The following is a 60,948-nucleotide window of genomic DNA, read 5'->3' as shown; positions in this document are numbered from 1 at the left end:
CTCAATATTATTACAAAGTCCCACCGGCAACATGAAACAACTCATTGCAAAATTTGGGATAGCTTGGACCACCGCTTTTAACAACACCTCTCTACATACTTGTGACAAAAGCTTTTCCTTTCATCCTTGTAATTTTGTCCACACTCTTTCTTTGATGTAATTCAGGCTTGCCTTTTTTTTCCTCCCCACAACTACTGGCAAGCTAAGGTATTTTTCATATTCCTTGATCTTCGGTACTCCAAGAAAGTTTAAAATCTCCCTTTTCTTCTCTTCGACTACAGCTTTTTTTGAAAAACAATGTAGTCTTGGTTCGATTGATTTGTTGTCCTGATGCTTGCTCATACCTACCAAGAATGTGTTGAATGACCTGTAAATCCTCCATTCTTGCCCGGCAAAATAGCAAATTGTTATCTGCAAAGAATAAGTGGGTAATCCGAGGTCCATTCTTGCATAATGAGTAGCCTCTTATTAAGTTTTCCCTTGCTGCCTTTTGAAGCATTCTATTCAATCCTTCAGAACATAAGAGAAAGAGATAAGGGGAGAATGGATCTCCTTGACTGATTCCCCGTGTAGGATAAATATCTCATTTCGGCTCATCATTTACCATAATAGAGTAAGAGACTGTGCTGATGCATTGAAAGATAATGGCTATCCATGTTTCACAAAAACCCATATTTCTCATGACTTCAATTAGGAACTTCCACTCCATTCTATCGTATGCCTTGCTCATATCCAGCTTCAGAGTCATAAAATCTGCATTTTTTTATTTTTGATTCTTCATTTGATGTAACATCTCAAAGGCTACCAAAATGTTATCTGAAATAGCCTTATTTGACTGAAAGGCACTTTGTGAGTCAGAGATAATGTAAGGTAAAACTTTTTTGAGTCTATTAGCAACAACTTTTGAAACCAATTTATAAATAATATTACACAAAGCAATAGGGCGAAAATTTGAAACTCTAGATGGTTTCTTGACTTTTGGAATTAAAGTTATAAAAGTACGGCTTATTGTGGATGGAATAGAACCTGTATTTAGACAATTAATGACTACTTGCGAGACATCCTGCCCAATGGTTGCCCATAATTGTTGGAAGAAAAGTGGAGGTAGTCCGTCAGGTCCTGGAGCTTTCAACGAGTCCATTTGTTTTAGAGCTTCATCCACTTCATCCCTCACAAATTCTACCATTAACATCTCATTCAAATCCGGTGCGATCAATGTGGGAATTGCTTCTAGAACATACTCCAAATTAGAGGGATTGGCCGAATGGAAGAGCTCTTGATAATGGGTGACTAGGATCTATGCAATCTCCTCCTCATCCGAGCACATCACGCCTTCACCATTCTGTAATTCTTCAATCTGGTTCCTCCTAAATTTGTGTGAAGCTTGGTTATGAAAGAAACGTGTATTTTGGTCCCCCTCATGTAACCACAATGCCCTTAACCTTTGCTTCCACATTTTTTCTTCTTTTATCAACAATTCATTAATCTCCCATTTCAATCTATTTACTCTATCCATTGACCCACTCCTAATTGCCTCCTCCTCAGCCCTTCTTAGTTGCTCCCTTTTTTTTTTTTTTTAAAGCCCGAGTAATGTTCCCAAAGTGTAAACAACTCCATTGTTTGAGCTTTGCCTGGCACTCTTTAATCTTCCCTTCCACTTGATCAATTGGGCTCCCACCAACAGATCTCTCCCAAGCCAAAGCAACCACTTCTTTACACCTCAGATCCTCCAACAACATTTGCCCGAATCTCCATGGTTTTCTTCATCTCCTTGGAATATCCTTCGACAGAATGAGTATAGGCTAATGATCTAAAGACCCACACCCCAAATGTAACACCTTTGTGTCTAGGAACATCTCAATCCACTCCACAGTAGCTATTGCCCTATCAAGCCTTTCCCATATTGTGTTGTTATCACCTCGGCCTCTGAACCACGTGTATTTGCCCCCAACAAAACCCAAGTCTTTGAGCCCACACTCATCAAGAACCTCTCTAAATGCTTCCATTTGTCTTACTAGTCTTGGCCTTCCTCCAAGTTTCTCATGTGCCTTTGCAATTTCGTTGAAGTCCCCTGCACACACCCACAGGAGTGAATGCTTATTCTTCAATCGTCTTAACTTAGCCTATGATTCATGACGAATATTCGTGTCTGGTTCACCATAGAATCCTATAAATCTCCATTCATCTTCTTTTCCTTTATTCACCATGGCGTCTATGTGGTTAGGGGAATATGAATCCATAGTAAAATCACACTCCTTTTTCCACAAGACAGCCACTCCACCTCCTCTATTTTCTCTTGACACATCCACCAAACCACCAAATTTATATCGAACCTTGATTGTTTCTAGCCTAGCTTTATCAAGCCATGTTTCGGCAAAGACCACGATTGAGGGATCTTGTGCTCGAATCATATCACCGAGCTCTTGCTTTGTCTATGGGTTCCCAAGCCCACGACAGTTCTAACATAAAAGATTCATTGTCCTTGGCAGGACTTATCCTCAGCCTCTGCCAATAAATTAAAGGTCTTCCCACCATCCTGTGCAACTTGCTTTATCTTCCTAATGACAACTCTTTGTTTACATGGATTTCACACGTTTTGTGCGTTCTATTTGCTTAGTTACTAAGATATATTCTTTATAATTATATCATAATAATCATAAAATTTATAGGGAAAAAAAAAAGGACATATAATATTAATTATATACATGAAATTTTGTATAAAATTATTGTGTAAATAACATTTTCCCTTCTTTTAGGTGATGGTTTTAGAAGTTCTCATATGATATGTTGCCAATGAATAGAGAAACTAATTAAAGGTTAGGCTCTAGTGTCTAGTGTCCACTGTTTATAACCTCAGTTTACAACTACAAAGGTTAGGCTCTTTTGTAGTTGTACTCTAGTTATGTAATGTATTATAAACCCAGTTTAAAATACTATTATTACTATTTTCGTATATATTATAATAAGTATTACTATTTACTAAAAAAAAATAAGGATGTTTATCCCACATTGGTTGTGTGTGTCTAGTGTCATTTATAACCCCAATCTACAACTACAAAAATTAGTCCCTTTTGTAGTTGTTCTTTGGTTATATAATGTATTATAAACCCAGTTCAAAATACTATTATTACTATTTTTGTGTGCGTTCTAATAAGTATTACTGTTTACTCAAAAAAAAAAAATTACCATATTCAAAACCATTTAAATCAAATTAAAAGGGAATCTAGTCTATTAAAAAAAAAAAGCAACAAAGAGCCCATAAAAAATAACAAAAAAGAGAAATTAACTTCTACATATACGTGCCTTTTGATGTATTCATAATCCTAATGTTCTTATACAATATTCTATTCTACTATTTAATGGTTTTATGGGTTTTATCAAATTTTGTACTTTTTTTTGTTTTGTTTTGTTAATGTTGTACTCCTACCTATGATTTTTTTTGGAGAGAGAAAGCTCTACCTATGAAATTAATGAGAGAGAGAGAGAGAGAGCAAAAGACACAAAATGCCACAATTAAAATTTTATATATTTATATATATATATATATATTTATATTTATATATATAAAACCAAATTCATGGTGTTTATAAATGGCCAAAATGGCCCAATACTATTGTTTACCAAAATATATATCAATCTATCACTGTTTCGGAAATATGTAGGGATCTACCATTTTTTGGGTATTTGATTTTGCAAAATTCGAGTACTCAAAAAGTGGTAGATCCCTACGTATTTTTGAAACAATGATAAATTAATATATATTTCGATAAATAGTGCTATGGTGCCATTTTGACAGTCTAGGAATGGTGAAGAAAGCTTGATGAAGGGCATAGCAGAGCGATTCAAAATTTTTGGATACTTCGCGGGACAGAGTAGCCTTTCCTAGTGGATTGAGATTGGAGTTGGGCTGTCGGTGGATAGAGATAAGACTTTGAGGCTGATCTAATGCTGGGTCCTTTTTTAGCCCTTTTTATGGGCTGTTGGACTTTGGAAAGCTCACTATCAACCATCTCAATTATTATTTTTAATTTGATAATGCTGATTTAACTGACATTTTTTTTAATATATCAATGTACATAATCCAGGGGAAAATCTCAATTATTATTTTTAATTTGATAATGCTAATTTAACTGACATTTTTTAAATATATCAATGTACATAATCCAGTGGAAAATGAAGAATATGCTAATTTAATAAGGAACATTTTATTCAACCTCTTTGATCAAAGGTTGGACTATATACATATAAAGAACAAAAATTCATATCGTTTTCCAACCCCACCGTTACTCCCAACCTTACTCACCAATCACCTCCACATTTGGTACAAGACAAATTATTTTTAAGCTTATAGCTGAATTTTTCAATTGTTTTGGCCAAATTGATTTGGTATATTGGGTTTTTGGTTGGAGAAAGATGGTGAAAGGTTTCAAAAGTTGGGCCATGACTCAGATTATTCTCCCTAAGAGACTCAAAGTTCTTAACTCAGATGATGAGATGGAGACAAAATTCAACTCCTAGTCTTTGTTGCAATGCTAATGGGCCTTTGAAAATTATAAAACTTTGCACGAATTTAATATATTCAAGTAAACATTGCAAGAATTTAATATTCTTAAGAAAATATTCTATACATTCATTTGGTTACTCAATCAATGATCTTGAATTGTTGCCCTGATCTTCAAGATAAATAAACCCAAAATAAATACAATTAAGTCCCTGTTGCTGGAAAGAAAATTTAACAAGCTTATAAATGAATAGTGCAGAAGTTTACGAAAGAAGAAATGACTGATGCGGAAGAGTCCTACTTTAGTGTTTTTTTTTTTTTTTTTTTTTTGAGAATCTACTTTAGTGTTGTTTACACTATAAAAGTAATTTGACTTACATTTCAAAGTGACAAATGTAAATAATGTTGTTAATTTTCTAATTTGTAACTATAATATTAGCCGATGCCAATTCAATAAATCTAGTAACAATTAACAAACCTTATTTAATATTCAATTTCAAAACTTTTTGAAGCGATTCATAACTATTTTTACATGAACCCATTACTTGCAGTCGATTATTTCAACAAATTGTGAAATTTGATACTGTAAATAAACTTATTGATATTGATTACGTTTTCAACTCACTTTGTTGAGCTTGGACCTGCAGCTGATTAAATGGTTGGGCCAGTCTTACATCTAAACTTGGGTTCATAGGATTCAATTGGGCTCATCCTAATTTGTCTTCCTAGTCCAGCTGCGCTTCAAAAGGTTCGTATGATAATGCAAGCAGCCCATTTGCTACATGTAAATCATTTGCCTACTTTGTGGGGAGGTATAAATGATTCCACACGCAGAAGTAGAACACCGACATTATTATTATTATTTTTTTATAGGATTTCAACTTATGACGATTGTTTGTAATGATTGTGCTATTTATTATTAAACTTAATTTTTTTAGTATAAGCAGAGATTTCTTATTCAACTATCAGACTTTATTAATTGAGTTAGAACCCACAATATTTATGAATACAAATATGAAAAATTATTATTTAAAATTTTACATTACAACTCTGCCTTAATTAGTTGACTGTTAAATTTACATTACAACTATTTATACAAGATAATGCTTAAGTTATATTATCAAATTTTAATATAAAAATTTTGCAGGTTGACATTATAATAGATGTAATTGATGTTATATTGAAAATAAATTAAATAATAAGTTTTTTTTCAATCAAAATTTTTAGTGATATTAGAAATATTAGAAATTTTATTATATTAGTCTTATAAAGTGTCAAATTTTAAACACAACATGCCAAAAGTATTTTAAAAATTATATTTATTATGTTGACATTAATCTAATTTATCAAAATCTATATCCGATCCCAAAATTTTGAAATAAGACTTTGTTGTTGTTGTATGCTGCACTAGTTACCACATTCATTATTATGTTTGTAAGTTTTTTTTTTTTTTTTTTAATTATAGTAAAATTGATAATAACTATAACATTCTTCTTTTTAATTATTCTTTTTATTATACAAAGAGAAGAGTTTAAGGGAATTAAAAGGTCTCTCTCTCTCTCTCTCTCTCTCAGATTAGTTTGTAAGCCTAACTTCTTTTTTGATAGATTGTAAGACTAACTACCCAGCAAAAAAAAACATAGTTTGTAAGACTAAATAAATTTTTTAAGTTACTGGCTCTAGTACAAGTTTTTTTTTTACACAATGGAAAGAAAAAACTCTGGCAGATATTTACACAATGCCAGCATGTGCAACCTTATCGCTTCAGCTGATGAGAAGACATTGCAGCATTCTATATATATATATATATATGCCATTTAACTCAATTTTAGGCAGGGTGACTGTGACAGTAGCACCATGAAAATCTATGCGACTTAAAGGAAGCTATTATTCCACCTTTTCTCTTTTGCCCATAAAAAGGTGAAAAAGATTACCAAACCTTCTTTAAGCACAATAATATGCTCCATTTGTGTTATGCTGTGTCGTTGGTCCCAACCGCAAACAAATGATACTAGTGCTGGACGATTTTCTTTTTTTTAATAAACTATTTTGAAACACTTGAATATCTTTCATGGCTTAAGTTGACAATTTAACTAAAAGGGATACATGTACAGAAACCATTAGTTAGTTCAGCTGTTGTACAAATGTATAAAATATTCAGATAGATAGACTCAAGTGGGGATAAATTTACATGTTCAGACTGGAATTAGGTTCTCTCTCTCCATCGGTGTAAGTTGTAACCCTAATTTGTCATTAATTGGCTGGTCACTGGTCTTTTCAAAATAGAAATTGACGCTGTCAACACTTTTTGAGTCCATTGTGACCCCCGGAATGTCCTAGATTGTGAAGGTTGATAAACACAAAATTAATAATCCTACACAGTTCACGAGAATAATGATTTTATATTACATAAAAAACACGCACTTGATAAAGTCCAAACACTTCTAGCGACTTCTCTACAACGTGTTTTGAAACGCAACTAATTAAAATTTGCTTTTAATCATTTTGCTGATCGAGACCCACCAATCCATAATCCACAACCTTCAGGAAACTGGTTATTAGAAAAGTGATTTTTGCATTATTAGAAAAGCGTAAAGTGCAAAAAAAGAAAGTAAAATATTACCGACAAAACCGTCAGCTGAGACAAAAATTTCCGCATGATCTGAAACGTGTCGTCCGAGCGCCTATGGTTTTAATGTACCGTTTCAACTTTCAAGCCAACCCTCCTCAAGTTGACAACTCTAGCCTGCGTACTTATCTACTTTCATCCTCATAAAGATCTCGTCAAATCGATATACTATTTGATTATTTGAAAGCTTTGTGTATTTTAATAGAAGTAGTGCATACGTAGCTTTAACCCTATTTCAGAGAAGTTGATTTCCTGCTATTATACAAACTAATTCAAGAAAAAGAAAACCACATAATAAATGCGATATCATTGTGAGTGAATGAAAAAAAAAAAAAAAAAAAAAGGACAGAGGGAGACGGCTTACTTATACAACAAAAAAATTTTGACCAATATATTTTTATTATTTTGAATTGTATGTTACAAGAAAACTAATAAAAGGTATATATAAAAATACATTCGGTTTAGTATACTAACTTCAAAACTACACTAGATATAACTATGCTAACCCACAATATTATACAAAATCATAGTTGAATTAACCGGGAAGCACCAAGAAATGCTTGAAGAAACGATCATCGTCGAATATGAAGTTGTTTGTGAAACGCATGATACATGTAAAAGACTCCGTCTTGCCAAATATGTGCAAAAACAATCTTAAAGAGTGTTTATTTTATATTGCTTAGGTAAAGAAAAACATGTAGAAAACACTTGAATATAGAGACTCTACACAACGGTAGAAATTAATAGAGACTCTACCCAACACATGTAAAGTGTGGAGCAAGAATCTATGGAATTCAAATATTAAGGAAAATCAATGCATCTCTAAGATAAAACAGACATGCGAGGGCTCTATGTGCATTTGAGACACATGAGGTGTCTTCAGAGCAAGAAACGATATGTGTGTAACCACAATGAATCACATAATTGGGATTGACACAATGCTTAAAGACATACAACTCTTGAACGACAATTCTAAAAGGATGCACAAATACAAATCCGAAAAGTCTAGATTTAGATGGGATTTTCATGGACCTAGAGCTTGGGTGTGGCCGTGTGGGCTTTGATGTTGGCAGTAAAAGTGACAAAAAAATGAAGGTAGATGAAGAGCAAAGATTTTGGTTTTAATATCATATTAGAATAGTAATTGTTGGGATTTTGAGTAAAAGAAATACAAGATTAAGTGAAATAAGAATTAACATGGTTTGGCTTTTTTGACGACTATATCGTTATTATTACAAATTTTACATGTCTTATAAGTAACTCAATATATGGTATATATAAGAATATATTAGGTTTAATATGGTAACCCTAAAACTATATTGTAATACAAATTATGATAGTCTTTTGTATTCTACAAAATCATAGTTACTTATTTATGAGAATATACCGTAAATAATAATATCCTACTATATTACAACATTATATTTATTGCATGCAAAGTTCAAATGACTACATATTTAAATATTCATTTCTATAAGTTTACGTTATGCTCATTGAAAAGTTTATAATAATAAATAAATCAATAAATAACAAATAAAGAGATAATGTTAGAATAATTATTAAATTAAAATTTCTAAAAGTATAAACTTTTTGGAGTAGTAATTATTAATTAATAGTAGTCTTTCATGATATCAAATCATAGGATTGCTCCATAACAAAGTTACAAGAACTAATATAGACAAAAAAAGAAAAAAAAAAGGGAAGGAGTGAAAAGGAAACACATTAAAGAATAAAGATTAATATGGTTTGATTATGGTGGCTTATATCCATGTGATGTATAAAGCATAAATGACTACGTCTTTAACATTTACTTATATTTTTGCAACATATATACATACTAAAGGCTTATATATAGGAAATAAGACGAAGCATACATAGTGAAGCTTTAGAAAATTACTGGTGTAATATTAATATAAATGGAAATCTTTTGTCCCTTTTATATAGATAATATAAATAGAAAGCACGAATAACACCTGTAATGGTAATAAGTACTGTACACGTGTAATACAGGTAATACCAATACAATTTAGTGCGGGTAATACTCTTAACAAATCGCTTGCATAGAAGTAATTATAATCTGTTATTTGAGTGTCATATCATATGTAATCAAGTAATTAATCTATATTCACCCTCCAAAAAAAAAAAAAAAAGTAATTAATCTATATTGAGAACAAGAATGACAAATCAAGATAGCAAGCAATTCGAACATACTAATCACCACCAGCAAAAAAATAATTATTATTTTAGGAAAAAAGAGAGAAAGGAGACAAATAGACATGATGGTCAAAGGAACCTAAATGATATTAAATTGTGGATAATTCCATAAAACAAGCAATGGTTGAATGGCATTGTTTCTGCTTACTTCATTGGAGAACATTCTACAAACTGTAAATGAATTGGCGTTCCATATCGAATTTATCATGGATTTTGCAATCAATACCTAAATAAAACAACAAAGAAGAAAATGGATAGTGAGATTAGATAGCTAGGGAGGACTTCTACGACACCTAGCTCATTGGAGCAACAAATAAAAACAGCACAAATATTGATTCTCTGGGTAGGCAATATTTATCTCATACATAAGATATATGCACTTTCCTTCTCCAAACATGTGACTTTATAATTATATGAAACTCACACATTGTAAGAGAAAAAATGCATATATTTAATATACGAGATACCCTCTCCTATTTAGTAATTAGGAAATAATTATCTTATGCATAAGATATATGCATTCCTCATCTCAATGTGTGTGACTCTACAAATGTATGAGACACATCATAAAAAGAAGAATACAAATATCTGAAGCATGAGATACATTCTCCTATTTAGTAATTAGGCAATAGTTATCTCATATATAATATATATATATATATATATATTTTTTTTTTTTTTCCTTTCAAAATATGTGACTCTGCAAATGTATGAGACTCAAATTTTGTAAAAGGAAGAAGGTATATATCTTACATATGAGATATCTTCTATTATTTAGGACTAGACGCCAAGTAGCCCATATGCTCAGCCAACACACCTATTTCTTCATCATCTTCTTGATCAACACCCATTATACCAATTTCTTCTTCAATACTCTCGTTGAGCAAATTTTCCCAAAACCCCTCATCAAGGTCCTTAAACATATCTCTACTTTCATGTTCCACTCCTTTCTCTATATGTTCTTCCTCTGGGTTGTTTTGGCTTCCACTTAGTCCATGCATGTCCATAGGAAGTCTGTCCAGCTCTGAAACTTCAAATTCAGAAATATCATCAGAATCATGAGGCTCAACTTTAACAAAGTTTCCTTCTCCACCTTGGCCTAAAACGCCAATTTCAAGGTCACTAGGCCCTTGATCAATAGGTCGCCTTCTCTTCTTCGTTATTGCATCTTGGAGTTCCTTTCTTCTTTCCTTCTGCTGAACTAATTGTTGTAAAAAGTTGGGAGTCTGAATTGCTCTTGCCAAGAAATTCATTATCTGTTGCTGTTTCCCTTCTGTCTTTCTAAGTCTATCCTCCATTGATTGGATGTAAGTTCTAGTATTTTGTTGTTGCTGTCTAAGCTTCACCAGTTCCACCATTAGAACCTGCCTGTCACGCTTCAACCGATCAACTTCTCCATCTAATCCAAACCTTCCAACTTCAACACAAGAGTCCAGAGCCTGCTGCGAAGCCTGAAGTTGAAACGTCTTCCTTCTCCTAATATTCTTTAAAAGATGCTTTTGTCCTCTTAGAAACCCTTCATTAGCAAACTCCCATCTATCTGGATCAACCTTCCTAAAGCCCTACATAAATCAAAGTCCTTCATGGTCACATTCATCGAGAAGCTCATTGTAACATTCAATGGCGAGTTGTACTAAATCTAAGAGCCTTCAAGAGTTAAACATAATAAGACTGAAAAATCTAAGTTTTTAACAACTTCTTTGAGGCAGCAATGACCATATGATAAATCAGCTTGATAATACTTTGCTTTTAAAGTCATTAAACAACCAAAATATCCAAAATAAGTAACCCATTAAACAAAGAGAAAAAGGAGAGACCAATCAAATGATTCAAATCTATCACAATATCATCCCAAAAAAAAAAAAGTTAACAAAAATAGCAGATTCATTCTAGTTGTTTGTGAAGATAAATGAAAAAGTAAAATTATTGTAACACTTTTCAAAAAAGATAAATTTATCATTCATTCTTGGTAAAAAAAAAAAAAAAAAATTCTTACATAAGTGTTGAGCTGCCTGACAAAGCTAGAGAAATTGTTGTGCTTGAAGTATCTGGGAAGAAGAATCATGGCAAATGCCTGAGGGTCCCACACAACAAAGCTGTTGTTCCCTCTACTCCATGAAACAACATGATTTGTGGTCGAGTCCTCAACGATATCATAGGTTTTGGTAAGAAAAGGAGGAGGGCCCGTTTCATGAATTCCCTCCAGCGGTTGAGGAGGCTGAACCATGGATGAGGACGGCGTGCCCGAAAAAGATGAGCTTGCTCCTCTAAACGCTACCTTCACTCGGCCCTGAGGATTCATGATTTACCCACAAAGAGGATAAACTGTGATCTGGGTTTGATATGATTTTTGGTGCCTAATCACTATATATGCAGGTGGAACAAGAACAATGCAGTTGAACCTCAACTTCTCAATGTTAGCTATTTATAGATCATAAAATTGTGTTTCTACCAAATGGGGTTCTTGGAATGAAGGTTGAGAATGATAGTAACAGCTAGAAAAAAGAAAGATTTGATTTATATATACGGAGGCATCAGAATATATAGCACTATATCAAACGACATATGAAGGAGAAGCAATAAATATGAACTGACCTTGTAGAACAAAGCCTGGAAAGAAGAAGGGTAAGGAATAGCTTGTGGAGGCTAAGATTAGATGAGAAGGTGTTGCTTTCGTACTCCTTTGGGAAAGCCATTTGGGCAGTGACACTATCACATTTATTTAGTCCAAGTGTCCAACCTCAAGGACAAAAAGGTTGTAGAGTGTCCTTGCACGTAATAAGTGTGTATTTGGAAGAAAGTTTATTTTCATCCATTTATTTTGTTTTAAAAATATATTACAAATTTTTTTAACAAAATAATTAGATCAGATAATAAATATAATTGGTGTTAATTCAATAACTTGATATATGAATATTTGAGGGCTTTTTTTAAAATGATTTGTGATACATTAGCCTCTAAGGCTACCTTATGTAATAAAAGTTATAGTACCCCTAACATCACATATTTGTTTATTGAATGAGAGCATTTTGAAAGATGATATTTTATAAGATTGTACATTCTATTTTGAGATGAACACAAGTTCATCCAAACCAATATTAAGAATCTCAACAAATAGGTCAATTATCATATTTTAAGGCAATTTCCCAACAAATAAAGCACATCATATATGCTCAAAAATTACTCCTCCATTATGTTGAATAAGGTATGCAACCTCACATTTTAAGACTCTACCATTTTCATTTCTTCTTCTCCTACCATAGTTTACTTACTTAACCATCAGAGTTTCCTTTTGGCTAACCCAGTTTGCTCAAGTCCGAATTGAGATTTCTTTTTTTGAGCAAAGTGTTTGTTGGGTTGTAAGGATTTGTCATTATTTGGTTCAAATTGAAGTCCTTGTTGTGGTTTCACAAGCCAGTCTCATAACTTCAGCTTGAGTAATCAAGAAATATCTTAGTCCGAGTATTAGAAACATTAAGTAATATATATAAAACTATCACACTTAGTTTTTACTTCAATGAATTTATTATTTTTTCTCAAATAAATTATTAAGATGACTTATTATGGCAATATGTTAAAAAGGAATAGCTAATTTTTTAGAACATGCTAAAATTGAGTATAAAATTTTTTGATTAAGTTTATACTTGATGAATTGATAATAAGTTTTGATAAGAACATCGTGTTTAGTTTCAAATAGATTAGAAGTAGTATTAAATAATTTTGAAATATAATTTGCTAAAATAATTAAGTTTTGATTAGCATAATACATAACAAAAAAATTAGAGCATGTAAAATCTAATTGAAATAGCACTTGACATAAAATTAAAGTGCAATTAGAAACAAATTTTGATAAATTTTGATTTAATATTCACTTGAATATATATATATATATACACACATATATATATATATATATATATAGCAAAAGAAATAAATAAATTAAATTTATCTAAAAATACAATGCAACTACCCTAGAAACTATTAATTGAAATCTCTAACCTTTGGAGGATCTCAGCATCATTGGATTATTTCAAGGTTACTAATATTTCTAATATTTAAGATCTTAGAGTGTATTTGGATGACGTGTTTAGTTTCATTGGATTATTTAGTGAAAAAATATTGTGGATAAAAATAAATTATACTTAAATATGATATTTTTATAAAAATCAAATAAATTAAATAAGATTATTACAAACCTGGCCTACTAGCTATTAGCTAATCCCCTTTTCTTTTTTTTTTTTCTTTTCTTTTTTTAATAATAATATGATAGTTACAATAAGGGAGCTAGAGAGATTTGAACCCTAAATATTTGAATTAAAAGCACTAAATGATCTCAATCGGTGAGCTGATGTGCATGTATTAATATATACAAGTTATGTGATGATAGTAGTTATTAGCCAATCCTAAACAATATAATATTTTAGGGCCAAAGGTCTTGTAGTTGAATTGGCACCTCCCCATACACAAAGTGCTTGAGGGTCTAGGAGGGAAAGGGTTCGAACTGCGGGATTAGCAGCATGTTGTAATTATCTCTAAAAAAAAAATATTTTAGAATTTTCTTTCAACTAAATTTTTGGTCAAAGTTGTTTAATAGTGGGTTGATGAATAATAATATTGATTTAATCATAAACTACTGCCCTAATAATAATGAAAAAATGGGAATACAAATTTTTGTATCCCTAAATAATTACTAAACTGGATTGAGATTTGTTACAATAATTATTGCATTGTACTTTACCACAATTACCACCTTTAAGAGTTTGAGATTGAAACTTGAAAAGTTCACTTTTAATCCTAATCTTTAGATAAATTTTTTTTAACTTTTAAAACTTTTACCGTTTTACTTTTTTATTTTGATACTTTAAATCTCTCAAAATAAAATGGTAGTTATATGTTGCAATATTTCTAACTATTACACAAGATTCGAAACACAGAAAACTGCCATGTGTTAAAGCACAATCACGGAATATTGAAACTTTGTAGGATTGCAGCTGAAATGAATTTTATAGGTGGGTGCGAATGGAAGGTATGAAGTAAGGAAGGTTGTCGACATAAATATCTTAGCAGCATAATGTTATATATATATATATATATATATATATATATATGCATAGATCACACATCAACTTGTATTATAATATTGTGCCATTATGTCATGGAGTTGAGCTCCATTTTTATTGGACCCACTTCTAGTTCCAGTGAACAAATTCATGAAGAAGACGTGAGTCTCACTCAACGTTTAACATAGTAACTAATTAGAGAGCCTCAAGTGAGACCATTGAAATCTGATGCTCTGTAAAAAATGAAAAAGGGAAATTGTAATTGTCGAGGGCTCGAACCCAGATAATCAGTACCACACCACTTAACTTAGGCCTAAGATCGGCTTGAGTAGCCAAGGCCAACCTAGAAGATGGAAGGGGGACCAAACCCTGTTGGAATAAACCCAGCCCAACGATACGTATGTTGGGACTTAGAGATTATCGTTCAGGAGATTCCCACAGTGTTTGGCCCACTACCGACTGATGAGGCGGTGGGAAATCGATGATGAAATAATTAAATTCAGGTTAGTTACTGAGTGTTGTCAATGCCTTTGGTGAGTTCGCTGCTAAACACTATTTGGTGTTTGGAACAAGTTTCAAGAGAATCCTCAGAAGACATGATTGTTTCTTGGGATTCTAGGTAAAAGTGGGATTGCATGGAAACTGGTGAAAAAGTAATGATTTGAACCCCACTAAGGAAAGACTATATAAGAGGCGTGAGGGCAAACAAAGGAGACAATTGGAAAAACTGGGAGAAAAAGGGTGGAAAAGAGAAAACAAAGAGTGAGAGTGAGAAAGAGAGAAGAACAATCAGAGGGGAAGGGTGTGTTGGTCCAAAAACTCTCAGAGATAATAGAAATTGGATTGTCTAGGTTGTGTTTGAAGCCATTACCCATAGGATTGTTAGGAAACCCACTCATAAATAAATTGGGAACCCAAACCGCTTGTCCAGGAAAGCAACACTCATAGGATCGGGTACCACAGTAATCAATTCATGATATTTCTAATTTCATAATTAAACTTTAAATATTCTCATCTATTGTAATTATCGAATTATCAACAAAAAAGAAAGAGACAAAAATAACATTTGTAGAAGTGTAAAAAATGACATGAAAATAAGAAACTAACATAAAATGTGACTCGAATAAGAGAAAATGTTGGAAGCAATACATACAATCGATTTTGACTAATCTAATGAGGATTTATAATTAACCCTTAAAATTTAGGACTAATGCTTGGTGATTGTTAAGGCGGTGTACTGTGAATCTATGATTGGTGCTAACATTGTTGCTTACCTATTAGGTAACCTAATGGGAAGTCACCATTTAGAAGCGTAGACAATTAAACATGGACATAGTTTTCATCTAAACCACTAATTGACAAGTGAAATGAACATTCACTATGTGTACCTCATTTAAAAAAAAAAAAAAAATTTAAAATATATGTAAGTATTAGTAAAGAGCTTTCTTTTATTAAAAAAAAAAAAAAAAAAAAAAAAAAAAAAAAAAGCTCTGTCTTATTTTAAATTTGGAGAACAAGGATGTTAAGGTTTTCTTCTTTGCCACTGGACAATATGCTGATTTTTGTGTCCAATAGTTTGGAACCCTTGAAATTTTTTTTTTTTGAAATGTAATGATTATACATAATTTAAAATATAGTTCACACTTCACTAATTAATTGATAAAAACGTGTTAAATTATGTATAAAAAAAACACTTTAGTGTAGATTTTTTTGTTGAGAAAATAATATAATAAATTAAATTAAAGATGTAGAATTGATAAATATGATTCAAAATTTTGCTAGTTTTTTGGGTTTCAATTAGCTTAATTGGTAAAGTCTCTTATGATTGAATAAGAGATTTTAGGTTTAATCATTGCTTACACACTAAAAACCAACTGATGTTTTGATCTAATAATAAAGAGCACAATTATTATAAGCGGACGCCATAATTTGAAAATTTATTAAATTTTTTTTTACTAGTTTTAGGCATTAATATTCTAGTAAGGCCGATTAATACAAGGCCAATGAACATGTCCAAACTTGCCATGTGGCGACATTGCCACGATTGTGATTCTTTAAAAGACCAAAAACTAATATATATATATATATATATATATATTAATAGTTTAAACAATAAAACTAACATTTATGAACTTTAGGGCATATATTTATTAAGAAAGGTTCCCAAAAAAGGGAGGGACTTAGCATTAACATCCGGTATCTAAACACATTAAAATAATATATCTACACAATCAAATAATATAACCCAATACCCAAATAAAATCCAAAACCCAATAAAATATTATTTTAAAAAATACCATCTTGCTACCGTATCATCATAAAAGTAGGATAGTGCTGTAACTCAATGGTAATTTTTTTTTTTTTTTAAATTGGAAGTGCAAATAATGCAAGATTTATGGGTTTTGATGCTAAATTTTAGCATATTTGGAGCTTTAGCATGCCAGATACTGATGCTCTTAGAGCATTAGCATTGAAAAATGCTAATGCTATATCTAAGCCTTTTTTAGCATTTTATGGCTTAAAATGTGCTGCATCAAAGGATGCTAAACACAACTATTGTAAAAATTTTTACAATAGTGCTACAGTACAATTCTATCTTTAGAATTGTACTGTAGCACAATGGTATAAAAAATATATATATTTTAATCCCAAACGCCATTTCTCTCTCTTCAGTCTCTCTTCCTCATTTGCTCTCTCCGCTCTCTTCACGTTCTCTCTGCTCTTTCCTCTTCCAAACCCAAACATCATCAGCTCTGCTCTCTCCGCTCTCTTCAATCCCTCTGCTCTTTCCTCTTTCAAACCCAAACATCATCATCTCTTTCTCATCTGCTTTGTGATGTTGGGCTGTGACCGGTGCTTAAAGGAAGTGGTGGGTTTCAAACCCAAACATTTTTTGGCTGTGACCGGTGCTTAAAGGAAGTGGTGGGTATGGCTGAGGTGAGTTGTGGGTCACGGAGATCGGAGTGGGTCATGGCGTGGGTCACGGAGATCGGAGATCGGAGTGGCTGAAGTGGGTCACGGCGCGGGTCACGGCATGGGTCGCGGAGTCGGAGATCGGAGTGGGCTGAAGTGGGTTGTGGGTATGGCTAATTGGTCACGGCGTGGGTCGCGGAGATCGGAGATTGGAGATCGGAGTGGAGATCGGAGATTGGAGATCGGGTTCTATTGTGATGCTGGTTTTTTTTTTTTTTTTTTTTTTTAATTGGGATTTTTGTTCCGGTGGTTCTGTTGTGTTTGTGTTTGTGCGTGACCGGTGATGGTTGTGTTTGTGCGTGATGGTTCTGTTGTGAATTGTGATGCTGGTTTTTTTTTTTTTTTTTTTTTTTAATTGGGATTTTTGTTCCGGTGGTTCTGTTGTGTTTGTGTTTGTGCGTGACCGGTGATGGTTGTGTTTGTGCGTGATGGTTCTGTTGTGAATTGTGATGCTGGTTTTTTTTTTTTTTTTTTTTTTAATTGGGATTTTTGTTCCGGTGGTTCTGTTGTGTTTGTGTTTGTGCGTGACCGGTGATGGTTGTGTTTGTGCGTGATGGTTCTGTTGTGAATTGTGATGCTGGTTTTTTTTTTTTTTTTTTTTTCTGGCTATGACCGGTGCTTAAAGGGGTTGTGGGTGGTGGTTGGGTCCGGGGTTTGGGTCGTGTTTGGGTAGTGGTTGGGTTGTGGGTTGATCGGTGGTGGGTTGATCGGTGATGGGTCTGTGTGGTTTTGTGAGAGGAGCTGGTGCTAGAGGTTGAGGGAGGCTGAGGAAAAAAAAAAGAAACGGTTGGAAAGCCTAGGAAAGTAGAACTGAAAAAAAAAAATTGGTTAAAAAGAAATAATAAAAAAAAGATTAAAGAATAATATTTTAATAAGAATAGAGTTTTAGGATGTGGGAGGTATTGTAAAATGGGATGGTATAAGTAATAAAGTGACTTTTTGGGATGGTATAATAGTATAGGATAGCATTTTTCAATGCTAGTGCTCATTGGCCATTCAAAAATCCAAAGGCCATCATCCAAACCAAAGTAACATGTTATTCAACCAAAAAAAAAAAAAAAAAGAAAAAAAAGTGGCACGTTGAAGGCTGTGCCCCTGTGCTGTGTAGTGCAACGTGTAATAATGAATCCCAACACAATTAACAACCTTAGGGCTGTCCAAGGACTCATCAGACCCAACCCAGCCATCGCCATTGACCAAACCTAACTAGTTGCCAACTAAACTGACTGCTTTGGCAAGATATTTTAGATCCAGAAAAATTTAGGATATTTTATGGAAGATCTAGCCAAGATCTTGTCGATAATGGCCGAGATCTCACTAGTTCTGGCAAGATCTTGCTGGATTTCAACCATTTTTCAATTTTTCTCGCTAGATTTCGGTCGTTTTTCATCTTTTCTTAGTCGGATTCTTGTCATTTTCCAGATCTCCAACTCCGACTGAACTGACCACCAAGCGTTGAAGTTTGGATCCGCCCAATTTGATCAATCACTCCGGTTGGCGACAGGTTGAGATTTTGAATACCTGATCTGGTTAGGTCAATTTCGGGTTGGGCACAAATCCGACCTGAACCAACTCGTGGATAGGCTTAGACAAACTATTGACCAAAACAAAATTGCATTGTAGGACATATGCCCAAAAATACCTTCAAATTCACCTTAAATAATATGGTTAGACATGTAAAATTGCTAATTTAAAAATTCCTAAATTCTATCTAAATTATAAGATAAAAAAAAATGGTTTTTTTCTAACAACCTTTCTGCCTTTCCACATTTTAAAAAACAATATATAAGGTAAATTACATATTTGGTTCTTATCTTTTATACAATATTTCAATTTGGTCTCTAATATTTCAATTGTGTCAATTTAATCTTTAACTTTTTATGTTGTGTTAATTTAGTTTCTATCGTTATCTCTTGGATTAAAATAGCTAGCATAACTAACGACCAAAATATAAAATAAATTTATTGTTACATCAATGGAGACTAATTTTTTATTTTGGCCATTAGTCACGTCAGCAATTTTCATTTAAGAGATAATGGTAGAGACTAAGTTGACACGACTCTAAAAAGTGAGAGACCAAATTGACACAATTAAAAAGTATAAAACGTTTTTTTTTCCTCTCTCTCTCTCTCTCTTCAATTTTTTTTTTTTTTAATTTTTAAATCCTAAATTTTAAATAATCAGTTTTTCCTAACTGTCTCCCATAAAACTCTTCTACTCACAACTTCTTCTTCCTTTTTTTTTTCTTTTTTTTTTTTAATTTTTTAATTAAAAGAGAAGACAGTACTAAATTTAAAACACTCATTCCTTATCCTTATCCCTTAAAATTAGGAACATACTAGGTATCTTTATTTTATCAATCTCTAAGAGCATTCACATTAAAGATGTGAAAAATGCTAAAAGCTAAATTTAGCATCTCATTTCACAAAAATCACACCACAACAAATCTGCTATACTCAAAGTATTTAGCATCTTAGTTACAGTAGACTGCACTGTAGCTCAAATCTTATAAAAAAAAAAAGATTTTTATTACTACTCTCAGACTATTCATTCACTTTTCCTCTTTCCTTTTCTCTCACCAACTCACTATTTTCTCTCTTTTCTTCTTTCTTTCCCTATGTTGTTTCACCGGCCTTTCTCCATGAGGTGTGATTTTTCCTTGATTTGTTTTAGGATTAGGTAGTTTTTTTCATGATAATTACTTGATTTGGCATGAGTTTTCAATTTTAGGTTCAATTTTTGAGGGACCACGCTAGAGCCTACTTGATTTGGCATGGGTTTTTGGTTGGAGGTGGACGATGAAGGGTACATGCCGGTGTGTGCTGTGGTTGATTTTGGGTCACAGTGGTAGTGGTGGTGTTGAAGGTTTTTTTTTTTTTTTTTTTTTTTTCAATGGTGGGGTCTTAGTGGATTGTTTGGGTTTTTTTTTTTGGAGGAGGCTTGTGACTGTGATGATGGTTGTTTTGCCCGGTGGTGTTAGTCTATTTTAATGGGTTCTATGGTGGGTTGTTGATGATGGTTGTTTTGCCCGGTGGTGTTGATCTATTTTAATGGGTTCTATGGCGGGTTATTGATGATGGTAGTTGTTGTGGTGGTGGTTTTGTTTTGGGTTTTTTTTTCCCATGGGTTGTGGCTGCCATAGTGGTGGTAGTGGTGGCTAATGGTGGTTTTTTTTTTTTTTTTTTTGGCGGTGGGTTGTGGCTACCATGGTAGTGCTAGTTGTGGTGAATGTGGCTGACGGCTGGTTGCTATGAATTTATGTGGGAAAGTTTTATTTTATTTTAATAAGTTTTTTATAATATTTTAATGGGATGAATGCAAAAATAAAATCTTTGATGTTGAGAGGATTGTAAAGTGAGTTGTCAAAACGAATAAAGTAGCTTTTTGAGTTGCTAAATGCTAAAATTTTTCAGAGTCTTGACAAGAATGCTCTAATAGAAGTGCCGAATGGCAAAAATTTCATCTCAAATAAGAAAAAGCAAAAGCAAAGTTAATCTCTCTCTCTCCACTTCAAAATTTCTGAATTTTTTTTCATAAAACAAAAACATTGATGGTTACGCACATAGTTTGTTTACTTTATTAAAGTAAAATTCAACTAATCCTTTCTTTCTTTTTGGTTAGGAACTAGACCTCATAAAATTGAAATAGAGCACAAAGAGGAAAAGATCAGATTTGAAAATGATTCCAAAATGCTTTTTGTCCTTTGCATAAATGGGTGAGTTACCAGTATTTGTGACTATTTTCTTCATATTATCTACTGTTATTTTTTTTCCCCACTCTGATGTCTCTGTTTGTTTCCCAACAAGAAGGAAATGCATCCAAGGTGAAGGACTAGGAAGCTCTTATACAACTTGACATTGAGGAAAATCTTCAATGGTGTCTTTGTTATAGCAAATGAATTTATAATTGAAAAGCAGTGGAGCCTTATGTTACCTACCGGTAGGAGACACAAAACCTTTTCTTATTGCTATGCAATAAATATAAACACCTCCATCTCACTATCCTTATCTATTATGCCTCTCTATCTTCTTTAGAATGAACAAAAAATTTACCAGAATTTTCATAGACGCATTTGGGAGTTACACAATAATAATATATAAGAACTAGGTCTCATTGCACGCCTTCACGTGTGCTCTAAAACTCTTTCTTTTGGAGGTTATTGTCATAATTCAAAAATTGGGATAATGAAAAATTATGACACAAAGTTAAAATAAATAAAAAGAGACTCATAGCAAGATGTGGCTAGTTTAGTATGATAGGTTCAACATTATTAATATTTTATAATAGGCTATTGGATGAGTGTAGAACCGCACCGAATATGCCCTACAGAACCAAATTTCAAATGATATTAGACTTGAAAAGAGTGATTTGGTCCAAATCTAACTTTATTAGTAAGACAAATGAAAACTATAGTTTGAAAAGCATTGTAATTTTTTATTCGAAGAGAGAGGAAAGAGAGGACAACTGACGTGGGAGAGAGGGATAGCTCTGTGGTGTGTTGTCTAATTCGCAATGGCCCCACCAATTTGCATATATTTACGAACGTGCCACTGGAATACATTGTTTAAAACCTAAAAACTACTGACTTTCTAAAATAAGTTTTTAAACACCTTAATTTGAGCAACATTTTTCTAACAACTTTAAAAAAAACCATTCTACCAAACACATTGTTTTTTTGTTTTTTTTTTAAATAATAGTTTTCAGTGTTTAAATACTGAAAATTGTTATTAAAAATCTTGTACCAAATAACTTCATATATATTTTGTCTAATGTGATTCCTTTTTCTTTTTGGGTGTAAATCTACCAGAAATTCTAAAAGAAAAATTATTTTACCCAATAAGTGATTGAACTATAACAACTACCGATTCACCAATAAAAACCGAAAATTGGACCTATTTTTGATTCTTTGATCGTTTTGATTTTTAAAATGATACATATACTACGAGTTTTAAACTTATTTTTATTTTTATTTTTTAGGAACAGCTTTTTTAAAGACACATTACCTAGGTAGAGGGAGAACCAAATCATGACCACATTGCCTAGGAAGAGGGAGGTCCTAAGCCTTATGGAAGGGGCTTTGAACTCTAATTGGTGTCAGTTGAGCTCAGGCTCATTGTTAACACTAGCAATTACATAATAACTAATAAATAAAGGGTCCGATCAACATATGCGTTTAGAGCATACATTAATCATCGATTTTGAAATTTTTTTTATAAATAATTGAAAAAACTGTCAAAATAGTTAATCACTTTTTTATTTTTCCATTAAAAGTTTTCTAAAATGATTTTCTAAGAGTACACGTTAATAAAATCCATAAATAAAATATAATAGCGAATTACAAAACAATTACCTTGGACAAAATCCTTTGGTATAGGTTCGTTTTCATCTAGAGAAAAATACAGCTCCTCAAGGTTGTCGTCTTTTGCATTTTCGATCAAGTATTTTAAGAAAACCGAAGAGATGTAGACGGCAGTAACAGCCTTATCATAGACATCATTCGATGCATCAGAAGTCGATATACACTCTTGTAAACACCATGAACGGTGGATCAAAATCTTTGCAAGATTCCTTGTGTATGAATTGTTCTGTGCTGCACAGATTACCAAAAAACACACACACACACACACACAGATCAAAATAGCACATAATCAGTGAATTCCGTTAAATTATAGATCCACAACACACATATACACAATGTCATATATAGCTAACACATTAGGCATGAAATTCTTAGGTAACAGTGAGAGTAAAGAACAATTGAGGAATATGTAAACACTATGAAAGCAAAATTAAAGAGAAGAAATGAGACAGACCGAAGAGTTGGCAAGCGTGGTTAACACGGTGAGAGGGCCAGTGAAGATTGAGAGGGAGCTGGAGGAGTTTGTTCCAGAAATCGGAGGAGATAGGAAGGATTTCTCGGCGACGAAGCTTCCGATGTGGTACCCCGCCGTGTCTCGCGGACGCTCGCTGCTATCACTGCCGCGAGGTGTTGACGGCACGTCCCCCATTCAAACACAGTCACTATAACCAAAATCAATTCCTTTGAATTTTCTACTCCGCTCGCTCTCTGTGTGCACTCAGTTCCAGTCTCTGATCTCCGACTCTAAATTGAACGGCGTTTATGGCATTATTTACAGAGAGAGAGAGAGAGAGAGAGATAAGAGGTTCAGAGAGTTTGGATCGGTTGGCTTTGACAGAGACTGAAAATGAAATTCTGTGTGTAAGACACAGTTTTTTTTTTTTTTTTAAGAGATGGAGAGAGCTTGGGAATGAATGTTTATAAAGGAGACTTTAGAATCACACTGTGTGGGAGGAAGAGGAGGAATGGAGGACTTTTTGTTCCTAAGTAATGTTAGGAACACCGAATTTAGAATAATTTTGTGTCACAACTTGTTGCATGATTAGTTGTGGATGTTAAAAGTGTGTTATTGGATTATGTAGGAACATATTTTTACTAATCATAACTCACCTTGTGGCGAGTTGTAACATAAAATTATGCCAAATTCGATATTTCTAGCTTTACTCTTTTGTTTTCTCTTTGTGTTTAGAGCAATTTTTGTGTCAGGCACGATATGAGTATGATGATCCGTCCTTAATTATACACAATTTCCCCTTGATTTCTATAGATGTCTCCTCACCATGTCAAATCTTGTACATTTCATTCTTTTTTTTACAACAAATCATATTTTATAAATTTAAAATCCTACAAATTGTTACTTTATTTAAAATTTCAAACAATGTCGCATTCTATATGCTATTAAATCCAAAAAAATAAAATTTGAATTATGAAATAAACAAAATTAATAGGACAGAGCAATATTCTCAAGAAAACATTGCAAGAATTTAATATTCTCAAGAAAACCTTGCAAGAATTTAATATTCTTAAGAAAACATTGTCTATTTTCATCTGGTTACTCATCAATCAATGATCTTGAATTGTTGCCCTGATCTTCAAGATAAATAAACCGAAAATAAATACCGCTCCAATAACTAAATATAATCATACAATTAAGTCCTTGTTGCCAGAAAGAAAATTTAACAAGCTTATAAATGAATAGTGCAGAAGCATATGAAAGAAGAAATGACTGGAACAGATGAGTCCTACTTTAGTGTTGTTTACACTATGAAAGTAATTTGACCTACATTTCAAACTGACAAATAAATCATGTTGTTGATTTTCTAAATTTGTAACTATAATAGCCTATGTCAATTCAATAAATCTAGTAACACACCTTATTTAATATTCAATTTCAAAACTCGTTGAAGTGATTTACAATCATTTTTACACGAATCCATCATTTGCAGTCATCACTTCTACAAATTGTGAAATTTGATACTCTGATTAAACTTATTGATATCCATTACGTTTACAACTCACTTTGTTGAGCTTGGATTTGCCAAAACTCCAAATTGCAGCTGATTAAATGGGTGGGGCAGTCTTACACCTAAACTTGGGTTCATAGGATTCATTTGGGCTCATCCTAATTTGTCTTCCTAGTCCTTCTGCGCTTCAAAAGGCTCATATGATAATGCAAGTAGCCCATTCGTTACATTTAAATCATTTGCCTACTTTGTTGGGAGGTATAAATGATTCCACACCAGAAATAGAACACCTCCATTTATTTATTTATTTATTTTATAAAGTTTCAACTTATGACGCTTGCTTATGATGATTATTCTCTTTATTATTAGATCAACACATTAATCGGTTCTTTGGTGTAGGCATATATAGATATTTTATTTAATCATCAGAAACCTTACTAGTTAAGCTAACTAGAACCCACAACATTTATGAATACAAATATGGAAAATTATTGTTTAACACTTTTTTATATACCTTCCATACACAATATAATGCACATACTTTTATATAAGACCTATACAATTTTTAATAATGTTCTCACTCCACACATGATATATATATATATATATAGTGTATAAAGAGAGTGTGAGACAATCAAGGTCCTACAAATATTATGTCTTATTCTTAATGTTCTATTTTATACTTCATCAACTATAGTATATCATCTTTTCTTTTTTTGAAGCTATAATATATCATTTGTCTAACTTTTTTTTCCCGCTTCCTTTTGTGTGTGTTTGTTTTTCAATTTCTTTTCTTATTTTAAACTTTGGTTATATATATTGCATACACATAAATTTTAAATGGAAGTGGGGAATTTAAAATTTGGACATCTCCGTTGAAAATATTTAAAAGTGTCATATGCCTAAAAGGTCATTGGCAAACCCTATATGCCTTAGTTGACTATTAAATTTACATTACAACTAGTTATATAAGATAATGCTTAAGTTATATTATCAAATTTTAATGTAAAAAGTTTGCAAGCTGACATTATAATATATGTGATTTATTTTATATTGAAAATAAATTAAATAATTATTTTTTTAATTAATTTTTGTTAGTAATGTTAGAAAATTATAAATTTTATTACATTAGTCTTATAAAGTGTCTACTTTTAAGCACAACATGCCATAAGTATTTGAAAAAAAATGATTTATTATGTTGACGCTAATCTAATTTGTCAAGAATCCATAGTCAACCCCAAAATTTTGAAATAAGACTATTATTGTTGTATGTTGCACTAATTACCACATACATTATTATATATGTTTCGAAAGTTTTTTATGGGTAAATTGATAATAACTATAGCATTCTTTATTTTATTATACAAATAGAAGAGTTTAAGTGAATTAAAAGGTCTCTCTCTCTCTCATATTAGTTTGTAAGCCTAACTTCTTTTTTGAACTACCCAGCAAAATATTTTGTTTTGTAAGAATAACTTAATAAAATTTTTAAGTTACTGGCTCTTGATCAATTTTGTTTTACAAAATGGAAAGAAAAAACTCTGGCAGCTCTTTACACAATGCTCATGCACAGCATGTGCAACCTTATCTCTTTAGCTGATCAGCAGACAGTGCAGCATTCTATGCCATCTAACTCAACTTCAGGCAGGGTGGCTGTGGCAGTAGCACCATGAAAATCTAGGTGACTTAAAAAGTAAGCTATTGTTCCAGCTTTCTCTTTTGCCCATAAAAGGATGAAAAGGATTACCAAACCTTTCTTTAAGAGCTGCACAAGCACAACAATATGCTCCACTTGCTTATTAAAAAATAAAAATAAAAATGCTCCACTTGTGTTCTGCTGTGTGGTTGGACATCCCAACCGCAAAAAAATGATAATTAATAAGAGTGCTGGACGAATGATCTCTCTCTCTCTCGGTGTAACCCTAACACTGGGGACTGTACAATGATCTGTCACTGGTCTTTTCAAAATAGAGACATTGACGCTGTCAACACTTTTTGAGTCTATATATTCACTATTGTGACCCCCAGAAATAGAATGTCCTAGATTGTAAAGGAACAAATATTTTGTAAACAAAAATTATTAATAATCCTACACACGTACAGCTCACGAGAATAATGGTTTTATATTTATAATAAATTACATAAAAAACACGCCCCTAATTAAAGTCCAAACACTTCTACCAGCTTCTTCAACGTGTTTTGAAATGCAACTAATTAAAATTTCAAAGCTAATTAACTTTTAATCATTTTGCTGATCGAGACCCACCATAATCCACAACCTTCAGGAAACTGATTATTAGAAAAAGTGATTGGCAAAAAAAAGAAAAGATTATTAGAAAAGCGTAAAGTGCAAAAAAGAAACTGTAAAATATTAGCGACAATATACCTTAAAATCTTTGATGGTTGAATAAGAGATCCGAGCTTCAATCTCCGTTTACACTAAAAACCAATTGGTGTCTTGGTCTAATGATGAAGAACATAATTATCAGAAACGGACGTCATAAGTTTAAACTATATCTCAAATGACTACATATTTAAATACTCATTTCTATAAGTTTACGGTATGCTCATTGAAGAGTTTATAATAATAATAATAATAATAATAAATAAATAAATAAAGAGATAATGTTAGAATAATTATTAAATTAAAATTTCTAAAAGTATAAACTTTTTGGAATAGTAATTATTAATTAATAGTTTATCATGATATCAGAGCATATGATTGCTCCAAAACAAATTAACCAAAACAAATCTACACAAAAAAAAAAAAAAAAAAAAAAAAAAAAAAGAAGAAGAAAGAGGAGGAAAGGAGTGAAAAGGAAACACATTAATGATTAATATGGTTTGATTATGGTGGCTTAAATCCATGTGATGTATAAAGCTAGCATAAATGACTACGTCTTTAACATTTACGTATATTTTTGCAACATACTTACTAATTAAAGGCTTACATATAGGAAATAAGACGAAGCAAACATAGTGAAGTTTTAGGAAATTACAAGTGTAATATTAATATAAATAGAAATATTTTGTCCCATTTATATAGATAATATATAAATACAAAGCACGAATAATACCAGTAATGGTAATAAGTACAGTACAAGTGTAATACAGGTAATACCAATACAATTTAGTACGGGTAATACTCTTAACAAGAATGACAAATCAAGACAGCAAGAAATTCGAACATACTAATCACCGCCAGCAAATAATATGATTATTAATTTTAGGGGAAAAGAGAGAGAGAGAGAGAGAGAGGAGATGGAGACCAAAGAGACTTTTTTTTTTTTTTTTTTTGAGAAGGAGACCTAAGAGACATGATATTGAAAGGAACCTATATAATATAAAATTCTGGATAATTCCATAAAATAAGCAATGGCTGAATGACATTGTTTCTGCTTACTCCCTTGGAGAACATACTATAAACTGTAAATGAATTGGCGTTCCTGGTCAATAACAAGAAACCCATATAGAATATTTCACGGATTTTGCAACCAAGACCTAAATAAACAACAGACAAGAAAATGGATAGTCAGATTAGATAGCTAGGGAGGACTCCTGCCACCAGAGGCGGAGCCAGGAATTTTTGTTTGGAGAGGCTAAGTTGCAATGTTAATATATTTATCAAGACAACTTCCACACATATATATACACACACGCGCACTTTTTTATTATATTTACATACATATATATATACACACACTTTTTTATTTGATAAGTTATATATATACACACACCTAACAAACAAAAAAAAAATTTAGTATTTTCAATCAAAATTATTTTTGACAGCAATCTTTCATAAAATAAAATTCATTTTTTTCCATTTTCATAGTCAAATTCTTAAAAAGTTTTATTTTAAATACAAATTATCAAATTTTATGCTAAAGTAAATAAAAAATCTTTCAATTGAACTAATGAAATTTTCAAAAACATGAATGATCCAAAACTTGGAGGAATAAGTTAGTCTCCAAACATATTTAAAGCTACCTTACTTTAACCCATTATATGGTAACTAAAGACACATTTCATATGTAGTTTTAGTGACAAATTTTTTTTAATGAGTCAATAACTTGTTAATCGCCACATAAAGGGTTAAAAAAATAGATTCAAACATGTTTGATACCAAACTTTATCAAATATTTAATAGATATAAGAGCATATTTTACAATAAAAAATAGAATTGTGAAAAATAAAGTTATATCTCTATAACTATTAGACCAATTATTTTTTTTAAGAGTATTATTGGACTAATTCAAATATTTGAGGAAGCCAACTCTTATTTTTGTAGACTAAATTTTGAAAACATTAAAATAATTGTATATATATTTTTAAAATTTTCAAAATTTTGGGGGGCCATGCCCCCACCCTTACACATACCTCCGCCCCTGCCTACCACAACTAGCTCATTGGAGAAACAAATAAAAACAACCCAATTATTGATTTTCTAATTAGGCAATAATTATCTCAAACATAAGATATATGCACTTTACTTCTCAAAGTGTATGACTCTACGGTATGTTGTATGAGACCCACACATTGTAAAAATAATAATGCATATATTCAATACATGAGATACCCACATATTGTAAAGTCACATACTTTAAGAGAAAGAATATATATATATATATATATATATTTAATTCATGAAATACCTTTTCTTATTTAGAACTAGATGCCTAGTAGCCCATATGCTCAGCCAACACATCTAAATCTTCATCATTTTCTTGATCAACACTCATTACACTAATTTCTTCTTCAATACCCTCGTTTAGCAAATTTTCCCAAAGCCCCTCATCAAAGTCCTTAATCCTATCCCTACTTTCATGTTCCCCTCCTCTCTCTATATGTTCTTCCTCTGGGTTATTTTGGCATCCACTTAGTCCATGCATGTCCATAGCAAGTCTATCCAGCTCTGAAACTTCAAACTCAGACATATCACCAAAATCATGAGGCTCAACCTTAACAAAGTTTCCTTCTCCACCTCGGCCTAAAACGCCAATTTCAAGGTCACTAGGCCCTTGATCAATAGGTTGCCTTCTCTTTTTCGTTATTGTATCTTGGAGTTCCTTTCTTCTTTCCTTCTGCTGATCTAATTGTTGTAAAAAGTTGGGATTCTGCATTGCTCTTGCCAAGAAATTCATCATCTGTTGCTGTTTCCCTTCTGTCTTTCTAAGTCTATCCTCCATTGATTGGATGTAATTTCTAGTATTTTGTTGTTGTTGTCTAAGCTTCACCAATTCCACCATTAGAACCTGCTTGTCACGCTTCAGCCGATCGATTTCTCCATCTAATCCAAAACTTCCAACTTCAACACAAGCATCCAGAGCCTGCTGTGAACCCTGAAGTTGAATTGTCCTCCTTCTCCTAATATTCTTTAAAAGATGCTTTTGTCCTCTTAGAAACCCTTCATTAGCAAACTCCCATCTATCTGGATCAACCTTCCTAAAGCCCTACATAAATCAAAGTCCTTCTTCATGGTCACATTTATAAAGAAGTTCATTGTAACATTCAATGGAGAGTTGTACTAAATCTAAGAGCCTTCAATAGCTACACATAATAACACTGAAACATCTAAGTTTTTAGCAATTTTTACGAGGCAGCAATGACCATATGCTAAATCAGCTTAATAATACTTTGCTTTTGAAGTCATTAAACAACCAAAATGTCCAAATTAAGTAACCCATTAAACAAAGAGAAAAAGGAGAGACCAATCAAATGATTCAAATCTATCAACATATAACAAAGAAAGAAAGTTAACAAAAATAGCAGATTCATTCTAGTTGTTTGTGAACATAAATGAACATGTAAAATTATTGTAACACTTCTCAAAAAAGATAACTTTATCATTCATTCTAGGTTTTTTTTTTTTTAAAAAAAAAAAAATAAATAAAAATCTTACATAAGTGTTGAGCTGCCTGACAAAGCTAGAGAAATTGTTGTGCTTAAAGTATCTGGGAAGAAGAGTCATGGCAAATGCCTGAGGATCCCACACAACAAAGCTGTTGTTCCCTCTACTCCACGAAACAACATGATTTGTGGTCGAGTCCTCAACGATGTCATAGGTTTTGGTAAGAAAAGGAGGAGGCCCCGTTTCATGAATTCCCTCCATTGGTTGAGGAGGCTGAACCATAGATGAGGTCCGGGTGCCTAAAAAAGATGAACTTGCTTCTCTAAACTTTTCCTTCACTCGGCCTTGAGGATTCATGATTTAAATACCCACAAAGAGGATAAACTGTGATCTGGGTTTGATTTGGTTTTTGGTGCCTAATCACTATATATGCAGGTGGAACAGGAACAATGCAGTTGAACCTCAACTTCTCAAGGTAGGATATTTATAGATCATAAAATTGTGTTTCTTCCAAATGGGGTTCTTGGAATGAAGGTTGAGAATAATAGTAACAGCTATAATATAAGTAGAAAAAGAAAGATTGGATTTATATATAAGGAGGAATCAGAAGATATTGTACTATATATATCAACATAGAAGGAGAAGCAATAAATATGAACTGACCTTGTAGATCAAAGCCTGGAAAGAAGAAAGGTAAGAGAGAGCTTATGGAGGCCAAGAATGGGGAGAGGAATTAGAAATCACTTAGAAATAAGGAAGTAAACGTAAATATGACGTCTTGAATTTATAAATAGTTGGTGGCAAAAATGGCTACTACCACTGTTTAGCAAAACAAATTAATAATTTACCACTGTTTTGAAAATATGTAAAGATTTATTAATTTTTTGAAACTTAAGTTTGTGAAACTCGAGTTCCAAAAACTAGAGTTTTTTGAAAAAAATATATTCTAAAAAATTTTCAAAATTTTTCCATGGTACTTGAGCTTCACGAACTCGAGTACCATATAAAACTCGATTTCATCATACTCAAGTATAAAAAAAGTGACAGATCCCTACATATTTTCAGAATAATAGTAGATTGCAACATTATTTGCAAAAATATGCTATTTGGTTATTTTTGCCAATAGCTGGTAATATTTTTATCTTGGTGTTTTTTTTTTTTTTTTTTTTTTTTTGACTTTCTTTTTTTTAGACAGACACGACAAGATTAGATGAGAAAGTGATGGTGCAAAGAAAACCGAAATAGGCAATGAGACATTTTCCTCCCTCCTCAATGCCTCGTTTCTTTCTCCTTTGGCAAAGCTATTTGGGCAGTGACACTCTTGACATTTATTTAGTCCAGTGTCCAGCCTCAAAGATAAAAAGGTTGTAGAGTGTGATTGCACGTATAAGTGTGTATTTGGAAGAAAGTTTATTTTCATCCATTTATTTAATTTTATAAAATATTACAAATTTTCCAACAAAATAGTTAGACCTAATAATAAATATGATTAGTATTACTTCAATGACTTGATAAATGATTATGTGTGATTTTTTTAATAATTGGTGACACATTAGCTTGTAAGGCTTATGTAATAAAAGTTATAGTATCTCTAGTATCACATAGTATTTGTTTATTGTGTGAGTGCATGTTTTGCATTTTAAAAGGTGATTGTATGGGAATTGGGCCCCCGATATAGGGCTTGGGCCCTTGAACCTGTGTTTCTCGAGCCCAAGCCCCACAGCACGTCATACAACCATCCTCGTACTTGGACCCTAAGCCTTGGCCCAGATTCCTCCAAGCACAATTTGGGCCCAGGAACTCGAAGCAAGACCACAGTGAACACCTAAAGCAAACCCCCCCGATCATTTTTGACCTGGATGGGAGAGTCCTTGCCCGGAGGCGTACCATGCCCAGCTACCCGGTCGTGCATTTAACAACGTCACTACTGAGCAGACATCGGAAGTGGGAATCAGTTCCAATGTCACTCCCACAATTCTGATGAAACATCCACTTTGAGATGATGGAATTGGACCTCCCTTCACACTAAGAGGGAGAAGAAATCATAACTCCTCCACTCATCCTAGCCTATTAATAGGAGGAGAGAGTGAGGAAAAGGGGATTGGTAATTATGGGAAGAGTGCTAAGAAAATAGAGTAAACACTTAGAGAGAGCAAGTGAGTGATTCTGTTAGGAAGAGAAAAAGGCACGAGGGAATAGAAGTATATTTGGGTCTGCTGAACATAGGACCACCCATAGTAGGAAACCCAAAAGCCCACAAAACAAATAGATTGTGAACCCAAGTAGAGGTTAAACCCAATAGCCATATATTTTGGGTACGCACAATGATATTTCACAAGATTGTACATTCTATTTTGAGATGAAAATAAGTTCATCCAAACCAATATTAAGAATTTCAAAAAATAGTTCTACTATTCAATTTTAATTAAGGCAATTTCCCACCAAATAAGGCACACCATATATACTCAAAAAATACCTTCTCCAAATATTTCTCACCAACTAAGGTATGCAACCTCACATTTTAAGACTACCATTTTCATTAATTTCTTCTTCTCCTACTAGTTTATTGACTTAACCATTAGAGCCTCCTTGGCCAATCTAGTTTGCTTAAGTCCGAATTGAGATTTCTTTTTCTCAATAAGGTATCTCTTAGATTTTAAGGATTTGTCATTGTTTGGTTCTTATTGAAGTGCTTGTTGTGGTTTCACAAGTCAGTCTCATGACTTCCACTTGAGTAATCAAGAAATATCTTAGTCCGAGGATTAGAAACATTAAGTAACACATACACACATAAACTATCTCACACACTTCGTTTTTATTTCAATGAAATTATTTAATTTTTTAAAATAATTATTAAGATGACTTATTATGACAATATGTTAAAAAAGGAATAGTTAATTTTTTAGAACATGCTAAAATTGAGTATAAAATTTATTGTTTAAGTTTATACTTGAATTTTTTATAAGAAAATTGTGATTAGTTTCAAATAGATTAGAAGTAGTCTTAAATAATTTTGAAATAGAATGTGCTAAAAGTAAGTTTTGATTAGCATAATACATAGCAAAAAAGTTAGAGCACATGCAAAATCTAATTGGAATGGCACTTGACATAAAATTAAAGTGCAATCAAAATCAAATTTTGATAAATATTTATTGAATATTGACTTGAAAATATATAGCAAAAGAAAAAAAATTAAATTAAAATTTTCAAAATATTAAAAAATATATATAAATCCATTGAAAGTATTGAATTAATAAAATATTAAAACATCAACTACCGTAGAAACTATTACTTGAAGAGAAATGATATGTTCACAATATTTTCACAACAAATTTTAAGTGGCAAGTTGTTACTAGTTGTTATTGTTGGGGCAAAAAAATAATCTTAGTGTTAGATTCAAATTTGAAACGATAGCAACTAACCACCTATGATTTGTTGCGAAAATGTTGTAAAAATGTTGTGGACGTAGCACCCTCTCATTAATTGAAATCTCTAATCTTTAGAGGATCTCAGCCTCATTGGATTATTTAAGGTTACTAATATTTTTAATATTTAAGATCTTAGAGTGTATTTGGATGATGAGTTAGTTTTATTGGATTACTTTGTGTAAAACAATTGTGGATAAAAATAAATTATACTTAAATATGATATTTTTATATAAATCAAATAAACTAAATAAGACTATTACAAACTGGGCCTAACTAGCTATTAGCTAATCCTTTTTTTTATATATATAATAATAATATGATAATTATAATAGGGAAGAGGGATTTAAATCCTAAATGTTTGAATTAAAAACACTAAGAAGTGTAAATTGGTGGGTTGATGAGTTGCATGTATTAATATATACAATTTATGAAAATAGTGGGCATATATGATGGCTGTTATTAGCCAATCCTAAACAATATAATTTTTTGGGATTTTATTTCAACTAAATTTTTGGACATAAAATTTTGTAATTATATTTTACCATCATTGAAGTGACATATATTCCTTCTCCAAAAAAAAGTGACATATACGTGCATGTGTTAGTATATATAAAATTTATATCAATAGTGGGTTGATGGATAATAATAATATTGTTTTATTCATAAATTGCTACCTTAATGATAATGTAAAAAGAGAATACAAATTTTTGTATTCCTAAATAATTACTAAATTGGATTGAGATCCAATACAATAGCTATTGCACCAAACAATACCAAACAATACCACTTTTAGAGATTGAGATTGAAACTTGAAAAGTTTATTTTTAATCTTAATCTTTAAGATCAAAATTTTTAAACTTTCAAAACTTTTTCCGTTGTACTTTTATATATTGATACGTTTAATTTTAATCTCTCAAAATAAAATGGTAGTTATATGTTGCAATATTCCTAATTATTACATATATACCAGATTCGAACAACAAAAAACTGCCATGTGTTAAAACACAATCACAGAATATTGGAGCTTTGTAGAATTGCAGCTTAAAAGGGCCAAAATGGACATTTTCCCCTTTCGCCCAAAAGATGTAGCATAATACCCCTGTTCTGAAACTATCTAGCAAAATGCCCATGTTTTGAAATTTGATTTTCTAAAAATCGAGTTTCAATGAAAAACTCGATTTGATGAAAATCGAGTAATGTGAGAAATTTTACATGGAACTCGAGTTCCATGTATTTTTTTTATTTATTAAAGTTTGATTTCACATAACTCGATTTTCCAAAAATTGAATTTTTCATTGAAACTCGATTTTGGAAAATCGAGTTTAAAACAGGGGCATTTTGTTGGAAAGTTTTAGCGAAAGAGGCAAATGCCCATTTTGGCCGCTTAAAAGACTTTATTTGTTAGGTGTGTGATGGAAGGTATGAAGTAAGGAAGGAAGGTTGTCCACATAAATATCTTATCAGCATAATATTATGGGGAATAGATCACACCAACTTGTATTATAATATTGTGCCATTATGTCATAGAATCGAGGTCCATTTTTATTGGACCCACTTCTAGTGAACAAATTCATGAAGAAGATGTCTCTCACTCGCCTTTGTGTTAGAATCCCTTTCCCTCTCCCTTGTATGTGTGTGTGTGTTTGTTTCTCCAAAAAAAAAAAAAAAAGGATGTCTCTCACTCAACTTTTAACATAATAACTAATTAGAGAGCCTCAATTGAGACCATTGAAATCTGATGCTATGTAAAAAATGAATGAGGGAAATTGTAGTCAATTCATGATGTTTCCATTATCAGAATTAAACTTTAAATCCTTTTCTTTATTGTAACTATCGAATTATCAAAAAAGAAAAGACAAAAAAAAGGTGTCCTAAAATGGTAAATATAGTAGGCCCTATTAAGGTTGATTAGCATTGAATTTATAAAGCGTTGCTTGGCGTAGATGTGTCAAATTCATTGCTTCATTGCTTCAATGTTCAAACATTATACTAATTGATTGATCAATAATCCTAGGAACATCTTAGAATTGAAGAAAAAAGAAGAAGAAAGAATTAAAAGTAACATTAGTAGAAGTATAAAAAAATGACATGAAAATAAGGAAGTAACATAAAATATGACTTGAATAAAATAAAATGTTGAAAAAAAATACATGTAGCCGACTTTGACTAATCTAAAGAGGATTTATAGCTAACCCTTTAAGTATAGGACTAATACTTGGTGGTTATTAAGGTGTTGTACTATAAATTTGTGATTGATGCTAACATTATTTGTACGTGCCAAAAGTGAGATGGATGGGCCGAGCCTCACTTGGGCTCACAATCTATTTGTAATATGGGCTTGGATTTCCTACTTTGGGTAGTTCCTTATACAAATACCCAACAGAGCTGCCTCTCCATCTGAATTATTTTACTTTCTCTCTCTACTGTTACTGCACTAGGCTGATACTTTCTCACTCCTACTCTTAGTTTCCTTCAGAACCTTTCAACAACCCCCCTTTCATCCTTAGCTTCTCATATTTATAGCCAAAAATTAGTGGGGAGTTATGATTACTTTTGTGGTTAGTAGAAAGGAGGTCCAATATCATTATCCTTAAGTGGGTGTTTAGTTGGGAGTGAGGTGTGGTAAGAGTGGCATTGAAACTGGTTCTCCCCTCAGGAGGGATGTTCGGCAGCAATACTTCCCCAGGTGATACCGAGTCGCCGGGATACAGCATTCCCGAGCATTCCTGCCCTCGTCTGAGATGTGATTTGCCGGGAAACTCCCGGGTTGTGAACTAAGATGAGCATATATTACAATGGCTCGCTTAATAGGTTTTGGATCGGGCATAGTGACATGAGGCTCGGGTCCACGGCCTTAGCAGGCCCTAAGCCCATCTTCTGACAGGGGTGTCGGGACCATAGGCCACACTGTAAAGCTGGGGTTCAAGGCCCAAATAGGCTTGGAAGTCCCGTGCTGTACATTATTGTTTATTGATTTGGTAAAACCTAATGGGAAGTAAAAATTTAGAAGCATGGACAATTAAACATGGATATAGTTTTCCTCTAAGCCATTATGTGACAAGTGAAACGAACATCCACTATGTGTACCTCATTAAAAAAAAAAAAAAACATTTAAAATATATATAAGTATTAATAAAGATGTCTCTTTTATATAAACAAAACCTCCGTCTTATTTTATATTTGGAGAACAGGTATGTTAAGGTTTTCTTCTTTGCCACTAGACAATATGCTGATTTTTGTGTCCAAGAGTTTGGAACCTTCACACACACACAAAAAATTGAAATATAATGATTAAACATAATTTAAAAGAATAATGCTACATTAACAAACTATTTTACAACATTTTTATAAACTATTGATGTGATAAATTCTTACTAGTTTTAATTTGAACCCACTACTAACATCATATTTTTATTTACTAATAATTATTTGAAAAATGCTAAAACCGCATAAGCAATTTGTAAAAATATTGTAAAATAATTTGTGTATGTAATATTACTCAATTTAAAATATAGTTCACACTTCACTAATTAATTGATAAAGAGGTCGTAAATTGTGTATAAAAGAAACACTTTAGTGTAGATTTTTTGATGAGAAAATAATGTAAATTTTTAATTAAAGGTATAATTTTTGTGGTTTTCAAAAAAAGATATAATTTTTTTGTGTGTGTGTATATAATGTTTTATTTATATTTATATTAAAAGTTTGTTATATTTAACTTGGCTTTGCTCCTGTATTAGTAAAGCATCATTCCGTATGGATTCAAACTCGTTGAAAAGTGAAGAATTGATAAATCTAATTCAAAATCTTGCTGGTTTTAGGGATTAAAATATTCTAGTAGTAATTAGTAAGGCCGATTGATATGAGGCCAATGAACAAGTCCAAACTTGCCAGGTGGCAACATTAATTTCCACCGATTGGGATTCTTTTAAAAACCAAAAATTAATATATATTATAGTAAATATCAATAGTTTCAACAATAAAACTGACATTTATGAGCTTTAGGGCATATATTTTAGGCGTAAATGTTCTTTTCGTTCCTACATTTTGGGGTTATTTCTATTTTGGTCCGTATATTTCTATTTTATCATTTTTAGTCCCTAATCTAATTAACGCGTGTTATTTTAGTCCTCTCCGTCAGCCAACAGAAGGAAATAGCTTACGTGGCTAACGGAACATTCTATTGGCTGACGTGGCGCTGATGTGACACTGATATAACGATTAAAATATTATTAAAATTAAAAAAAAAACCTTAAATCTAATTTAATTTTTTTTTTAAATATTACTTATCATTATTAATTGGCGAAAAGCACATTTTGGTCCTTACATTTTCGCACGATTCCTACTTTGGTCCATAAATTTTATTTTTACCGCTTTTAGTCCCTGTTTAGAAAAACGCCTTCTGTTTTAGTCCTTTCCGTCAGTGCCATTAGGGTACTGACCTACGTGGCAAACGGAATTATTAAAATAATAATAAAAATTTTTATTTTGTCATTAAAAAATGTAAAGTCAGCATTTAAATTTAAAAAAATAATTTATTAAATTTAACTAAATAAAAAAATAAAAAACAAAAATAAAAATAAAAAATCACATTAATTAAGATTGAAGTGTGTCTTGAGCAAGAACAACAAGAACACATACACAAACCCAGAAATTAAAATTCAAAAATTAAAATTTTCAAAATCATCACATACACATGAAAGTTTGGAGATGGTGTGGAGGAGAAGACGGAGGGAACTCTGGAGAGAATCCGGCGCCTGTTTCAACGCCGGAATCACCGACCTCCACCGGATTCAACACCGATCAAATCCCTCGCACTTCTGAGAACTTCACGGATGATGACGACATCGACATCGATGACGAGGCCGCCATGGATCCCGAAATCATCCGAGACAAGCCGGAAGAGGTCGAGGAAGAGGACAACGGAGAGGACCTTTTCCACGACACTTTCTTGGAGTAAGTACTCTCTCGACTCAAAATCCGATCTCGATATTTGCTTCCTTCGTTTTTTGAAAATTGTTGAAAAATGTGGGACTTGGTGAAATGAAATGGAGTGATTATCGGAGAATGGATGAGCAGGACCAGTACGAGTCGGTGGGACTGGATGACTCGCTTGAGGACGAGAGAGATTTGGATCAGATCATGCAGGACCGTAGGGCTGCCGACTTGGAGCTCGACGCTCGCGAGGTTTGCGTCATTGGACGCAAGCTTCCTGAGCTTCTCCACGGTGCAGAATATTTTTGGATTGGTTGTGAGGTATTTTTGGATTGATTTGGTAGTTTGGAGTTTTAGGATTTGATGATTTTGCTAGGTTGAGAAATGATGATTTTGAAAATTTTAATTTTTGAATTTTAATTTCTGGGTTTGTGTATGTGTTCTTGTTGTTCTTGCTCAAGACACACTTCAATCTTAATTAATGTGATTTTTTATTTTTATTTCTGTTTTTTGATTTTTTTATTTAGTTAAATTTAATAAATTATTGTTTTAAATTTAAATGCTGACTTGGCATTTTTTAATGACAAAATAAAATTTTTTATTATTATTTTAATAATTCCATTTGCCACGTAGGTCAGTGCCCTAACGGCACTAACGGAAAGGACTAAAACAAAAAGGCGTTTTTCTAAACAGGGACTAAAAGCAGTAAAAATAAAATTTAGGGACCAAAGTAGGAATCGTGCGAAAATGTAGGGACCAAAATGTGCTCTTCGCCTTCTTAATTTTCATTGTTCTTCCCAATCCAACCCAGCAATGAAGAACTCAAATCCAGATTACAAGAACACAATCCCAGCAACCAATAACTCAAACCCAGATTACAACAACACAAACGAAAAAAAAAAAAACAGAGATCAAACACTCAAACCCAGATTACAACAACACAAACCCAGCAACCAATAACTCAAACCCAGATTACAACAACACAAACGAAAAAAGAAAAAAAAAAACAGAGATCAAACACAAACACAGACCCAGATCACAACAACACAAAACCCACACCCTCACTTCCTTCCTTTCCTCAAACACCGTTTCTGACTCTTTCACCCGTTCCAAACAAATCCAAATCTCCAAAACTTTTACAAACCCAAATGGCTCCCAGAGACAGATCTAGCTCCATCAACCCGGATTCGAACTCCAAGGAGATCTGATACAGAAAAAAGAAGAAGAAGAACGCGTTGGCCAGATTGTCGATGACGACGGTGGCGAGCAAACGGCGCGTGGTGGAGATGAGTGTCGGCAAGCCGCGGTAGGTTTTTTTCGCTGGAATGAAGCGGAATTCGAAGACGGTGCCCTTAGGGCGGGTGACGTTGACGAAAGGATTGGCGTGGACATACACGTTGTAGAGGTCTTTGGAAGGGGCATTTTGGAAAAACTGCTGCCAGAGAGGGGCGAAGTGGAGGTCGGAGTTGGTGAGGAAGAGGAAAGTGATCTTGAGTTTGGGGTTTTTGCTATTTGGGTTTGCTTGGGTATGTAAATTTGGATTAAGGCGTGTAAAGACTTGGGTTTGTTGAAGGTATTTTGAATCCTTGAAGGTCTTGAAGGTATTTGGGTTTGTTGAATGTTTTGGTATTTTATAAATCTGTGGGCATGTGTTTGTAAATTTGACTAATTTTATGGGTTTTGTTGCTAAGGAAATATAAGAAAAGAGAAAAAAAAAATATTGATTTTTTAAATTTTTGGGCAAGGTTTGCTGGGAAAAAAATGAAGAACATGATTGACGGGAAAAAATACATGTTCTAGATTCTTCATGTTCTTCCCAAAAAAAGAGAAACAAAATTAATTTATTTCTTTTCTCTTCTTTTCTTTTTAAAAAAAAAAGATGGTTAGAAATTTTTTATATTATTTTATCTGACGTGGCTTTTTTAATAATATTTTAATTTTTCTGTCAATCACGTTAGCCATTTCTATCTGTTGGCTAATGAAAAAGACTAAAATAATACACATTAATTAGATTAGAGACTAAAAATAATAAAATAAAAATGGAAGAATCAAAATAAAAATGATCTCAAAATATTGAGACGAAAAGAGAATTTATGCTTATATTTTATTAAGAAAAGTTCCCCAAAAGGGAGGTACTAACTTTGGCCATTTCAAACTCCAAAGGTCATCAATATCCAAACCAAAGTAACACGTTGAAGGATGTGCCTGTGCAGTGCAGCATGTAATAAAGAATCACAACAAAACAAACGACAAACTATTCACCGAAACACGATCACATCGCAGGACAATACCGCTTATTCTTACGGTTATATTTTATTAAGAAAAGTTCCCAAAAAGGGAGGTTCAGGTACTAACTTTGGCTTCCAAACTCCAAAGGTCATCAATATCCAAACCAAAGTAACACGTTGAAGGATGTGCCTGTGCAGTGCAGCATGTAATAAAGAATCACAACAAAACAAATGACAAACTATTCACCGAAACACGATCACATCGCAGGACAATACCGCTTACTCTTACGGTTATATTTTATATATATATATATATAAATTTATATATAGGGTTGAGTTCAAGTTACATTTAATATTATTCTAAATAATGTTATATCACCCAATAATTTGTTATATAATTTATATTTTAAAAATCTTACCATTAAATTATATGTTCTATATGTTCTTAACATTCATGCCAATTCTCATATCAATTGGATGCTACTGACTATTTAATTCATAAACTCATCTTTTATGTATTATTTTAAACTACAAAAATTTGAATTTAAACAATTAATTAATGACATGACTATTAATCTTTGATTACCTTGAAATTTAGCAAGTATGGTAAACATATGAAGATAATGTAATTTAACGGTGGATTTGTAAAAATTTGCATCCAATTAAAAAATATTGAGTGATGTAACTTTAAAAAATTACATTAGGTGTAACGTAACTTGAACTCATGTGCGCGCGCACTCACATACTTTGATATATCTTATCTATACTTCTATAGTCTATACTATTCTTTAAGAGCTTCCTTAACACACACACACACACACACACACACACACACACACACTTTGGCATATCTTATCTATACTTCTATAGTCTATACTATTCTTTAAGGGCTTCCTTAAAACACACACACACACACACACACACACACACACACACACACACTTTGGTATATCTTATCTATACTTCTATAGTCTATACTATTATTTAAGGGCTTCCTTAATTCCTTACTCCTATTTTTGTATACCTAAAATACCCTCAAATTCACATTAAATAATAGAGTTAGACATATAAAATTGCTAATTTAAAAACTCCTAAACTTTAACTTTTTTTATTTAAAAAAAAAAAAAAAAAAAAAAAACTCTAACTAAATTTTAAACAAAACCTAACCACCTTTCTACCTCTCCACGTTTTAATATATATATATATATAGAGAGAGAGAGAGAGAGAGAGAGAGAGAGAGAGAGAGAGAGAGAGAGAGAGAGAGAGAGAGAGAGAGAGAGAGAGAGAGAGAGAGAGAGAGAGAGAGAGAGAGAGAGAGAGAGAGAGAGAGAGAGTTTTGAGTGATATCACTCAGTTTTCTGTTTCCATCATCCAAAACAAGTGAGTCCCACAGATGGATGATTGTTTGGCTTGGTTTCCGTAATTAAAACTACATACTGGGTTCTACGGTTAGAGTCAGTTGCAACTTTTGACATTTTTTTTGTTTTTTTCTTCACTGGGTTCAGTGAGTTTGGTTTCTTCATCTTCTTTTTTTTCTTTTTCCTTTCACACTAGGTGGCTTCATCTTCTTTCCCTCGGTTCGGGTTTTTGGGTTTTTTTTTTTTTTTTTTTTTTTTTTTTTTTTCACTAGGTTTGGGTTTCTGGGTTTTTTATTTTTTTTTCTTGGGTTCGGTGAGTTTGGGTATTGGGGGTTGAAGGAAAAAAAAAAAAAAAGAGTAAAGCTGCACCAAGTTACAGGTATGGGGCCCACAAATAGTTGAAAATTTTGAGTGATGACAAGTTGAGTGATAGTGCCAAACGGGTGGGATGTGGGAGTTAGAGTATTTTAAGTGATGAGTGATGAAAAAAAACTAACCAAACAAGCCCTAAGTGCTCGTTTGGTGAGACTATTAAAAGCTAAATTTTGTAAAACGCAACTTTTACAAATGTGAAGAAATTGAACTTTAACACAACACACCAAAACTGAGCTTTTGCAAAAGCCATTCCACGTTTATAAATATTACCATTGAGAGTCTGTTTTCAATTACCAACTTGCCCAAACATTTTATTACAAAGGAACCCAATAATGAAATCAGAACCAAAAAAACAAAAACTGATCTGACCCATTTCTACCGCATGTCGTTGGCAGTGGGGAAGAGATCAAGCAGTAGTGGGGAGGAAGACAGGCGGCAGTGAAGGCAGAGATCAAGCATCGATCTGACCCATTCCTCCCTTGGCGATTTTCCCTTCTATCTTCGTTTGATGAGAATCAAATGGTGTGGTGTGTCTGACCTTTAAGTTTGTGTGTTTTGATGGGATAGAGGGAAAGAAACTTACAGATGAAGTGGAAAGAGAAAAGAGAGAAAGGAAGAAGAAAAAAAAGAAAAAAAAAAGGAAAAAAAGAAAAGAAAAGAAAGAGCTTTGCGGAATGAAACTGGAATGTTCTGGAGTTGGAGGAAAAAAAGAAAAGGGTACATGTGTACTTGTGTGGAGGGGAAAAAAAGAAAAAGAAAAGAGAAGGGTACATGTGTGGAGAAGAAAAAAAGAGGGAGAAAAAAAAAAGGAAGGAAATATGGATGAAAAAAAAATGTAAAGAAATAAAGGAAAAATAAAATAAAGAAGGGGAAATTAAAATTGAGAAATGCTATCACAATATTTTCATAATATTGATGAGAAAAAAATAATTTTTTTAAAAACCTTGAAAGTACTTTTTAGAATAATTTTTTAGAAAGTATTTTCACAATACTTTATATGTACATTGTCCTTTTTGGTAATTTACCACTCAAACCGCCACATTTATAAGTGCTAACCAAACACTCAACTTTTTCAAAAAACATTTTTTAATAGTTTTTACCAAACATTCAACTTTTTCAAAAAGCACTTTTTCATATTTCACTTTTTGAAAACTCCACTTTTTCGAAAAGCTCAATTTTAAAAAACTGAACCAAACTCACCCTAAATTCAATAAGGATGTGGTATAAAACCCAAATTACCCCTCCAATCTTAACGTGTCACATCATTATATTATATATTAAATAATAGGCATAATCGCACTCAATCAATTCTAAAACTCATTTGAATCTTATCAAAAAAATAATAATACTTAGGGGTGTCAATGTTCGACCCAACCCGCGAACACGACACGAACCCAACACGGTTTTTTTCGGGTTAGGGTTAGGCCTTAATGGGTTTGGGTTATAAACGGGTCGACCCGAAAGCGACACGATAAGAAACGTGTCATAAGCGGGTCAACCCGCGTAACCCGCAATAGACACGTTTGACACGCCAATTTATTTGTGTCAAACCCAAAATGACCCACTTAACATAACCCGTTTAACTCGTATAACAAATAAATAATTATTTTATTTTAGATTTTTCAAATACCTTTTATATCCAACATATATTTTAAATTTAAAAAGAAAAGTAAGTAATTACAAATGAGAAAGGTAATCTTATTTGTTTCATTAGTTATTATTACTCTTACATTATTATTATTTAGTTCTTGTCAAACTGTTGAGGCATGATCATATTTTGTAACTACTAATACTTTTTTTTTTTTTGGCATAGAACTTGTACAAATGAAATTGGATGAGCTTGTGGAAGATGTTATGAACTTGGATATCAACAAAGAATCTATGGATAATAATCGTGGTCATAGTCAGAATTAGTCTACTATTTGCTCAAATTCTTTCAATATTGATACTTAGCATCTGGCGAGTTCCAAGGATATTATATTTTTGTTGAACTATGTTATTTTGAATTTGAGTTGAAGTGTTGCACTTCATTTGGAGTCTAATGAACTCATTTCTAGATGAATGTTATATTTTTATTGAACTATATTATTTTGAATGTGGGTCGAAGACATAAAGTGTATGCACTGGTTTTTGGGATGTAAAAAATAATAATTTATAGATGGATGTTATATTCAATATTATGCAGGTTGAAATGGGTTGTGTTACATTTGTGTCAACCCAACACGATTTGTTTATTAAACGTGTCAAATGGGTTGGGTCAGGTCAACCCGCTTTATTAACAGGTCGGGTTAGGGTTGAAGGATCCTGACACGATTATTAAATGGGTCGGGTTAGGGTTGAGCCATTTAGTCTAATACCCCTATCTCGACACGACACGAACCCGACACGCTAACCCGAATTGACACCCCTAATAATACTCATTTGAAAATCCAACTTAACTATGAGACTATGAGTTTATTGAGATATTATTATGTAGAAATTAAATTCAATAAGGACAGGGTGTAAACCTTTTGGTTTACACCAACCAATAAGGACATGCTACATCAGACTTTTACTTAAACTCATTGTAAAATCAATACATCCTAATACATCTAATAACATCCCCGAAAACAAAATAAAAAACCCTATTTCATGTTTTTCCTAAAATCTCACTCCCTCATCAGTAGCCACAATCCTCGCCGAACCTCCGTTTGCCATCGTACTACCTCGCCAGATCTCCGTCAAGATATCAAAATATAGCAATGGCCAAATCAAACGGAGGATATATTATAGACTTGGGTATAATAAGGTGAGAATTGTGCATCTCCAAGAAATTGCCTTGATCCTTATCTGAGTCTACAAAAATTCATTGCTATGATTGAGATACTGCCTGATTATGCTCGTGTCATTGATGATGGGATTTATAAAGCAATTGATATTTATTTGAAGGTAAATATTGCAATATCAATGGTTTGAAATTATAAGTAACCTCAAACCATTTCAATTACTGTTGCAACCAAAGATAGATCTTGCAGTTCATAGCCACCAACGCCATACACTACTTAGTTGCTACTATTATCAAACTTACTTTTGTGTCTTCTATTATGCTTGATTTCATTTTTGTGTCTTTGAGAATTTTTCTCATACCCAATCAGGCGAGAATTGTGTCTTGGAGACGCAAGAGCTTATGAGATTTTAGGGAAAACATGAAATAGGGTTTTTTGTTTTGTTTTTTGAGATACTATTAGGTGTATTAGGATGTATTGATTTTACAATGAGTTTAAGTAAAAGTCTGATGTGGCATGTCTTTATTGGCTGGTGTAAACCAAAGGGTTACACCCAATCTTTTTTGAATTTAATCTCCATTATGTATGGTAGGATGTATTGAGTTTTATGTAAAAAGTTAATGTGATAATCTCTTATTAAATGGTGTAAAACATGAGTTTTACACTCCATCCTTATCAAATTCAGACTCATATATATATATATATAAATAGTTTTTAAAAATTTTTAAAATCCTAAATTTTAGATAAATTTTAAACAATCAATTTTTCCTAACTACCTACCATAAAACTCTTCTACTCACAACTTTTTTTATTTATTTTAATTTTTAAATTAAAAGAAAAGATAGTAGAACAGTTACTAAATTTAAAACACTCATTCCTTATCCTTATCCCTTAAAATTAGGAACATACTAGGTATCTTTATTTTATCAATCTTTAATAGAAATGACCAAAGCAAAAACTTCATCTCAAATAAGAAAAAGCGATAGCAAAGGTAATCTCTCTCTCCACCACTCCCCTTCACATTTTCTGAAATTTTTTTCTTGACACAAAAACATTAATGGTTACGCATATGGTTTGTTTGCTTTAAAGTAAAGTTCAAATAATCCTTTCTTTCTTTTTGGTTAGGAACTAGACCTCATAAAATTAAAATAGAGCACAAAGAGGAAAAGAACAGATTTGATAGTGACCGATTCCAAATTGCTTTTTGTCCATCTCATAAATGGGTGAGTACTAGCATTTGTGACTATTTTCTTCATGTTGTCTACTGTTAATATTTTTTTCCCCACTCTAATGTCTCTGTTTGTTTCCCAACAAGAAGGAAATGCATCCAAGAACTAGGAAGCTCTTATACAACTTGAGATTGAGGAAAATCTTCAATGATGCCTTTGTTATAGCAAATGAATTTATAATTGAAAATCTAAAAAAAAGTGGAGCCTTATGTTACCTATGGGTAGGAGACACAAAACCTTTTCTTATTGCTACGCAATAAATATAAATACCACGTCTCACTATCCTTATCTATTATGCCTCTCTATCTTCTTTAGAATAAACAAAAAATTCACCAGTCTCGAGGATTTTCATAGTTGCGTTATAGGAACCAATCTCATTGCATGCACTACAGTACATATGCTCTAAAACTCTTTCTTTTGGAGGTTAGTGTCATAATCCAAAAATTGGGATAATAAAAAATTATGACACAAAACTCAAAATTAAAAAAGAGCCTTACCGCACGCACGAAATGCGTGTAATGAGACTAGTATTTATTTATACTACTATTTAAGGAGTTTCCCTCATTTAGATGTTAAACTTCTACTTTGGTACGCTCAAAATACTCTCAAATTCACCTTATTGGACTCCTATTTTTGTGTGCCAAAAATACCCTCAAATTCACCTTAGGGTTAGACATGTAAAATTGCTAATTTAAAAACTCCTAAAGATAGTAGAATAATTACTAATTTTTTTTTGTTTTAATTTATATAAGATGGAAATTTTACTCTAACCTAATCTAAGTGTATATGTATGTGAAGTTCTCTCTTGCATACTCGAACTCCAATCCTTGCCTTCAACACCTCACAAACACTTATACTTGTAAAGTGACTACCGTACCAAAAGTGCACAGTGGTACAGTGATAACAATTACTAAATTTAAAACATTCATTCTTTATTCTTATCCCTTAAAATTAGGAACATACTAGGTATCCTTATTTTATCAATCTCTAATAGAAGTGCAAAGGCAAAATTTTCATCTGAAATAAGAAAAAGCAAAAGCAAAGGTAATCTCTCTCACTCTCTCTCCACCCCACTTCACATTTCCTGAATTTTTTTTCCCGATACAAAAACATTGATGGTTACGCACATAGTTTGTTTGCTTTAAAGTAAAATTCAAATAATCCTTTCTTTCTTTTTGGTTAGGAACTAGACCTCATAAAATTGAAATAGAGCACAAAGAGGAAAAGAATAGATTTGGCAATGACCGATTCCAAACTGCTTTTTGCCATTCGCATAAATGGGTGAATTAATAACATTTGTGACTATTTTCTTCATTTTATCTATTGTTAATATTTTTTTCCCCACTCTAATGCCTTTGTTAAGGAAATGCATCCAAGAACTAGGAAGCTCTTATACAACTCATGATTGAGTTCCTACCGTCTCGATGAGCATGTCAACAATTATAGTAAATGAATTTATAATTGAAAGCTGAAAAAAGAGGAGCCTTATTTTTCCAAGTAGGAGACACAAAACCTTTTCTTATTGCTATGCTGTAAATATAAACACCCCGGTCTTACAATCCTTATCTATTATGCCTCCCTATCTTCTTTATAATTATCACCCCAGTCTCACTATTCTTATCTATTATGCCTCCCTATCTTCTTTATAATGAACAAAAGATTCACTGTTCTCAAGAGGATTTTCATTTTCATTAAATAAACACATTTGGGATTTACAAATTAATATTTAGAAATTAACCTCATCTTACGCGCTTCACGCACTCTAAAACTCTTTCTTTTGAAGGTTAGTGTCTTAATTCAAAATTTGAAACAAGAAAAAATTACGACATTTAACTCAAAATAAATAACTAAATCTCATATCATAAACATGTGATGAGACTAGTTTTAATATAATAGGAACCAAAATTAACAAAATTTTATAGTAGGCCATTAGATGAGTCTAGTTTTAACATAATAGGCTTCAACATTATTAATATTTTATAATAGGACATTGGATGAGTGTAGAACCGCACCAAATATGGCCGACAGAACCAAATTTCAAAAAAAAATCAGGCTTAAAATGAGTGATTTGGGTCCAGATCTAACTTTATTGGTAAGACGTATATATTTGTGATTCCTTTTTCTTTTTGGGTGGGAATCCCACCAGAAATTCTAAACCAAAATTATTTTGCCCAATGTCTAAAAGGCCTAATAGACGAAAGTCCCTGGTCACTCAATTTGACTTCACACCCACAAGTTGAATCAACCAATGATTAAAATCAAGAATCGTGCTACATCATGTACGCAACGTTCTAAAAATACCGAACCAGACCAATCGGTTCAACCGAGAACTAAATCTAACCAATCTAGTAAAAACCAAGAAAATCGGTAGTTAAACAGTAACCACCGGTTCAACCAATAAAAACCCAAAATCGGACCTCCTTTCAGTTCTTTGGTCGTTCCCGGTTTTTAAAACATGTACAGATGTACTACAAGTTTTGAACTTTTTTATTATTATTATTTTTATTTTTTAGGAACAGCCTTTTTAAAAGCACACTTTTTCAAAAAGCTAAAACACAACCAGCAATACAATTCTTATTCCATATTTCCATCTATATATTGTCTATCAGTACATATTTGTAAGTAAGCAACTGCATGCTACACGAGCATAGTTAGATATAGAGGCCAGACAAGGTAACCACACATGCATACCATACCATACCATACCATACCATACATAGGTAAATTTATTTAAACTAAGACATGTTTGTTTAAGCCAATTTTAGAACCAACTTTAGATATTAGGCAGCTGCATCAACAGCACGATCACCAACTTCTTTCTCCACAAAAGTTTTAAGGTATTCCTTCCTGCACAAAAGAAAACCACTGTAATCAATAAGGCCTTTTGAATGCCCTGTTGGCCACAGGATACAAGTGGTGCTGTTCATAAGAGTAGAGAACAGATGACAACATACCTTGCAGGCAGATCATCATGAGGACGATTGAATGGAGTCCAAATTGGATCACCAATAAAGAGCCGCATTGCCTGAATAAACAAATTTATAAGAGAGGTCTCTTTATAAGAGAGTAAGATACCTTTCTTTTATAGGTATAGATAATTTTATTGAAACGAGATTGCCTAGTGAAAACAGACACGAAGTAGTCTAGAGAATTATAAGAGAGTAAAGATAGCATGAGAAACGTGTGAGATAATAAGATACAAAGAGAAACATTCAAATCATTAAAAGCATGGCCACAAGGCCAGAGTGACCCACCCAAGGCATGTAACCAATGCCTTTGGATATTATAATAATTTATCGCTTTTTAATTTATACGTGTCAGAATTTTAAGGGGTCTTTTTTCCTAACATGGCAGCACCTCCTTAAAGGCTTCTGCTATTATATATAGTATTAGATTAATCTTTTTTTTTAATTTATTTGATTGCTAATTTATACAAGCAACCAATGGGTCTAGAACACCTGATAAAAGGAGGGAGGTCATATTTGAACTACAGCTCATCAGCTATATAATTAATCTAATACTTCCAAAATGTACAAGACTTGCATATGTGCAGTGTCCAAAGTCTTGCTGTGTCTGTCCCAATTAAATGTTGTGCAGCATAAGGACTTGGTCAATAGTAAACAATGATTAACTAAAATACATGAGTTTTTAATTTTTCAAACTACTGAATAGCTTAAAAAAAGGGGGCAGCATAAGAAGTTAAGATAACAAGACCACTCAACAATATTCCATGTATTCCATGTTAAGAAATACAAATGTCTCTTGACATAAGTGTAAACATTTTGGCAACAATGGTGCATTGCTAATGCATGTATTGAAAAAAAATAAGAATTACTGGTAATAAAGGTGTAGTGATAGACAGAAGGGAAGAATAATGGAGTATGCTTGGGAGTTCATGGGTAGATTCTAGGTTGTTGTCAAACTGTTTTTTGTCAGAACACGCAGAAGCTACTTTTTATGCTCATGCATGTATCATGCCAATACCTTGATATAGTTGTCTGAATCCAAAGTAAAGCGGTGATAAATTCCAGCAGGCAAAATGATCATGCCCCCCTTCTTTACCCATACACGAATCCATTTGTCATTACGATCCCTGACATCAAAATAACCTTCACCAAAGAGCAAACAGTCAACAACCTGAACCCTTTTGGTAATGTAGAAATTGTAAAGCATATTAAAGAACAACTAATCCTACCACTTCCCGCTACAGCATAGCGGATCTCCTCATCGGTGTGAAGATGTTCCTCAAAAAAGCTTTTGATCTTCTCTTCATAGTTAGGCAGCTTTTCTGGGGAAACCTCACAGAAGTCCTGTAGAAGAGGTTTATCTAAATAAAATTTATTTGAAGAGAGATATTTTCAATCTGTACATTTATTGGCAGATACCCAATTATGAGCATTCAAATGGAAGAATGAATGGGACACATATTAACACCCTTGTTCCATAGGGCCAACAGGTTCTTAAATGCAATGCATGGTGTTTTACATCATCGAGCTAGCAAATATATCTGTATTTAATAATTTAATTAATTTTATTAAATAAAAAAGTAAACTCAAATACATAGGTAGTGTATTAAAATTAATCCAAAAGATTCACATATCAAATTCTTGGATTTATATAGAATAACTTTCTGTATTTCTCTTCAACAAGTCAGAGAGATAGACCATGTAGAAAATCAACATATAATTCAAGCACAATATTGTCTTGCAAGAACACTCAACACACACACACAAGGTATAAAAATGTATGTCAGTGTGACAAACTAAACAACTATAGTCACAAGTTATTTTGACAAACCATGTAGGAATAACCACGTGATTCACGAATCTTCTTAAACTCCTCATCAGTTTCGTAGTTATCAGCATCTAGTCTCCAGCTGAGTACTCCAAGTTCTGCAAGTCAACATAATGGCTCCAGAAGTCAATGACCCAAATATTAATAATTGAATGATTTCCCCATTCTTTAAAGATGCTCACCAGTAAGTTGGTCTAGGGACACAAATTCCTTCGGTTCCTTGTGATGGGGGAGTCTCTGGTCTTCATCACTATCATCCATGTACCATGCCTGGAGAACTTCCTCTCTAGGATCCTGTGGATATTTAGAGTTAGAGACGATAACTTATGACAGCGAAAGGGGGCCATGTTAAACAATGAATTCAAACAATTTTGTCTAACATGAAAGTTGTGCAGTTCAAAGAACCACAAAAAACAATCTGATGCAGGGACTCCTCTGTCCTCATTCTGATGAACACCCTTTGAATTAAAGCACTGTATTACCATTCATCATAACAAGTCATTGTGTTATGATGCGGTACACATTTAGGAATGCTTTTGAGCATAGCAGGATAAGAATTTTATTCACGGAATTAAATGTTTTGTGGGTTTAACTCAAAAGTTCCAGGCCTAGTTTGCTGCAGGCAGCCAAACACGTTTAGGTTCAAATGCTTCAAGACAAAAGAAAATAGAAGAAAAAGAAAGCAATTACACATAGGTTTCTTATGCAATCACACCCTCAAGAAGCTTCAGAAAAAACTGCTGGAATTAAAAAGAATACAGCTATGACCTTAAGAAATCACTTATAAAAAAAAAATGACCTTAAGAAATCACAATGTAAATAAAAATTTTAAATTCCTTCAGTCTATGCACTTGCAATTCCATGAGCTTCTTGCTGCCTGTATTACCATCAATCCTCACATAAAACATCTCACAGCAAAACTTTCCTAATCAGTTTGTTCTGCCCATTCTTTCTAAACAACTCATCTCCAAGCAAAATTTGTAGTAATATATTAACAGAATTAGAGACCACAACTAATGCCAAGATTAAACAGCTATAATTCCATTGCATAAACCAAAAACACCATTTATTAGCAGTATCAACAAAATACAGTGATTGATACTTATAAATTTAAAACAACAAATACACTGCTAAAATGTTTCTGCACATTATATTGGTTGGGATTTATTTGACCTAACACCTGACATCCTCGCATAAAACAAAAGAGCTTTCAAGTCCAAACCACCTGATTCTGAAATAGGTGTACCTAACTTAAAACTACCTTAGAAAATAAAAACCTAAAAATTTTCATTAATATCTGTCAAATTGATTGTAGTAGTAAATTATAGAATATCTTAACCTGCTGATCAGGTTAAGGACCTAAGATGTTAATTTTGAAGTACTAAGACAACCAGTGTTGATAACTACATAGATTTAGAAAACTAGACAAAGAGTACTCTAGGATGGGGAAAAGAAGAAGAAGAAGATGAGGGAGGTACATAAGGTTTTCTTTGCATTCAATATGGAGATTCTAGATCACATAGGGGGTTGATAAATCAAATCCAAAGCATCCATGTTGTCCTGGTCCGTTGTAACCAAGGAAGAGGATTGTTCACCTGTTCATTTCAATCTTACATCTCACCATAACATTTATATGAATGCCAAATGTTAAAAGATAAACGTGTAATCTTCCCCACTATTGCATTAAGACTCTTGACATGAGAGAAATGCTGGCCGTGAAGTTGTGACTATGGCCAATAAAACTAAGTCAAATGCGACACGTATGACCTAACCCGATGACCTCATTCACATGAACAGTTTGTTTGGATGGAGGGGTAGGAGAGGAAAGTAGAGTGAATTCCCGGGTATGGTTTAATGAACCTTGTTTGGATGTCAATTTATATGAAATTCCCCTCCCCTCCCCTCTCCCTACTTAATTTTTTAAACATCCAAACAAGGGGGAGGGATATCAATTCCCCTTCCCCCTACTTAATTTTTAAAACATCCAAACAAGGTGAAGGGGTAACCATTCCCTCCACTCTCATTAGTCCCCTCTCCTTTCCCTCCTTACACCCTCTACTCTCTTCTCCCTCCAAACTTCCAAAAGTTGTGGTAGTGCAGACTGCAGAGAGTGAATCTGCTGTTGTGTTTGGCAAGCACTCCTTCAAATACAATGTATATGGAAAAGGAAAATATTTCACAAAACTATGGAAAGGCTTCAGATTAACAATAACCTTCCAAACACTACCAGCATCATCATATGTGACCAATTTTAACTTTCAGATTTACTGCATTTCATAGACAAGCAAATAACTTCAACAACAATATTAAACAAATATGTAACTAAGATTAAAAAGCTGTCTGCTTGCACACATATTGATAAAGAAGCTGTCTTTTATTATATCCAAAGTTACTTTCTTTTGTTAATATTCTATTACAATTTATTTTCTAAATTTCCAATTAAGCAACTTGTCATGCATGCTCCATCAAAGTTAATCCAATGCCAACTTTTTAAAATTCCCCCAAAAAACTGATCCAAGCTGTTCACGTGAAAACAATCCCATAATTTGACACCCAAAAAAACACAAAATACCCATAATCAAGTAAAGAATCCAACCTTGTACAAACAAGTATCTCAACTATCAAACAAGTTTCACAGGAATAATGAGCTGAAACCAGAACATTCGAAATCCTAATAATACAGATTAAGCACTACAATTCATCAACTAATCACTTGAATAAAAAGCATCAGCTAAAAAACTATATGGGTTTTTGTACCATTTCCAACACATCAACCCCCAAAAAGATTTTAAAAAATTAAGCCAAAAAGGCAATTTAGAGAACATAATTAAACCAATTCACACAATCCTACATAATTCTCAACCTAAATAAAGTAATTCCCAGATACCATATGTATCAAAATCATCTAAAAAGTAATCATCACAAAAAAAAAAAAAAAAAAAAAAAAAAAAAAAAAAAATCACTCTTGGAGAGAAAAAAATTTGAGGTACAAATTCAAGTGAATGAAATTAAGATCATATTTACAAAGAGAAGATTTTTCTCGGGAAAAATTAAAACTTTCTAGAGAAACAAACAGAAAGATATGAACTTTACAGAGGTTACCTTCTCTGGGGCACCCATAGTTTGTAGATTGTTTTGAAATCTTTGTGACCTTTTGTTTTTTATTATCTTAATTCTCTTTGTGAGCTTTGTGGCTACGCGAGAAACTGAGACGGACTTATAAATATTGAGTGGTAATTTTTGGAAAGACGAAAATGTCCTTAAGTTGTTTACGAAATGTGAGGGCTTGTGGTTGTGGGCTCGTCCAGGTGAATTGAATCGGGGATGGGTTAGTGGGGGTATTATAGTCATTTTGAGTTGAAAGAAAGCCGTTGAGTTTGACTCGTTTAAGGCTGTGACTAGTAAAGCTAATTGTATTGAGATTATCCTAAATTCTAATCTTTGGTTTTATTTTAATCTAGGATTATGTTAGAGACACAACTTTTGGCACAATTTTGTGCCACAACTTGTCACATGGCAAGCTGTGATTGGTAAGAGTGTGTTTTCGAGCCATATGAGGACACATTTTTACCAATTACAACTCACCATGTGACAAGTTGTAACACAAAATTATGCCAAAAATTGTATCCTAGCATAATTCTTTAATCTGCGTACAAAATTGCAAAGAATCTTAAGTAAGCTTCTCACGTTCACATTAGGTTCTCTCTATTTATTATTATTATTATTTTGGGTAAATTCCACAAACCTACCCTGAGGTTTGTGATAATACCAGTAAGATCCAGAACATTTCAAAACCCACCGATTTGGTCCTAAAAAGACAACTTTGCCCCTAAACATACAAACTCTCTATTCTCTCTCGTCTCTCTCACTCCCAAACCTCTCTCTGACCGAAAATACCCAACCCAAATCTCTGAATCCATAAGAACAGTACCAAAATCCCACTGAAGGTCCCCTGAATATGCTACAAAAAAGCACATAAAAATCACTCTTTCAAAACTCATTAATCCGCTTGTAAACCCCATTAAAATCTCCAGAAAAACCTAACAAAAATCCTCAAAAACCAGAAAAAATCCCAACCAAACATAGCACAGAAAATATACAAAACCACCCAAGACCCCACTATAAACATCAAAATAGAAAAAAAAAAAAAAAAAAAAAAAAAAAAAAAAAAAAACACCACAAGATTGGGGTCGTCATCCCTTGAAGAACACTAACGGTGTTTGGGCTGTTGTTGGCAAGATCCAGATCGAAGCACCATCACCACCGCGTGGGTTCCGATCTGAGAGGGACGAGAGTCCGTTAAATAGCATTGATGGCGTCAAACGACTCAAACCTACGGTGGGAATTGGGAAGTCCTTTGCTGGGTGGTGTTTTTGGTGACCAAAACTCATGGGTTTCACCGGTTAGAGAGAGAGTTCTAAGAAAGAGAACTCAGAGAAGAGAGTTGAGAGAGAGGGAGAGTAACGAGACAGGAGAGAGAAAGAAGAGATAATAAAAATTAGGGACAAAATGGTCTTTTAGGATGAAATTGGTAGGTTTTAAATTGTGTTGGACCTAGTTGGATATTATGCCAAACCTCAGGGTAGGTTTGTGGAATTTACCCTATTATTTTTTGAGAAATATAGGATCTCTCTATTTTGTTTTGAATATATAGGCAAAAGGATTTTTATTTATTTATTTTTAAGTTTGAGAATAGTAGGTATAAGCATAGTTTTAAAAATCAGATCAGTTAAAGAAGCAAAAAGAAAAATGATTTTCAATTATCTAGTTCGACTAGAGCCGAACCAAAAGTTCAATAAGTAACATCATAAATAATTTAATTAATAAATTTAAAAATTAAATAAATGTATAATATTAATAATTCATCATATTTAATCATATATATATATATATATATATATAAATATTTAAAAGAGTTTTCAACTATTCATAACTTATACTAAATAAGTATAAACAATAAATGAACATTACAAAAATGTTAACTATTTTATAACAATTTCCCCTTTATGATCCTTTACAGCAATCTTCACGCCTTCTTTTTATAAATTAGTCTGCTATCCTGATCTGTCACATGTTTACACAATTACGCTTCACGTATTACAAAGAACCTCACCCGGAAGAGTTCCGAATTCCATACATGTGGCAGCTAGTTTTATATCGATGGGATTATTCTTGCATCCCTCTTTCTTAAGTATTATTTTATAGAACTTTACTCAATCAAAGCCAATATCCAACTAATTCGCATTTGTTTTTGAGCTTCTTAACCTTATTTGAATAATTATCACCAAGGTCATTTCACATTGCAGATAAATTGAAGTTGCCTATTTTAATGAATTTTGTTATTGATTTTAGTTTTTTTTTTTTTCTCCATTTGTCTGATATTTGGTTCCTATATTGATTTGTCCTTTCTGACCCTTGTCAAGGGCGAAAAAGTTTCTCCTCCCAGCAAATAAAATTTGTGTTGGATTGGGGGCTAAATCGAAACTCGACGATGGGCTTAAGGCACGGCCCAAAGGCTATCAGCGAAGATCCGAATAACTAACTTTATTTTATGCCTTGGACTTAGATTGAGACTGACAAGAATGACCTATAAACAATTCCTATAGCAGACACATCAACATGAGCAAAAAGTATACTGTAAGAAATATCCTAGCAGTGAAATGTTTCTGCAGAAAATAGCCTAGCGGTAAAATGAGATAGAACAGAATAAACCTCTAGTTGTTAGTTATTTCACAAATTAAGGAAAGAATCCACATTTTCAAACTCATCATCCATTGGCTCTGGAGGAGAGTCTTCTAACACAACAATGTGAGGAAAAAATTCTATAATGACAATTACATCATAACCTTCAATAGTAAATGAGTAAATGAATATTATGGGCTCCATTATAACAAGTAATGAGAAAAACTTAGTGTGGGATGAAGGGAGAAAGAGAGAGAGATCCCAGCTAGTGCAGCAAGATCATTATGGTGCCAAGACATGGTCGTGAGTATAGTATAAGTAGTGAGTAAGAGTGTATAGTAAAGTTGTTGGGTGTATAGTAAAGTTGTTGGGACTTTCTGCTGGGGACAGATAAGTGTTTATGAGTAGAGGTATAAAGAGTGTTTGTGAGCTAGGAGTTGAAAGACTTAGTCTCTAAGCTTGAAACTAAGAACTCCAAACTTTGCCCAAGCTTAGAGAAGGTTTAGACATAGAAGTTAAAGAAGAAATCTTTCTATCAGTGTGTCCTTTTGTTTCTGTGGGTCCCCCCTTGAAGGATTAGTGGAGAGTTCCATTTATAATTGAGTTTGAAGGGGTAATTAGCAAATAATCTCTGCTAAATCTTCCTCAATCTTTAGAAAATCCTTAGAGAATGGTTCCTATGATTTTGGCCAAGAGTAGTAAGCTCAGCTTTAAGATGTTATTGTTGTTTTGGGTAATAACAGTTAGAATTCTGGCCTAGCATTAAATGTTGATTTGGCCTTAGTTGATGGAATTAAAGCATGTATTAGGCTAATGATCTTGGTTTTGCTGCTGCTAGAATCAAAGTTTCCGAGGGTAGGTTGCATCACCCCAAGCCAAGTGTCAACCTTGGAGCCCTATGTTGGAAACTCTGCTGGGATCCCCTTGGTGCCCTCCAAACCACATTTCCCTAAGTTTCTTCATTTAGGTTCATATGTTTGGTCCATGAACCAAAAAGTATACGTTTTTAGCAAAATAATGAATTGACTTCATGTTGTTCCAGAAGCTTTCATGGCCTGGTTATGGTTGTCTTTGGTGCTTGATTGAATGAGTTGGAGAAGGAAGGAGATACAACTGGCTGAAACTTCCCAGCTTTTTGTCATGTCACCTCAACTTTAAGTCATATGAGAAATGATGAAATTTAGCTTGGCAAGGAAGGGTTTAACTCCTGCTGGACACGTGTCCCCTTTCTGATTTTGATTGGACAAGCTGGAACTGATGGTGATGGGCTCCAACTGTCAAGTAGTGCTGAAGTTTGACTGGACAACTCACATGAGCCTCAAGTGCTTGGATTTGTATATGAGCTGGGCTAGCTCAGCCGGGATTTGAGCTTCCTTGGACTTGGTCATCCCTAAAAAATGAATGGTTTTGCCATGGGTAATATACATGAGCTTTTGTAGTTAGTTGATTATGGAAAGATAAGCATAGTTCCCATAAATTTTGTGAAAGAAATATTTTTGAGAGATAAGTAATTTATATTTCCCATGAGTTAGGGACCTTAGTATATATTTTGCAAGAAATAGTTTTGGGTTTTGAGCATAATGTAATAGTTTTTGCCAAAATAATATTTGGACTTTTGTAAATAGGTGCCAAAGTATTATTGGGCTTTATGAGTAGTTGCCAAAAATAATATTTGGGCTTTATAAAATAAGTACCAAAATAATATTTGGGCTTAGTAAAAATGGGTGCCAAAATAGTATTTGGGCTATGTAAAATAAGTGCCAAAATAGCATTTGGGCTTTGTAAAATAAGTGCCAAATAAGTATTTGGGCTTTGTAGGATTTCGTAAAAATATTGCCGTGTAGCAACGGACTTTAGAGGTGTCGTATCGTAACAGGCTTTTAGAGTGTCATGTCGTAACAGGCTTTTAGAGTGCCGTGTTGTAACAGGCTTTAGAGGTGCCGTATCGTAACGGGCTTTTAGATGCTATGTCGTAACAGGTTTTAGAGGTGCCGTATCGTAACGGGCTTTAAAGGTTATGTATCGTAACGGGCTTTTAAAGTGCCGTATCGTAACGGGCTTTCAAAGTGCCGTATCGTAACGGGTTTTAAAGGTACCGTTTTGTAACGGGCTTTTAGAGTGCCGTATCGTAACGGACTTTAGAGGTGCCGTATTGTAACGGGATTTTAAAGTACCGTATCGTAATGGGCTTTTAGAGGTGCCATATCATAACGGGCTTTGTAAGAAGGTTTTGTCGGGCTTTTTGGGTTTTGTCCACAAGGTAAATGGCTTTGGGCTTTTTTTTGTGGAGGTAGTGTAGTTTTGTGGCCCAATTTGGTAGTAACGTGATAAGTATTTTTGTGGAAAAACCCAAGTTCAATAATATGTAGGGTATAATGGGTAGTATTTGTGAGAAGGTCCAGGGTAATTTATGGGGCTTATATAGGAATATTTGTGGGAGCCCAATAACATGGAGGATATTTGAGTAATATGTGGGAAATATTCATGTGGGCTCAAAATAGCTTATGGGCTTATGTGGGCATTTTTGTGAGTGGACTAATAAAATTAAGGCTCAAAAAATTGTACCTCAACATCCCCTTTCTTCAATGGATTCTAACTTCAATTCAGGAGCCATTAGTTTGTTTGTTTGTCTCCAATTGATCCAGCTTTTGAAGTATGTATTTGATACATTTTATGAATAAGACTCTTAATCAATCATAGCTAATCTATAAAAAAAAAAAAAAAAAAAAAAATTACTTCAATATCTGTGTTTCTTTTTAGGGTAAACTACATCTTTGGTCCCTATCCTTTATACTATATTTCAATTTGATCTCTAACTTTTCAATTGTGTCAATTTAGTCTCTAACCTTTCAGTATAGTGTCAATTTAGTCATTTCTCTTATCTCTTGGATGAAAATTACTGATATGACAAATTGCCAAAAAAAAAAAAAAAAAAAAAAAAAAACTAGCTTATTACCATATCAACAGAAATTAATTTTTTTATTTTGGCTGTTAGCTATTTTAGCAATTTCCGTAAAAAAGATAACAGCATGGATTAAATTAATACGATATTGAAAGGTTAAGGACCAAATTGACACAACTGAAACGTTAAAGACTAAATTGAAATATGATATAAAAGATAGAGATCAAATGCGTAGTTTACCTTTCTTTCTATTTGATGTGTTGCGTGAATGCATGCATGCATACGTCTGTAATATCAAATTTTTATTAAGCTGCTACTTCTTTCCTACCTTATGCTACCTTTTTTTGGTTTTATGAGAAAAACACAATTCATGGCGTGCACAATTCCATTTTTGTACCATAATTTTATGAGAAAAACACTCTGTGATCGCAACCTCCACTCCAGTTAGGAGTCCGATCTTGTTAAGGGTGTGTTTTTTTACTAGGAACCTATACGTGAGGTCCAGGTCATGTTGTGCTTTAGGTTGAAGGGAGTCTCATTTCGTTAAGAGACTCAGGGGTCGTTTGATAATGTTATTCTAATAACGTTGTTTGTATTTTTTAGAAATATGTTTGGATGAAAAAGTGTGTGAAAATACGTGTAATGTTGTTTAAACACTAAAAACTGTTGCTCAAAATGCCCTACCAAACGGCCCTTCAGTTTGG

The 60,948-nt window shown here is 32.9% G+C and overlaps 3 protein-coding genes and 2 long non-coding RNA genes across 9 annotated transcripts; 1 reads left to right on the top strand and 4 right to left on the bottom strand.

The window, feature by feature from the left end:
• Positions 1–9,407: 9,407 nt before the first annotated feature.
• On the bottom strand, positions 9,408–12,051 carry LOC126689514 (heat stress transcription factor A-6b-like). Its single transcript, XM_050384752.1, has 3 exons — positions 11,341–12,051; positions 10,098–10,906; positions 9,408–9,570 (listed from the first exon to the last, which is right to left on the bottom strand). Exons 1-2 carry the CDS (start codon positions 11,644–11,646, stop codon positions 10,115–10,117), a joined length of 1,098 nt encoding a protein of 365 aa, XP_050240709.1. The 5' UTR covers positions 11,647–12,051; the 3' UTR covers positions 9,408–9,570; positions 10,098–10,114.
• Positions 12,052–20,771: 8,720 nt separating this feature from the next.
• LOC126689518 (uncharacterized) lies at positions 20,772–21,363 on the top strand. Of its 2 annotated transcripts, none has more exons than XR_007644543.1 (3): positions 20,772–20,866; positions 20,999–21,092; positions 21,187–21,363. It is a non-coding gene; the product is annotated as an uncharacterized LOC126689518 (long non-coding RNA). The 2 variants fall into 2 exon arrangements; XR_007644544.1 differs by having other exon boundaries at positions 21,184–21,363.
• A 1,249-nt stretch (positions 21,364–22,612) lies between these two features.
• On the bottom strand, positions 22,613–23,731 carry LOC126689517 (uncharacterized). Its single transcript, XR_007644541.1, has 2 exons — positions 23,191–23,731; positions 22,613–22,967 (listed from the first exon to the last, which is right to left on the bottom strand). It is a non-coding gene; the product is annotated as an uncharacterized LOC126689517 (long non-coding RNA).
• Positions 23,732–26,176: 2,445 nt separating this feature from the next.
• On the bottom strand, positions 26,177–31,287 carry LOC126689515 (heat stress transcription factor A-6b-like). 4 transcript variants are annotated; one of them, XM_050384754.1, is made up of 3 exons: positions 30,600–31,287; positions 29,353–30,150; positions 26,177–26,537 (listed from the first exon to the last, which is right to left on the bottom strand). In XM_050384754.1, exons 1-2 carry the CDS (start codon positions 30,903–30,905, stop codon positions 29,377–29,379), a joined length of 1,080 nt encoding a protein of 359 aa, XP_050240711.1. In that variant the 5' UTR covers positions 30,906–31,287; the 3' UTR covers positions 26,177–26,537; positions 29,353–29,376. The 4 variants fall into 4 exon arrangements, with proteins under 4 accessions (XP_050240711.1, XP_050240713.1, XP_050240712.1 ...); XM_050384756.1 differs by having other exon boundaries at positions 26,177–26,534; XM_050384755.1 differs by lacking the exon at positions 26,177–26,537 and adding an exon at positions 26,802–27,163.
• Positions 31,288–49,415: 18,128 nt separating this feature from the next.
• Positions 49,416–54,921, bottom strand: LOC126689512 (acireductone dioxygenase 2). Its single transcript, XM_050384750.1, has 7 exons — positions 54,763–54,921; positions 51,843–51,954; positions 51,664–51,758; positions 51,062–51,176; positions 50,851–50,975; positions 49,821–49,891; positions 49,416–49,713 (listed from the first exon to the last, which is right to left on the bottom strand). Exons 1-7 carry the CDS (start codon positions 54,778–54,780, stop codon positions 49,647–49,649), a joined length of 603 nt encoding a protein of 200 aa, XP_050240707.1. The 5' UTR covers positions 54,781–54,921; the 3' UTR covers positions 49,416–49,646.
• Positions 54,922–60,948: the final 6,027 nt, after the last annotated feature.

This window comes from Quercus robur, chromosome 6 (genome assembly GCF_932294415.1).
Source record: "Quercus robur chromosome 6, dhQueRobu3.1, whole genome shotgun sequence".
Taxonomy (NCBI): domain Eukaryota; kingdom Viridiplantae; phylum Streptophyta; class Magnoliopsida; order Fagales; family Fagaceae; genus Quercus; species Quercus robur.
Note: the sequence above shows the minus strand (reverse complement) of the source record. Positions and strands in the feature narration are given on the sequence as shown.

What these genes read in the sequence shown, in the direction of transcription:
- LOC126689514 (XM_050384752.1), bottom strand. Translation starts at nt 11,646, where the DNA reads ATGAATCCTCAGGGCCGAGTGAAGGTAGCGTTTAGAGGAGCAAGCTCA. An exon ending in TCAGGCAGCTCAACACTTAT is followed by an intron (nt 10,907 to 11,340) that starts GTAAGAATTTTT and finishes TGATTTATGTAG; the next exon opens with GGCTTTAGGAAGGTTGATCC.
- LOC126689515 (XM_050384754.1), bottom strand. Translation starts at nt 30,905, where the DNA reads ATGAATCCTCAAGGCCGAGTGAAGGAAAAGTTTAGAGAAGCAAGTTCA. An exon ending in TCAGGCAGCTCAACACTTAT is followed by an intron (nt 30,151 to 30,599) that starts GTAAGATTTTTA and finishes TGATTTATGTAG; the next exon opens with GGCTTTAGGAAGGTTGATCC.
- LOC126689512 (XM_050384750.1), bottom strand. An exon ending in GTCCCTAGACCAACTTACTG is followed by an intron (nt 51,759 to 51,842) that starts GTGAGCATCTTT and finishes GTTGACTTGCAG; the next exon opens with AACTTGGAGTACTCAGCTGG. An exon ending in CACGTGGTTATTCCTACATG is followed by an intron (nt 51,177 to 51,663) that starts GTTTGTCAAAAT and finishes CCTCTTCTACAG; the next exon opens with GACTTCTGTGAGGTTTCCCC.